Genomic DNA, 72,089 nt, shown 5'->3' on the forward strand with positions numbered 1-72,089 from the left:
TAGTTACATTGACCAAGACTCTGTTTATGCAATTGACTCTGACCAACCATTCATCAGTACCGTTACCACCGACAGTGAGAAGAGAGACAATGACACCAGGGATTATGTTAAAATTGCACAAGAATTAGGATTTGATTTGACCAATACACAACTGACTCCAGACCAACGACACAGACTACTTAGATTTTTGGGACAAAATAGAGACATGTTTTCAACGAGTCTTGCAGATTTAGGAAAGACTGACATGCACCAACATATCATTGACACTGGCGACCACCCACCTGTTAAGTGTAGACCATATCGCCAATCTCATCATCTCCAAAAAGTCACCGAAGAACTTATAGATGATTTTCTGAAGTATGATTTGATCGAGGAGTCTACTTCTATGTATTCAGCTCCCATTATCCTAGTCAAGAAACGCGATGGCTCATATAGATTTGTTTGTGACTACAGAAAGTTGAATTCTGTCACTTTACCAATGTCATGGCCTCTTCCTGTTTTTGATGATGTTGTTGATTACATCGCCAATGCACAAGCTAAGATCTTCTCTACTTTAGACCTTGCTAATGGCTTCTTCCAAGTGCCATTACATGAAGATTCAAAGCATAAAACTGCTTTCGTCACCCATCAAGGCTTTTATCAGTTCAAATTTTTACCCCAAGGTTTGACAAATTCTCCACTTTGTTTTCAACAGCTCATGAGCAAGGTGCTAAGAAAATTGCTTTTTAAGGTTGCGCTGATTTACATTGATGATTTGATAATTTAGAGCAAAAACTTTGAAGAGCATCTCCAACATTTGGAGCAAGTATTTTACTATCTCAAACAGGCAAAATTAACACTAAAGCCATCCAAATGCAATTATGCAACGGACAAAGTTTCTTTTCTGGGTAATGTTTTATCATGTGGAGGTGTTCAAGTTGATGACAAAAAGATTGAAGCAATTAGAACCTTTCCAGTGCCCAAATCACAAAAGCAGATCCGCTCCTTCTTAAGTCTCATGAACTTCTACAGGAAGTATGTGAAAAATTACGCTCACATAGCGCTTCCACTGAATGCCTTGCTAAAGAAGCATTCGGAGGCAGAAGTAGGAAAGAAACCAAAGTTCCAATGGTCACTTGAGTGTGATCAGGCATTCAACACACTCAAACATGCTATGAATAATACACCTGTTCTGGTGTATCCAAATTTTGACAAAGAATTTCTTCTTGCAACTGATGCCGGTGATATGAGCATAGGCTTTGTTTTGAGTCAAAAAGACGAGAAAAATAATGAACATCCAATAGCTTTTGGTGGTAGAGCTCTACATGGCAGCGAAAAGAACTGGAGCATTACAGAAAAGGAAGGCTTAGCTCTAGTTGAAGCCATTAGATCCTTTCGTCCATACCTTGCAAATTCCAAATTCACAGTCTACACTGATCATATAGCATTAAAATGGCTGAAATCTATCAAGGATGCCACAGGTAGGTTAGGGCGATGGTCTTTGGAACTTTCTACCTACACTTTTGACATTGTTCACCGCAGCGGCAAAGCCAATGGAAATGCCGATGCTCTCTCACGTAGGGAATATGAGGAAAATATTAACTGTAATGATCAGACAGAAGAAGATGCTGAGAAAACAGTCTTCTCAGTAACTTCAACTCAGCAAAGCAAATCAACTAGCAATACCACAATCTTGCCAAACACTCATTCATCCACACGGGTCACACAGACAACTCAGACTGAGGATACTTGCACACCTATTGTCAATCACTTAGAATCAGACACACAGACAACACATTGGTCAGTCACCTTTGAATATGAAGAGGATTATCAGTCAGTACCAGTTAATGTTGTCGCAGCATTACATGCTACAAATGCTGATGTTACCCAAGACACATTGGTTGAAGTAAGCATAAAAGAACATCCAAATTTACGTCACCTACAAAGGATTTGTCCAGATTTCATCCAAATCTTTGACTACAAAGAGGATGATGTCCTTCCACAAAATGAAAAGGATCGTCAAAAGATTCTTATCGAAGCCAATACTTTTGAAATTGATGAAGGCATCCTATACAGATTCGTTCCACAAAGACAGAAAGGCCATGCAGACAAGTTCATTAAACAGCTGGCAGTCCCAAGAACCCTCAGGAATCAAGTCCTGCAATCCTATCATGACTCAGAGTTTGGCGGTTGCCACCATGGGAAAGAAAGGATGCACAACACCATGAGACCTAAGTACTACTGGCCCAAAATGTACAGCGATATTGCTACTTATGTCCAGACATGTGAGGTATGTCAACAGACCAAGAGGCACTACCATGGCAAGAAGGCACCACTTCGTCCACTACCTGTAGAAGAGGTCTTCACCCGATGGCACGTTGACATTCTCGGTCCCCTGCCAACAACACCAGATAAGTACAAGTACATTTTGGTCATCACAGATGCATCATCTAGATGGTGTGAAGCCTTTCCACTTCGGACCCAAGAAGCCAAAGAAGTAGCAGATGTTCTCGTCAGAGAAATATTTTGTCGTTATGGCGCTCCAAGGACCTTAATTTCAGACAGAGGTCAGAACTTCATGTCCAAACTTATCAAAGCAATTTGTGAACTTTTGGCAATTAAATTTACAACAAATTTTGAGCATTGACCTGATCAACCAATCTCAAAAGCGAAGTGAAATGACACAAAGCAAACCATACTGCGAATCAACCCGAAACCGTACCCAAGCGAAGCAAACCATACTGCGAATCAAACCGAAACCGTACCGAAGCGAAGCAAACCATACTGCGAATCGAACCCAAACCGTACCCAAGCGAAGCAAACCATACTGCGAATCGAACCCAAACCGTACCCAAGCGAAGCAAACCATACTGCGAATCAAACCATAAACCGTACCGAAGCAAACCAAAACCGTACCATAGGAAGCAAACCATACTGCGAATTGCACAGAAACCGTACCGAAGCGAAGTAAACCATACTGTGAATCGAACCGAAACCGTACCGAAGCGAAGCAAACCGTACCGAAGCAAAATAACCCAAAGCCTATCGCATTGAACCGAAAAATCATAGAAAAGGCAAACCAAATAGTTACGAAAACTAACAAATAATTCTAAAAAGGATATACATAAGTTCCAACACCTTTTGTATACCTTATTAGTGCAATAAATCAATGCACTTGTTATATGCACATGCACATATACGTATATAAAATGCGTCTAATGATTGTATCCAAATATAGAAGGATATTTTATTAATATTTTTTTTTTCTCATGATATACTTTTGTAATTCGCCGCCAATACATTCTTCCTGGCCATGACACCATTTAGTAATAATTATGTACTGATCCTTTACATCGTAATTATCATATTTGTTTTATTTTCTAGTTATTACAGACAAACGGAGGAAGTATTTATATATGACATATTATTTGAACATGCTAACTCTCTTTTCTTTGTTTCCATGTAAAACCCCTAATGGACACAGCCAACTATCTTACAACCCCAATCCAGGATGTGGAACTCAAGGCCTCCTACATCACCCATAAAACCACCAGTACAGAGTGCCAAGACAAGCCAGCTCCACATCCAGATTCCCTGATGACAGCATTTTTATATTATGTTTCCTTATATCAAAGAGACTCTATAATAATTGTTATTTACTATACTACCAGTTTAACTTAATACATTGTCCATCTAAGCCATAATTATTTTAATTTTTACACGTTTGGGGTCCAAACTTTTTCAGACGGAGTTATCTTATAATAATTATATCTACATCAAGTGCTTTTATGAGTTATCATGGTGTAATATTTATACATCATTTCATATGATTATAGTTTAACAAGTAATAATTATTATCAGGTAAAATGCATATATAAAATATCAGTAGTTTCAGTTATAGCTTTTTAGATAGTTGCTATCCAAAGGTAATGGGAGCACATCTTCTAGACATACTATTCAATAAAACAGTGTTACGTGTACATAGTTAATTGATTTGAAGCTTTTAGATAAATGCTAGCCTAAGGTGTCAAGATCCCATCTCCCAGACAAAGGATATGTCTACATAGTCTTATAGATTACCTGGAACTATTTTATTTAAGTATATCTGTCATCACCTACCAGGGTATATTAGAATAACATTACTTCAATTAAGACTCATTAAGGATTAGCCCCCATACAAGCTCGTCTATAGTGCATTAAGGATTAACCCCCACACAAGCTCATCTATAGTGACGCCCTAATCTTTCAAAGCATCCAGTAAATATATCAACAAGATTAGTGCCAGTCCAACAGGATTAACAGGATTTAGTCTGTCTAGCCATCCATTTAGCATAGGGCACAACCAATCGTGTATCAACCAATCCTATATTTTTGTTAAATACATACTGTAGCCAGGTTGTAGGCAGAGAAGGGGTTTGACTCTCTTACCAAACAGACCTCTCTCCCACAGCTCAGAGTGTGTACCGACTCTCTGTGGCACCCTCAGTTATTTTCTAAGTATATTATAAATTGTTAATTGTTCTTGTAAATAAAATTGTGATTAGTCTCCTGTGACTCTGGCTCTTTGCTGACTAATTCCCCAAGAAAACCAGCACGTCATTTGGAAGGTATTGTTCACCCAGAACAGTTCCATGATAGTATCTCTCATCATGGCATTACAGGTTTGGTTGGGGTAGCTGGTATATCTCTCATCAGGACATCACAGGTTTGGTTGGGGTAGCGGGTATCTCTCATCATGGCATTACAGGTTTGGTTGGGGCAGCGGGTATATCTCTCATCAGGACATTACAGGTTTGGTTGGGGTAGCGGGTATCTCTCATCAGGGCATCACAGGTTTGGTTGGGGTAGCGGGTATATCTCTCATCAGGGCATTACAGGTTTGGTTGGGGTAGCGGGTATATCTCTCATCAGGGCATCACAGGTTTGGTTAGGGTAGCTGGTATCTCTCATCATGGCATTACAGGTTTGGTTGGGGTAGCTGATATCTCTCATCATGGCATTACAGGTTTGGTTGGGGTAGCGGGTATATCTCTCATCAGGGCATTACAGGTTTGGTTGGGGTAGCGGGTATCTCTCATCAGGGCATCACAGGTTTGGTTGGGGTAGCGGGTATATCTCTCATCAGGGCGTTACAGGTTTGGTTGGGGTAGCGGCTATCTCTCATCAGGGCATCACAGGTTTGGTTGGGGTAGCGGGTATCTCTCTCATCAGGGCATTACAGGTTTGTTTGGGGTAGCGGGTATCTCTCTCATCAGGGCATCACAGGTTTGGTCCATAGCCAGAGCAATCTCACCGCTCAACGATACATCAACGAAATTCTCCTACCAAAGATCCTCCCAACTGCAGCCAAAGGCAACCGTGTATTCCAACAGGACAAAGCACAGCCCCATACAGCATGGATCACAAGAGCCTGTCTACACAACAACAACAACAACAACAACAACAACAACAATGTTGATGTTCTCCCCTGGACCTCCAGATACCCAGATTTGAACCCGATAGAGCATTTGTGGGATGATTGGATAGACGGCTACGCAGCCGTCAACCACAACCCCAGGCGTTGCAGCAGTTGACTTTTGCGTTGCATGCTGAGTTGACTACCTTTCCCCAGCATTACCATTTGGATGATGCTAGTAACAGTACAAACTAGTGCACAGAGTTGCATTGTTGTGGGCCAAGATTTCAATTAATAAAAGAGAATATTCAAAAGAGAATATCCCTGTGAATATCACCCTGCTCAGAAGTGGCATAATGCCTTTAAAGCGAAAAAAAGGGGTGTGGATCTTTTTAAAGTTCCATCTGGCTCCTTATAGTGTAACATTTATGTTAACTTTATAGCCCCTGAACGGAGTTTGGGGGCAGTAGGTTTAAAATGTTATTTTTAAGGGAATATTGACTGTTTACTACACATATATTGCATAACACATTCAAAATCAATAAGACGTTGGGAGCTTATATCCGTCTAATTCCGCTTCCCTTTCCGACACTTTCCGTTCCCGAGCTTGTTACTAAGGGAGAGCACTCTGATCTCGCAATGGCACTCATGAAAACACTGTCAGTCTGCAGCCGGGTGGGGACGACATTACAACCGTGCAGGTGCGTCAACCATTCTGCCTCCGTACTCTCTGCATGGATAAACTACACGTGCTGAGTCGTAATCGTGGACGACCTCAGGGGGAGTGGTGCTCACGCTATTGCTGCAGATGTTCAAATGTTGATCAAGCCCTCAATTTTCGTGCACTGTAAACAGGGCCAGTTAAATCGTAACCAGTTTGTCTGTTGTCGCTTTACATTAAGTGTGTTTACTTTCCCCACCCCCTCCCAACCCCACCACCCCTCCCCGCCCTAAAAATGTATTTCATTAAAAGGAATGCATACACATGTATCTTTTGGATGGGAGACACGGGCGGAAGTCTACACCAGGTCGGTTCATATTGTAGGACTCTGGCGCTTTGTCATAAAAAATGTGCCAAAGATATTTTTCAATTTTTAAAATGTTCACAATTTGTTAATATCATGAAATTGTCTCCGGCAAATCTAATGACTTGGTTTTCAATATTTTAGTATGAGGCCTAGCCGCCTAATGTATGAACTTGCTCAGCTTGTTTTCGAGTCTCATCTCTTTTTGAGCCCCTGAACATTACATAACCATGAACATTACGTAACCATACTTATTGATGTAATCAAGGTAGACGCTTCAAATCCAACTGAAGACTGCTAAAGTTCTGATACGAATTAAGCTACACAAAGTAAAATATTCAATAAGTAATGGAAACCTACATCTAAACTGACTTTTTCACTAATGCACATTTTAATCAAACTTGATCTGATGATAATTTGCAGTAGATGTATTGGCTGCTGTTTGTAAATTTCCTGTCTGTAATGTCATGTGACTGATCATGATGTGCATCTTTTTAAACCTAACTGTCATGAAGGGGCTCTTAAGCAGGTAACACTAACAAGATGGCGTTGATTGACTTGTCTTGCTTGGTAAGGCATTATCACAATTAAACTGACAAGATGTGGTCATTTGACTAACAGGAGTATATGTTCTCAAAGGTTAGATTTATTGTATTTGTATTGGGAATGTTATTAGATATGTATTTAGTAATACTACTTAGGGGCTCGAAAACGCAGTGAGCGGGGATACTATCATAGTAAATTGTGATGATCTAGAGTATTTGTGTCCCCACTTGGGCAGCTTCCTATGTACAGGGCTGAAACAGACATCGGCTTGTCGCCTCACGGGCAACAGATTTATCCTCGGGCTGTTCACTTTAAAATTCAGCGGGCCCTTACCGCCTGCACTTTACTTTGAGCTGTAAACATATATGTCATAGAAGTGATTCATGTCATAGAAGTGATTCATGTCATAGAAGTGATTCATGTCATAGAAGTGATTACCGCCTGCACTTTATTTTGAGCTGTAAACATGGTTAATGAATCTCAACATTGCGATTGCTTGATGAAACGAAGATCCAGCTTGAAGGTACTCTGCTCGTTAACTCTTTCAAAACAATACTATATAGTTTCATGAACCTACCCTTCATATCATTCATTTATTTAATTTATCACTTTTCACATCATCAGAAAATAAGTATTTCATTTCCATTTATCACAGTTTATAATTAGATTGGAAGTTATTAACTACTTCCTGCAATGTTGTCAGAAAATAAAATCAACGGGCCCATACCGAACATGTCAAAGAGAAAAATGAACAAGTTATGAATAAACATGATAAGACTATTTTCATCTTTCATGTAATGTAAGTCAGATGACATCTCAGCCTTTGTCGTCTTGATTTATTAGTCCTCGGATATGATGTTTAGTGCCAAATCATAACTTTCGTCTAAATCTCAAATGTCATGTAAATCCTTCGGTCACGTGCTTGATCTTGACCAACCACGAGTCTTGTGGGATATATGGGATGATAGATTGCTACACCATCCAACGATGTAAGTGAGTAGTTATTTCGTCTGACCGTTTGCTAGCTCACAGCCGGTAGCTGATGAAGCGATTCATGTCATAGAAGCGATTCATGTCACAGAAGCAATTCATGTCATAGAAGTGATTCATATCATAGTAGTGATTCATGTCACAGAAGCGATTCATGTCATAGAAGCGATTCATGTCATAGAAGTGACTCGTCATAGAAGCGATTCATGTCATAGGAGTGATTCATGTCATAGAAGCGATTCATGTCATAGAAGCTATTCATGTCATAGAAGTGATTCATGTCATAGATGTGATTCATGTCATAGAAGCGATTCATGTCAAAGAAACGATTCATGTCATAGAAGCGATTCATGTCATAGCAGCAACCCATGTCATAGAAGCGATTCATGTCATAGACGCGATTCATGTCATAGAAGTGATTCATGTCATAGAAGCCACTTATGTCATAGAAGCGATTCATGTCATAGAAGTGATTCATGTTTTGAAGCGATTCATGTCATAGAAGCGATTCATGTCATAGAAGTGATTCATGTCATAGAAGCCACTCATGTCATAGAAGCGATTCATGTCATAGAAGTGATTCATGTTTTGAAGCGATTCATGTCATAGAAGTGGTTCATGTCATATAAGGAATTCATGTCATGTCATAGAAGTGATTCATGTCATAGAAGTGATTCATGTCACATAAGGAATTCATCTCATGTCATAGAATTGATTCATGTCATAGAAGCGACTCATGTCATAGAAGCGATTTGTGTCATAGAAGCAATTCATGTCATAGAAGCAATTCATGTCATGTCATAGAAGTGATTCATGTCATAGAAGTGATTCATGTCACAGAAGCTATTCATGTCACAGAAACGATTCATATCATAGAACAAATTCATGTCATAGAAGCGACTCATGTCATAGAAGCCATTCATGTCATATAAGCGATTCATGTCATAGAAGTGATTCATGTCATAGAAGCAATTCATGTCGTGGCATAGAAGTGTTTCATGTCATAGAAGCAATTCATGTCGTGTCATAGAAGTGATTCATGTCATATAAGCGTTTCATGTCATGTCATATAAGCGATTCATGTCAGAAGCGATTCATGTCATGGAAGTGATGCATGTCATAGAAGCGATTCATGTCATGTCATAGAAGCGATTCATGTCATATAAGCGATTCATGTCATAGAAGCGATTTGTGTCATAGAATTGATTCATGTCAGAGAAGCAATTCATGTCATGTCATAGAAGTGATTCATGTCAGAAGCGATTCATGTCATAGAAGTGATTCATGTCACAGAAGCGATTCATGTCACAGAAACGATTCATATCATAGAACAAATTCATGTCATAGAAGCGACTCATGTCATAGAAGCGATTCATGTCATATAAGCAATTAATGTCATAGAAGTGATTCATGTCATAGAAGCAATTCATGTCGTGGCATAGAAGTGTTTCATGTCATAGAAGCAATTCATGTCATGTCATATAAGCGATTCATGTCAGAAGCGATTCATGTCATAGAAGTGATGCATGTCATAAAAGCGATTCATGTCATGTCATAGAAGCGATTCATGTCAGAAGTATTTCATGTTATAGAAGTGATTCATGTCATAGAAAAGTGATTCATGTGATAGAAGCGATTCATGTCATGTGATAGAAGCAATTAATGTGATAGAAGTGATTCATATGATAGAAGCGATTCATGTCATATAAGCGATTCATGTCATAGAAGCGAAAGAGTGGGAACATGAACTGTAATCTTTTGTCGATCTGAAGCCATGAAGAGTTGAGCAATATAACTGTTTTCAGTTCATATAGAATGGCCATGTTAAAATACAATGTTGAGCAATATAACTGTTTTCAGTTCACACGGAATGGCCATGTTAAAATACAATGTTGAGCAATATAACTGTTTTCAGTTCACACGGAATGGCCATGTTAAAATACAATGTTGAGCAATATAACTGTTTTCAGTTCACACGGAATGGCCATGTTAAAATACAATGTTGAGCAATATAACTGTTTTCAGTTCACATAGAATGGCCATGTTAAAATACAATGTTGAGCAATATAACTGCTTTCAGTTCACATAGAATGGCCATGTTAAAATACAATGTTGAGGAATATAACTGTTTTCAGTTCACATAGAATGGCCATGTCAAAATACAATGTTGAGCAATATAACTGTTTTCAGTTCACATAGAATGGCCATGTTAAAATACAATGTTGAGCTATTTAACTGTTTTCATTTCACATAGAATGGCCATGTCAAAATACAATGTTGAGCAATATAACTGCTTTCAGTTCACATAGAATGGCCATGTCAAAATACAATGTTGAGCAATATAACTGTTTTCAGTTCACATAGAATGGCCATGTTAAAATACAATGTTGAGCAATATAACTGTTTTCAGTTCACATAGAATGGCCATGTTAAAATACAATGTTGAGCAATATAACTGCTTTCAGTTCACATAGAATGGCCATGTCAAAATACAATGTTGAGCAATATAACTGTTTTCAGTTCACATAGAATGGCCATGTTAAAATACAATGTTAAGCAATATAACTGTTTTCAGTTCACATAGAATGGCCATGTTAAAATACAATGTTGAGCAATATAACTGCTTTCAGTTCACATAGAATGGCCATGTTAAAATACAATGTTGAGCAATATAACTGCCTAACTTAATACTGCAGTCATACATAATGTCCGGGTCAGGGTTAGGGTTAGCCTAACCAAATACTGGAGTGACAGTCATACATAATGTCAGGGTCAGGGTTAGGGTTAGCCTAACTAAATACTGGAGTGACAGTCATACATAATGTCAGGGTCAGGGTTAGGGTTAGCCTAACTAAATACTGGAGTGACAGTCATACATAATGTCAGGGTCAGGGTTAGGGTTAGTCTAACTAAATACTGCAGTCATACATAATGTCAGGGTCAGGGTTAGGGTTAGCCTAACTAAATACTGCAGTCATACATAATGTCAGGGTCAGGGTTAGGGTTAGCCTAACCAAATACTGGAGTGACAGTCATACATAATGTCAGGGTCAGGGTTAGGGTTAGCCTAACTAAATACTGGAGTGACAGTCATACATAATGTCAGGGTCAGGGTTAGGGTTAGCCTAACTAAATACTGCAGTCATACATAATGTCAGGGTCAGGGTTAGGGTTAGCCTAACTAAACACTGGAGTGACAGTGATACATAATGTCAGGGTCAGGGTTAGGGTTAGTCTAACTAAATGCTGGAGTGACAGTCATACATAATGTCAGGGTCAGGGTTAGGGTTAGTCTAACTAAATGCTGGAGTGACAGTCATACATAATGTCAGGGTCAGGGTTAGCCTAACTAAATGCTGGAGTGACAGTCATACATAATGTCAGGGTCAGGGTTAGGGTTAGCCTAACTAAATACTGCAGTCATACATAATGTCAGGGTCAGGGTTAGGGTTAGCCTAACTAAACACTGGAGTGACAGTCATACATAATGTCAGGGTCAGGGTTAGGGTTAGCCTAACTAAATGCTGGAGTGACAGTCATACATAATGTCAGGGTCAGGGTTAGGGTTAGCCTAACTAAATGCTGGAGTGACAGTCATACATAATGTCAGGGTCAGGGTTAGGGTTAGCCTAACTAAATGCTGGAGTGACAGTCATACATAATGTCAGGGTCAGGGTTAGGGTTAGCCTAACTAAATGCTGGAGTGACAGTCATACATAATGTCAGGGTCAGGGTTAGGGTTAGCCTAACTAAATGCTGGAGTGACAGTCATACATAATGTCAGGGTCAGGGTTAGGGTTAGCCTAACTAAATACTGGAGTGACAGTCATACATAATGTCTGGGTCAGGGTTAGGGTTAGCCTAACTAAATACTGGAGTGACAGTCATACATAATGTCAGGGTCAGGGTTAGGGTTAGCCTAACTAAATACTGGAGTGACAGTCATACATAATGTCAGGGTCAGGGTTAGGGTTAGCCTAACTAAATACTGGAGTGACAGTCATACATAATGTCAGGGTCAGGGTTAGGGTTAGCCTAACTAAAAACTGGAGTGACAGTCATACATAATGTCAGGGTCAGGGTTAGGGTTAGCCTAACTAAATACTGGAGTGACAGTCATACATAATGTCAGGGTCAGGGTTAGGGTTAGCCTAACTAAATACTGGAGTGACAGTCATACATAATGTCAGGGTCAGTGTTAGGGTTAGCCTAACTAAATACTGGAGTGACAGTCATACATAATGTCAGGGTCAGGGTTAGGGTTAGCCTAACTAAATACTGGAGTGACAGTCATACATAATGTCAGGGTCAGGGTTAGGGTTAGCCTAACTAAATACTGGAGTGACAGTCATACATAATGTCAGGGTCAGGGTTAGGGTTAGTCTAACTAAATACTGGAGTGACAGTCATACATAATGTCAGGGTCAGGGTTAGGGTTAGTCTAACTAAATACTGGAGTGACAGTCATACATAATGTCAGGGTCAGGGTTAGGGTTAGTCTAACTAAATGCTGGAGTGACAGTCATACATAATGTCAGGGTCAGGGTTAGCCTAACTAAATACTGCAGTGATTAACAAAACAAATTAGGTTTGTTCAAAGTTGCAAGTTTGTCTTTATGCCTCAGACACATATTGATTTATTACCCATGTCACGATGTGTCAGGCAGTCAATCTTGCCGTTTCCCGCTCTCGCCTGTTTTGGTGACAGTACTCAATGACTGGCGCCAGATGACTTTGATATTCTGCTTCACTTGTGGTTTTAGGTAAGCCATGCAGGCATTTAATAAAAAACATTATACCTTAGAATAGATCAATAGATGTTTGATGACCTTTTATTCGCAAAAGCATTACAAACAAGTGGGACAACATTGAACTACGGGTACCAGAGTCCGGTTCGGGTATTGTCTGCTGGGTACTTGAGTTCAGTTTTCGTACCCGGTCGCAACCCTATTCTCAACATGATCCAAATTATCATGACCAAAGGCAGTATAAGGCTTCGGTAGAAAGTCTGGTTGAGTCCAAATGCTGGTTTGGTACTGTTGGAGAGCTCTTATCTGCTGTTCTTGTTCATGAATAACATTCAGTAATGCTGCATGCCTCAACCTTTCTTGTTCCATCTTCTCACTTGAAGCCTCATTATCATTTGGATTCAGTAGCTGATTACCATGTTCAACTGTCTGTTGAAAAGTATCAGTCTGTTCAGGTTTATGCTGAGATTCCCGCTTTAACTGACGAGATAACTCATTAAGTTTATCGGCTTATAAAGTACCTCCACCAAATGATTACACATATACAAGTTCTTCCGCTTCTACCAATGCTATATCTGTCTCTAGTTACAAGAAAGAGTGTTTCTTGTAATTCCTCAAGCTCCACCTGATGCCATTTAAGCTGTTGTGTCTTCTTCAATGCTTCAGCACGAACACACAGTGTGGCCTTCTTAGCAGCAACTTTAGTCATCAAAGTTTTTACAGATAGTTGACTTGCTGCAGAAATCTGACTAACAGAATCATCTGGATTCACTAATATATGTAAACTGCCTCCGTGGTCTAGTGGTAGAGCGTCCACCCGGAGAGCGGAAGGTCTGGGGTTCGATCTCCGGCCGCGTCATACCGAAAGACGTTAAAAGATGCTACTTGTTGTTACCCTGTCTCATGCTCAGCATTAAGGGGCTAAAACAAGGACTGGTCGGCTGGGAGTCAGTATACTGTCTGAGTGGGGTGTTCATTTTAAACTGCGGCATTGTATCTCAGTGAGCTAGCACTATAAATCGGCATCAGTCCGGAGTAGTACAAGCAGCCACACAAACACGCACACGTACATGCAAGTCACTATATAAGTGCAATAATCTTGGACGCGACGTCCACCTCACCTCACCACTGATATATGTGTTATTTCACCTCACCTCACCTCACCACTGATATATGTGTTATTTCACCTCACCTCACCACTGATATTTGTGTTATTTCACCACTGATATATGTGTTATTTCACCTCACCTCACCTCACCACTGATATATGTGTTATTTCACCTCACCTCACCACTGATATATGTGTTATTTCACCACTGATATATGTGTTATTTCACCTCACCTCACCACTGATATATGTGTTATTTCACCTCACCTCACCACTGATATATGTTATTTCACCTCACCTCACCACTGATATATGTTATTTCACCTCACCTCACCACTGATATATGTTATTTCACCTCACCTCACCACTGATATATGTGTTATTTCACCACTGATATATGTGTTATTTCACCTCACCTCACCACTGATATATGTGTTATTTCACCTCACCTCACCACTGAAATATGTTATTTCACCTCACCTCACCACTGATATATGTTATTTCACCTCACCTCACCACTGATATATGTGTTATTTCACCACTGATATATGTGTTATTTCACCTCACCTCACCACTGATATATGTGTTATTTCACCTCATCTCACCACTGATATATGTGTTATGTTCATGTCATACCAGCCTTCCACATCAACACATCTGAATGTAACAGATCAAACCTGTCTTTAATCTTCAAATAATAAGACTCCAACTCATTAAACTCAACTTGATTATCTGACAAGTTCCTGTCTCTCAATTGTTTTCTCATGAAATTTGTGTAGAATATCTTTCAAATAGTCCATTTCACTATCAACCACAGTGATATCTGTTTCACTTCTTAAAAGGTCTCTGATCTGATTTTCTTTTGTGGTATATGTAGCACAACAGAAGAGTCGTTCAGGGTTATAACGGTTTTCTTTTCTGGTATATACTGCCACTATACCACCACGCTGTCTGCCGAACTGTGGTTCTGACTCCTATTCACCAATGTTCAATTCACTTCCCTGCATACTTGGTTTATTGGAGTCAATCTCTGACATACTGACAAAATATTTGCTTATCTTGCTGAATTTTTTCTATCATTCATAACTTTTCTTGAACTTTTTGTAGGCACAACAAAAAGACCTTGTCTCTTGTACTTCATCTTCACATTTTTTTTACACCGCAGTGTTTTGTACATTGTATTCCATTATTAGTTGTCAGTTCAAGCTAAAACAAATAAAATGTTTCCACTCAGTCTAGATATTCAAATATCATTAATTATGCAAGATACTGAAAGCTTTACCTTCAATGTAATTACCTAATAATGATATAGAGGATTAACCACTGTGTTCACTGCACCATAAACAGGTAAAGCACAAGGTCAGACAACTAGACACCTGACCAAGATACAGAAAGCTTTACCTTGAATGTAATTACCTAAAAATGATATTGATATTACCCACAGTGAACTGAAGCTGCCCTTGTGCTGTCTCCTGTCAGGTGTCTGGTTGTCTGCCATTGTGTTGTCTACTGTCAGGTGTCTGGTTGTCTGCCCTTGTGCTGTCTCCTGTCTGGTGTCTGGTTGTCTGCCCTTGTGCTGTCTCCTGTCAGGTGTCTGGTTGTCTGCCCTTGTGCTGTCCACTGCCAGGTGTCTAGTTGTCTGCCCTTGTGCTGTCTACTGTCAGGTGTCTAGTCATCTGCCCTTGTGCTGTCTCCTGTCAGGTGTCTGGTTGTCTGCCATTGTGTTGTCTACTGTCAGGTGTCTGGTTGTCTGCCCTTGTGCTGTCTACTGTCAGGTGTCTGGTTGTCTACCCTTGTGTTGTCTACTGTCAGGTGTCTAGTTGTCTGCCCTTGTGCTGTCTGCTGTCAGGTGTCTGGTTGTCTGCCCTTGTGCTGTCTACTGTCAGGTGTCTGGTTGTCTACCCTTGTGCTGTCAGGTGCCTGCTTGTCTGCCCTTGTGCTGTCTACTGTCAGGTGTCTGGTTGTCTACCCTTGTGTTGTCTACTGTCAGGTGTCTGGTTGTCTGCCCTTGTGCTGTCAGGTGCCTGCTTGTCTGCCCTTGTGCTGTCAGGTGCCTGCTTGTCTGCCCTTGTGCTGTCAGGTGCCTGCTTGTCTGCCCTTGTGCTGTCTACTGTCAGGTGTCTGGTTGTCTACCCTTGTGTTGTCTACTGTCAGGTGTCTGGTTGTCTGCCCTTGTGCTGTCAGGTGTCTGGTTGTCTGCCCTTGTGCTGTCAGGTGCCTGCTTGTCTGCCCTTGTGCTGTCAGGTGTCTAGTTGTCTGCCCTTGTGCTGTCTACTGTCAGGTGTCTGGTTGTCTGCCCTTGTGTTGTCTGCTGTCAGGTGCCTGCTTGTCTGCCCTTGTGCTGTCCACTGCCAGGTGCCTGCTTGTCTACCCTTGTGTTGTCTACTGTCAGGTGCCTGCTTGTCTGCCCTTGTGTTGTCTACTGTCAGGTGTCTACTTGTCTGCCCTTGTGTTGTCTGCTGTCAGGTGCCTGCTTGTCTGCCCTTGTGTTGTCTACTGTCAGGTGTCTGGTTGTCTGCCCTTGTGCTGTCTCCTGTCAGGTGTCTGGTTGTCTGCCCTTGTGCTGTCTACTGTCAGGTGTCTGGTTGTCTGCCCTTGTGCTGTCTCCTGTCAGGTGTCTGGTTGTCTGCCCTTGTGCTGTCTACTGTCAGGTGTCTGGTTGTCTGCCCTTGTGCTGTCTACTGTCAGGTGTCTGGTTGTCTGCCCTTGTGTTGTCTCCTGTCAGGTGTCTGGTTGTCTGCCCTTGTGCTGTCTACTGTCAGGTGCCTGCTTGTCTGCCCTTGTGTTGTCTACTGTCAGGTGTCTGGTTGTCTGCCCTTGTGCTGTCTCCTGTCAGGTGTCTGGTTGTCTGCCCTTGTGCTGTCTACTGTCAGGTGTCTGGTTGTCTGCCCTTGTGCTGTCTCCTGTCAGGTGTCAGGTGTCTGCCCTTGTGCTGTCTACTGTCAGGTGTCTGGTTGTCTACCCTTGTGTTGTCTACTGTCAGGTGTCTGGTTGTCTGCCCTTGTGCTGTCAGGTGCCTGCTTGTCTGCCCTTGTGCTGTCAGGTGCCTGCTTGTCTGCCCTTGTGCTGTCAGGTGCCTGCTTGTCTGCCCTTGTGTTGTCTACTGTCAGGTGTCTGGTTGTCTGCCCTTGTGTTGTCTACTGTCAGGTGTCTAGTTGTCTGCCCTTGTGCTGTCTACTGTCAGGTGTCTGGTTGTCTGCCCTTGTGTTGTCTGCTGTCAGGTGCCTGCTTGTCTGCCCTTGTGCTGTCCACTGCCAGGTGCCTGCTTGTCTACCCTTGTGTTGTCTACTGTCAGGTGCCTGCTTGTCTGCCCTTGTGTTGTCTGCTGTCAGGTGTCTGGTTGTCTGCCCTTGTGCTGTCTATTGTCAGGTGTCTGGTTGTCTGCCCTTGTGTTGTCTACTGTCAGGTGTCTGGTTGTCTGCCCTTGTGTTGTCTACTGTCAGGTGTCTGGTTGTCTGCCCTTGTGTTGTCTGCTGTCAGGTGCCTGCTTGTCTGCCCTTGTGCTGTCCACTGCCAGGTGCCTGCTTGTCTACCCTTGTGTTGTCTACTGTCAGGTGCCTGCTTGTCTGCCCTTGTGTTGTCTGCTGTCAGGTGCCTGCTTGTCTGCCCTTGTGCTGTCTATTGTCAGGTGTCTGGTTGTCTGCCCTTGTGTTGTCTGCTGTCAGGTGCCTGCTTGTCTGCCCTTGTGTTGTCTACTGTCAGGTGTCTGGTTGTCTGCCCTTGTGCTGTCCACTGCCAGGTGCCTGCTTGTCTGCCCTTGTGTTGTCTACTGTCAGGTGCCTGCTTGTCTGCCCTTGTGCTGTCTACTGTCAGGTGTCTAGTTGTCTGCCCTTGTGCTGTCTCCTGTCAGGTGTCTAGTTGTCTACCCTTGTGTTGTCTACTGTCAGGGGTCTTGTTGTCTACCCTTGTGCTGTCTACTGTCAGGTGCCTGCTTGTCTGCCCTTGTGCTGTCCACTGCCAGGTGCCTGCTTGTCTGCCCTTGTGTTGTCTACTGTCAGGTGCCTGCTTGTCTGCCCTTGTGTTGTCTACTGTCAGGTGTCTGGTTGTCTGCCCTTGTGCGGTCTACTGTCAGGTGTCTGGTTGTCTGCCCTTGTGCTGTCTCCTGTCAGGTGTCTGGTTGTCTGCCATTGTGTTGTCTACTGTCAGGTGTCTGGTTGTCTGCCCTTGTGTTGTCTACTGTCAGGTGTCTGCTTGTCTACCCTTGTGTTGTCTACTGTCAGGTGCCTGCTTGTCTGCCCTTGTGTTGTCTACTGTCAGGTGTCTGGTTGTCTGCCCTTGTGTTGTCTACTGTCAGGTGTCTGGTTGTCTGCCCTTGTGTTGTCTACTGTCAGGTGTCTGGTTGTCTACCCTTGTGTTGTCTACTGTCAGGTGTCTGGTTGTCTGCCCTTGTGTTGTCTACTGTCAGGTGTCTAGTTGTCTACCCTTGTGTTGTCTACTGTCAGGTGTCTTGTTGTCTACCCTTGTGCTGTCTACTGTCAGGTGCCTGCTTGTCTGCCCTTGTGTTGTCTACTGTCAGGTGCCTGCTTGTCTACCCTTGTGTTGTCTACTGTCAGGTGCCTGCTTGTCTACCCTTGTGCTGTCTACTGTCAGGTGCCTGCTTGTCTGCCCTTGTGTTGTCTACTGTCAGGTGTCTGGTTGTCTGCCCTTGTGCTGTCTACTGTCAGGTGCCTGCTTGTCTGCCCTTGTGCTGTCCACTGCCAGGTGCCTGCTTGTCTACCCTTGTGTTGTCTACTGTCAGGTGCCTGCTTGTCTACCCTTGTGTTGTCTACTGTCAGGTGCCTGCTTGTCTGCCCTTGTGTTGTCTACTGTCAGGTGCCTGCTTGTCTGCCCTTGTGTTGTCTACTGTCAGGTGCCTGCTTGTCTGCCCTTGTGTTGTCTACTGTCAGGTGTCTGGTTGTCTGCCCTTGTGTTGTCTACTGTCAGGTGTCTGGTTGTCTGCCCTTGTGTTGTCTACTGTCAGGTGTCTGGTTGTCTACCCTTGTGTTGTCTACTGTCAGGTGTCTGGTTGTCTGCCCTTGTGTTGTCTACTGTCAGGTGTCTAGTTGTCTACCCTTGTGTTGTCTACTGTCAGGTGTCTTGTTGTCTACCCTTGTGCTGTCTACTGTCAGGTGCCTGCTTGTCTGCCCTTGTGTTGTCTACTGTCAGGTGCCTGCTTGTCTACCCTTGTGTTGTCTACTGTCAGGTGCCTGCTTGTCTACCCTTGTGCTGTCTACTGTCAGGTGCCTGCTTGTCTGCCCTTGTGTTGTCTACTGTCAGGTGTCTGGTTGTCTGCCCTTGTGCTGTCTACTGTCAGGTGCCTGCTTGTCTGCCCTTGTGCTGTCCACTGCCAGGTGCCTGCTTGTCTACCCTTGTGTTGTCTACTGTCAGGTGCCTGCTTGTCTACCCTTGTGTTGTCTACTGTCAGGTGCCTGCTTGTCTGCCCTTGTGTTGTCTACTGTCAGGTGCCTGCTTGTCTGCCCTTGTGCTGTCCACTGCCAGGTGCCTGCTTGTCTGCCCTTGTGCTGTCCACTGCCAGGTGCCTGCTTGTCTACCCTTGTGTTGTCTACTGTCAGGTGCCTGCTTGTCTGCCCTTGTGTTGTCTACTGTCAGGTGCCTGCTTGTCTGCCCTTGTGCTGTCTACTGTCAGGTGTCTGGTTGTCTGCCCTTGTGTTGTCTACTGTCAGGTGTCTGGTTGTCTGCCCTTGTGCTGTTAGGTGCCTGCTTGTCTGCCCTTGTGCTGTCCACTGCCAGGTGTCTAGTTGTCTGCCCTTGTGCTGTCTCCTGTCAGGTGTCTAGTTGTCTACCCTTGTGTTGTCTACTGTCAGGGGTCTTGTTGTCTACCCTTGTGCTGTCTACTGTCAGGTGCCTGCTTGTCTGCCCTTGTGCTGTCCACTGCCAGGTGCCTGCTTGTCTACCCTTGTGTTGTCTACTGTCAGGTGCCTGCTTGTCTGCCCTTGTGCTGTCCACTGCCAGGTGCCTGCTTGTCTACCCTTGTGTTGTCTACTGTCAGGTGCCTGCTTGTCTGCCCTTGTGCTGTCCACTGTCAGGTGTCTGCTTGTCTACCCTTGTGTTGTCTACTGTCAGGTGTCTAGTTGTCTGCCCTTGTGCTGTCCACTGTCAGGTGTCTGCTTGTCTACCCTTGTGTTGTCTACTGTCAGGTGTCTGGTTGTCTGCCCTTGTGTTGTCTCCTGTCAGGTGTCTAGTTGTCTACCCTTGTGTTGTCTACTGTCAGGTGTCTTGTTGTCTACCCTTGTGCTGTCTACTGTCAGGTGTCTGGTTGTCTGCCCTTGTGCTGTCAGGTGCCTGCTTGTCTGCCCTTGTGTTGTCTACTGTCAGGTGTCTTGTTGTCTGCCCTTGTGCTGTCAGGTGCCTGCTTGTCTGCCCTTGTGCTGTCTACTGTCAGGTGTCTTGTCATTGTCGTCACGTGTTTGGTTGTCTGCCCTTGTGCTGTGGGCGGTCGGATAGCCTAGTGGTTATAGCTTTCGCTTGTCACACAGAAGACCCAGGTTGGATTCCTGACATGGGTACAATGTGTGCAGCCCCTTTCTGGTGTGCCCTGCTGTGATATTGCTGGCATATTGCTGTTGTAAAACCATACTCACTCATTTACTTTGTGCTCTCTCCTGTCAGGTGTCTGGTTGTCTGACCTTGTGTTGTCTACTTTAGATGTCGGATCATCTCACCCCCTCTACACAGTCAGTCACATGTCCGGCTACATCACTTCCTGTGTGTCCGAAATGGAAGAGGAAGTCACCATCAGTTACCATGGTTACACAGATGTTTCAGAACAAAGAGGAAAGTGGATAGAGAAGTAGTTGCTGAGACCACATCAACGCTAGGAAGTCTGCTGAAGCCATTCTGCCTCTCAGTTGCTGTAAGTCAGTGTGTGTGTGTGTGTGTGTGTGTGTGTGCGTGTGCCTGTACCTGTGCCTGTCAGTGTGTCAGTATGCAGGCCACAAAGTTAAACAAATTTCAAAGGAGCCACTTGGCTCCTAAATCTTTTTTTCAAGGAGCCAAATAGAATTTCAAGGAGCCAAGGCAAAATGTAAGGAGCCAAAATTAATGACTTGTAATTTAACTGAGCTTCTGCAGAACAAAACACACAAAAAATCCATTAGCTTGAATAATCAGTTTTATATCGTACAACAAAGCTTTTGAGTTTTTTAGACAAACAAGCTTTAGAACATTGTGTCAGTAACATCATCAGACAAGCTTTAGGACATCGTGTCAGTAAATCCATCAGACAAGCTTAAGAACATTGTGTCAGTAACATCATCTGACAGGTACGATTTTTGCCGATCCTTGCATTAAAACCCTGTAAAGTTATATCATTGGGTGTGTCTTGACTGAATCACTGGTAAATTCCAAGAAAACGTGTGTACAGCTGCTTGCTGTGTCCGGCTTAGTTTACAAGAGATACACAAGGTAATCTTAATCCCTGGGTATAAAACAATGCCTAGAAGAACAAAAAAAAACAATTTAAACGATAAATCAACATGTCTGGTGATTTTTTATCTCAAATTTAGAATTTGTACTGACCAAGTTTCTCATCACCCGTTCGTTTGCTGGACTTCGCTGAAGGGGTAGATATATCTACGGTGTGATTTTTTTCTGTGCTTGGTAGATCTTTTCAAATTTTTTTTCCAAAAAAAATACTGAATCCGCTAGAGAGGGGTACGCACTATACTAAAGAAAACACGGTATTCATCATTTTTTAATATCTTATGACAGGGGGTTATTTAGTCGACAAACTTAATTAAAGACAAGGAGCCAGTTGGCGACTGACATGAAAATACCAGTCGCAAAATACAAAACTAGATCGCCATGGCGACCAATTTAGTCGCAACTTTGTGGCCTTGTATGTGTGTGTGTATGTGTGTGTGTGTGTGTCTCTGTGTGTGTGTGTGTGATTGTCTGTAGTACATCTTGTTGCAGGAGCGTGGTACTAGGACTTTATGTAGGACATCTTGTTGCAGGAGCGTGGGACTAGGACTATATGTAGGACATCTTGTTGCAGGTGTGTGGGACTAGGACTGTATGTAGGACATCTTGCTGTAGGTTTGTGGTACTAGGACTGTATGTAGGACATCTTGTTGCAGGTTTGTGGGACTAGGACTGTATATAGGACATCTTGTTGCATGTGTGTTGGACTAGGACTGTATGTAGGACATCTTGTTGCAGGTGTGTGGGACTAGGACTGTATGTAGGACATCTTGTTGCGGGTTTGTTGGACTAGGACTGAATGTAGGACGTCTTGTTGCAGGTGTGTGGGGCCAGCTTCACGGGGGCGATGGTGTGGCAGTATGAGACTCTCCGCTACTACGCCAGGCGCCATCAGAATGAGGGGAACACAAAGAACTTAGATGCAGCACTGGCAAAGAGTTTTGGATTTCGAGCGCATGTATGTACAACCTGGTTCACAAAATGTACCTTAATCCACCATCACCACACCCATCAATCTATGACTTGCCCTGTTTCAGCTGAACTCTGTGCCTTGTCCTGTTTCAGCTGAACTCTGTGCCTTGTCCTGTTTCAGCTGAACTCTGTGCCTTGTCCTGTTTCAGCTGAACTCTGTGCCTTGTCCTGTTTCAGCTGAACTCTGTGCCTTGTCCTGTTTCAGCTGAAGTCTGTGCCTTGCCCTGTTTCAGCTGAACTCTGTGCCTTGCCCTGTTTCAGCTGAACTCTGTGCCTTGTCCTGTTTCAGCTGAACTCTGTGCCTTGTCCTGTTTCAGCTGAATTCTGTGCCTTGTCCTGTTTCAGCTGAACTCTGTGCCTTGTCCTGTTTCAGCTGAACTCTGTGCCTTGTCCTGTTTCAGCTGAACTCTGTGCCTTGTCCTGTTTCAGCTGAACTCTGTGCCTTGTCCTGTTTCAGCTGAACTCTGTGCCTTGTCCTGTTTCAGCTGAATTCTGTGCCTTGTCCTGTTTCAGCTGAACTCTGTGCCTTGTCCTGTTTCATCTCAACTCTGTGCCTTGTCCTGTTTCAGCTGAACTCTGTGCCTTGTCCTGTTTCATCTGAACTCTGTGCCTTGTCCTGTTTCATCTCAACTCTGTGCCTTGTCCTGTTTCAGCTGAATTCTGTGCCTTGTCCTGTTTCAGCTGAACTCTGTGCCTTATCCTGTTTCAGCTGAACTCTGTGCCTTGTCCTGTTTCATCTCAACTCTGTGCCTTGTCCTGTTTCAGCTGAACTCTGTGCCTTGTCCTGTTTCATCTGAACTCTGTGCCTTGTCCTGTTTCATCTGAACTCTGTGCCTTGTCCTGTTTCAGCTGAATTCTGTGCCTTGTCCTGTTTCATCTGAACTCTGTGCCTTGTCCTGTTTCAGCTGAACTCTGTGCCTTGTCCTGTTTCAGCTGAACTCTGTGCCTTGTCCTGTTTCATCTCAACTCTGTGCCTTGTCCTCTTTCATCTGAACTATGTGCCTTGTCCTGTTTCAGCTGAACTCTGTGCCTTGTCCTGTTTCAGCTGAACTCTGTGCCTTGTCCTGTTTCATCTCAAGTCTGTGCCTTGTCCTGTTTCAGCTGAACTCTGTGCCTTGTCCTGTTTCAGCTGAAGTCTGTGCCTTGTCCTGTTTCATCTGAACTCTGTGCCTTGTCCTGTTTCAGCTGAACTCTGTGCCTTGTCCTGTTTCAGCTGAACTCTGTGCCTTGTCCTGTTTCAGCTGAACTCTGTGCCTTGTCCTGTTTCATCTGAACTCTGTGCCTTGTCCTGTTTCATCTCAAGTCTGTGCCTTGTCCTGTTTCGTCTCAACTCTGTGCCTTGTCCTGTTTCATCTCAACTCTGTGCCTTGTCCTGTTTCAGCTGAACTCTGTGCCTTGTCCTGTTTCATCTGAACTCTGTGCCTTGTCCTGTTTCATCTCAACTCTGTGCCTTGTCCTGTTTCAGCTGAACTCTGTGCCTTGTCCTGTTTCAGCTGAATTCTGTGCCTTGTCCTGTTTCAGCTGAACTCTCTCTGGAACAACTTCAGCCCGGGACAGAAGGTTGTGTCAGGTCTGGTTGCCTCCAACGTCTGTGTCTTCCTGCTGTGGAGGATCCCAGCGCTGGCTCCCTTCCTGATGAAATACTTCTCCTCCGCTCCAGGTTCGTCAGCCTTTAACGATAGTAACACACTACATCCTCTCCATTTCAGACAGATCTCTATCCTCCATGATACTGAATATATTGTTTCAGGCAGACCTCTACCCTCCATGATACGGAGTGTATTGTTTCAGGCAGACCTCTACCCACCATGATACTGAGTGTATTGTTTCAGGCAGACCTCTACCCTCCATGATACTGAGTGTATTGTTTCAGGCAGACCTCTACCCTCCATGATACTGAGTGTATTGTTTCAGGCAGACCTCTACCCTCTATGATACTGAGTGTATTGTTTCAGGCAGACCTCTACCCTCCATGATACTGAGTGTATTGTTTCAGGCAGACCTCTACCCTCCATGATACTGAGTGTATTGTTTCAGACTGACCTCTACCCTCCATGATATGGAGTGTATTGTTTCAGACTGACCTCTACCCTCCATGATACTGAGTGTATTGTTTCAGGCAGACCTCTACCCTCCATGATACTGAGTGTATTGTTTCAGGCAGACCTCTACCCTCCATGATACGGAGTGTATTGTTTCAGGCAGACCTCTACCCGCTATGATACTGAGTGTATTGTTTCAGGCAGACCTCTACCCTCCATGATACTGAGTGTATTGTTTCAGGCAGACCTCTACCCTCCATGATACTGAGTGTATTGTTTCAGGCAGACCTCTACCCTCCATGATATGGAGTGTATTCTTTCAGGCAGACCTCTACCCTCCATGATACGGAGTGTATTCTTTCAGGCAGACCTCTACCCTCGATGATACTGAGTGTATTGTTCAAGGCAGACCTCTACCCACCATGATATGGAGTGTATTGTTTCAGACTGACCTCTACCCACCATGATACGGAGTGTATTGTTTCAGGCAGACCTCTACCCTCCATGATACGGAGTGTATTGTTTCAGGCAGACCTCTACCCTCCATGATACTGAGTGTATTGTTCAAGGCAGACCTCTACCCACCATGATACTGAGTGTATTGTTACAGGCAGACCTCTACCCTCCATGATACTGAGTGTATTGTTCCAGGCAGACCTCTACCCACCATGATACTGAGTGTATTGTTACAGGCAGACCTCTACCCTCCATGATACTGAGTGTATTGTTTCAGGCAGACCTCTACCCTCCATGATACTGAGTGTATTGTTCCAGGCAGACCTCTACCCCCCATGATACTGAGTGTATTGTTCCAGGCAGACCTCTACCCCCCATGATATTGAGTGTATTGTTTCAGACTGACCTCTACCCCCCATGATACTGAGTGTATTGTTTCAGACTGACCTCTACCCTCCATGATACTGAGTGTATTCTTTCAGACTGACCTCTACCCTCCATGATACTGAGTGTATTGTTTCAGACTGACCTCTACCCTCCATGATACTGAGTGAATTGTTTCAGGCAGACCTCTACCCTCCATGATACTGAGTGTATTGTTCCAGGCAGACCTCTACCCACCATGATCCTGGGTGTATTGTTTCAGACAGACCTCTACCCTCCATGATACTGAGTGTATTGTTTCAGGCAGACCTCTACCCTCCATGATACTGAGTGTATTGTTACAGACTGACATCTACCCTCCATGATACTGAGTGTATTGTTTCAGACTGACCTCTACCCACCATGATACGGAGTGTATTGTTCCAGGCAGACCTCTACCCACCATGATCCTGGGTGTATTGTTTCAGACAGACCTCTACCCACCATGATACTGAGTGTATTGTTCCAGGCAGACCTCTACCCTCCATGATCCTGGGTGTATTGTTTCAGGCAGACCTCTACCCACCATGATACTGAGTGTATTGTTCCAGGCAGACCTCTACCCACCATGATACTGAGTGTATTGTTTCAGGCAGACCTCTACCCACCATGATACTGAGTGTATTGTTTCAGGCAGACCTCTACCCTCCATGATACTGAATGTATTGTTTCAGGCAGACATCTACCCTCCATGATACGGAGTGTATTGTTCCAGGCAGACCTCTACCCTCCATGATACTGAGTGTATTGTTCAAGGCAGACCTCTACCCACCATGATACTGAGTGTATTGTTACAGGCAGACCTCTACCCTCCATGATACTGAGTGTATTGTTCCAGGCAGACCTCTACCCACCATGATACTGAGTGTATTGTTACAGGCAGACCTCTACCCTCCATGATACTGAGTGTATTGTTTCAGGCAGACCTCTACCCTCCATGATACTGAGTGTATTGTTCCAGGCAGACCTCTACCCCCCATGATACTGAGTGTATTGTTCCAGGCAGACCTCTACCCCCCATGATATTGAGTGTATTGTTTCAGACTGACCTCTACCCCCCATGATACTGAGTGTATTGTTTCAGACTGACCTCTACCCTCCATGATACTGAGTGTATTCTTTCAGACTGACCTCTACCCTCCATGATACTGAGTGTATTGTTTCAGACTGACCTCTACCCTCCATGATACTGAGTGAATTGTTTCAGGCAGACCTCTACCCTCCATGATACTGAGTGTATTGTTCCAGGCAGACCTCTACCCACCATGATCCTGGGTGTATTGTTTCAGACAGACCTCTACCCTCCATGATACTGAGTGTATTGTTTCAGGCAGACCTCTACCCTCCATGATACTGAGTGTATTGTTACAGACTGACATCTACCCTCCATGATACTGAGTGTATTGTTTCAGACTGACCTCTACCCACCATGATACGGAGTGTTTTGTTCCAGGCAGACCTCTACCCACCATGATCCTGGGTGTATTGTTTCAGACAGACCTCTACCCACCATGATACTGAGTGTATTGTTCCAGGCAGACCTCTACCCTCCATGATCCTGGGTGTATTGTTTCAGGCAGACCTCTACCCACCATGATACTGAGTGTATTGTTCCAGGCAGACCTCTACCCACCATGATACTGAGTGTATTGTTTCAGGCAGACCTCTACCCACCATGATACTGAGTGTATTGTTTCAGGCAGACCTCTACCCTCCATGATACTGAATGTATTGTTTCAGGCAGACATCTACCCTCCATGATACGGAGTGTATTGTTCCAGGCAGACCTCTACCCACCATGATTCTGTGTGTATTGTTTAAGGCAGACCTCTACCCACCATGATACTGAGTGTATTGTTCCAGGCAGACCTCTACCCTCCATGATACTGAGTGTATTGTTTCAGACAGACCTCTACCCTCCATGATACGGAGTGTATTGTTTCAGACTGACCTCTACCCTCCATGATACTGAGTGTATTGTTTCAGGGAGACCTCTACCCTCCATGATACTGAGTGTATTGTTTCAGGCAGACCTCTACCCTCCATGATACTGAGTGTGTTGTTTCAGACAGATCTCTACCCACCATGATACTGAGTGTGTTGTTTCAGACAGACCTCTACCCACCATGATACTGAGTGTATTGTTTCAGACTGACCTCTACCCACCATGATCCTGGGTGTATTGTTTCAGACAGATCTCTACCCTCCATGATACTGAGTGTGTTGTTTCAGACAGACCTCTACCCACCATGATACTGAGTGTATTGTTTCAGACTGACCTCTACCCACCATGATCCTGGGTGTATTGTTTCAGACAGATCTCTACCCTCCATGATACTGAGTGTATTGTTTCAGGCAGACCTCTACCCTCCATGATACGGAGTGTATTGTTTCAGACTGACCTCTACCCTCCATGATACGGAGTGTATTGTTTCAGACTGACATCTACCCTCCATGATACAGAGTGTATTGTTTCAGACTGACCTCTACCCTCCATGATACTGAGTGTATTGTTTCAGGGAGACCTCTACCCACCATGATACTGAGTGTATTGTTTCAGGCAGACCTCTACCCTCCATGATACTGAGTGTATTGTTTCAGGCAGACCTCTACCCTCCATGATACTGAGTGTATTGTTCCAGGCAGACCTCTACCCTCGATGATACTGAGTGTATTGTTCCAGGCAGACCTCTACCCTCCATGATACTGAGTGTATTGTTTCAGGCAGACCTCTACCCTCCATGATACTGAGTGTATTGTTTCAGGCAGACCTCTACCCTCCATGATACTGAGTGTATTGTTTCAGGCAGACCTCTACCCTCCATGATACGGAGTGTATTGTTCCAGGCAGACCTCTACCCACCATGATACTGAGTGTATTGTTACAGGCAGACCTCTACCCTCCATGATACTGAGTGCATTGTTTAAGGCAGACCTCTACCCTCCATGATGCTGAGTGTATTGTTTAAAGCAGACCTCTACCCACCATGATACTGAGTGTATTGTTACAGGCAGACCTCTACCCTCCATGATACTGAGTGCATTGTTTAAGGCAGACCTCTACCCACCATGATACTGAGTGTATTGTTCAAGGCAGACCTCTACCCACCATGATACTGAGTGTATTGTTACAGGCAGACCTCTACCCTCCATGATACTGAGTGTATTGTTCCAGGCAGACCTCTACCCACCATGATACTGAGTGTATTGTTACAGGCAGACCTCTACCCTCCATGATACTGAGTGTATTGTTTCAGGCAGACCTCTACCCTCCATGATACTGAGTGTATTGTTCCAGGCAGACCTCTACCCCCCATGATACTGAGTGTATTGTTCCAGGCAGACCTCTACCCCCCATGATATTGAGTGTATTGTTTCAGACTGACCTCTACCCCCCATGATACTGAGTGTATTGTTTCAGACTGACCTCTACCCTCCATGATACTGAGTGTATTCTTTCAGACTGACCTCTACCCTCCATGATACTGAGTGTATTGTTTCAGACTGACCTCTACCCTCCATGATACTGAGTGAATTGTTTCAGGCAGACCTCTACCCTCCATGATACTGAGTGTATTGTTCCAGGCAGACCTCTACCCACCATGATCCTGGGTGTATTGTTTCAGACAGACCTCTACCCTCCATGATACTGAGTGTATTGTTTCAGGCAGACCTCTACCCTCCATGATACTGAGTGTATTGTTACAGACTGACATCTACCCTCCATGATACTGAGTGTATTGTTTCAGACTGACCTCTACCCACCATGATACGGAGTGTTTTGTTCCAGGCAGACCTCTACCCACCATGATCCTGGGTGTATTGTTTCAGACAGACCTCTACCCACCATGATACTGAGTGTATTGTTCCAGGCAGACCTCTACCCTCCATGATCCTGGGTGTATTGTTTCAGGCAGACCTCTACCCACCATGATACTGAGTGTATTGTTCCAGGCAGACCTCTACCCACCATGATACTGAGTGTATTGTTTCAGGCAGACCTCTACCCACCATGATACTGAGTGTATTGTTTCAGGCAGACCTCTACCCTCCATGATACTGAATGTATTGTTTCAGGCAGACATCTACCCTCCATGATACGGAGTGTATTGTTCCAGGCAGACCTCTACCCACCATGATTCTGTGTGTATTGTTTAAGGCAGACCTCTACCCACCATGATACTGAGTGTATTGTTCCAGGCAGACCTCTACCCTCCATGATACTGAGTGTATTGTTTCAGACAGACCTCTACCCTCCATGATACGGAGTGTATTGTTTCAGACTGACCTCTACCCTCCATGATACTGAGTGTATTGTTTCAGGGAGACCTCTACCCTCCATGATACTGAGTGTATTGTTTCAGGCAGACCTCTACCCTCCATGATACTGAGTGTGTTGTTTCAGACAGATCTCTACCCACCATGATACTGAGTGTGTTGTTTCAGACAGACCTCTACCCACCATGATACTGAGTGTATTGTTTCAGACTGACCTCTACCCACCATGATCCTGGGTGTATTGTTTCAGACAGATCTCTACCCTCCATGATACTGAGTGTGTTGTTTCAGACAGACCTCTACCCACCATGATACTGAGTGTATTGTTTCAGACTGACCTCTACCCACCATGATCCTGGGTGTATTGTTTCAGACAGATCTCTACCCTCCATGATACTGAGTGTATTGTTTCAGGCAGACCTCTACCCTCCATGATACGGAGTGTATTGTTTCAGACTGACCTCTACCCTCCATGATACGGAGTGTATTGTTTCAGACTGACATCTACCCTCCATGATACAGAGTGTATTGTTTCAGACTGACCTCTACCCTCCATGATACTGAGTGTATTGTTTCAGGGAGACCTCTACCCACCATGATACTGAGTGTATTGTTTCAGGCAGACCTCTACCCTCCATGATACTGAGTGTATTGTTTCAGGCAGACCTCTACCCTCCATGATACTGAGTGTATTGTTCCAGGCAGACCTCTACCCTCGATGATACTGAGTGTATTGTTCCAGGCAGACCTCTACCCTCCATGATACTGAGTGTATTGTTTCAGGCAGACCTCTACCCTCCATGATACTGAGTGTATTGTTTCAGGCAGACCTCTACCCTCCATGATACTGAGTGTATTGTTTCAGGCAGACCTCTACCCTCCATGATACGGAGTGTATTGTTCCAGGCAGACCTCTACCCACCATGATACTGAGTGTATTGTTACAGGCAGACCTCTACCCTCCATGATACTGAGTGCATTGTTTAAGGCAGACCTCTACCCTCCATGATGCTGAGTGTATTGTTTAAAGCAGACCTCTACCCACCATGATACTGAGTGTATTGTTACAGGCAGACCTCTACCCTCCATGATACTGAGTGCATTGTTTAAGGCAGACCTCTACCCTCCATGATGCTTAGTGTATTGTTTCAGGCAGCCCTCTACCCTCCATGATACGGAGTGTATTGTTTCAGGCAGACCTCTACCTTCTATGATACTGAGTGTATTGTTTAAGGCAGACCTCTACCCTCTATGATACTGAGTGTATTGTTTAAGGCAGACCTCTACCCTCCATGATGCTTAGTGTATTGTTTCAGGCAGACCTCTACCCTCCATGATCCTGAGTGCATTCAGTCATTACAGTTTCCTGCACCTTGCCGCCAACATGTACGTGCTGTGGTCCTTTTCCTCCATCTCACTCAACCTGTTTGGGAAGGAGCAGGTCTCAGCAGTCTACCTCAGTGCAGGTAAGCAGTTTGTATGGGCAGCTTCAGTCCAAGTTGTTGGGGAGTTTGTTTGTTAGGGACGGACCATCTGATATTCTGGTGGGGGCCAGGGATTAGCTAATTTTTCTGCAAAAACAGATATATCAGACTAAATATATTTTTACAAAAAACAGCTTGCAAACTATGTATTTTTGGTGGTTGACAAAAAAAAATCAGATTCAGAAGCACAATTATTTACTTCAAGAACTTTTTGGGACAATGTATTTTTTTCGATAAAATCCAAGGCCCAAACCACCCCTCCCACCTCCGAATATCAAATGTAGTGGTGGTATAGGTATATAAATCTTGCTCTAGTGGAGTTGTGGCAGAACCCCATTACCTATACTACTTTCGGTCCTTTAGTAAACAGTTATTATCTGACTTTCTTCACTTCTTATTTCAGCTGCAGTGTCTTCCTTTACCAGCATGGTTCACAAGGTCATCAGAGGTAGACCAGTTCCATCTCTAGGGGCGGTGAGTGTTGTCAGGGGAGACCAGTTCCATCTCTAGGGGCAGTGAGTGTTGTCAGGGGGAGACCAGTTCCATCTCTAGGGGCGGTGAGTGTTGACAGGGGGAGACCCGTTCCATCTCTAGGGGCGGTGAGTGTTGTCAAGGGGAGACCCGTTCCATCTCTAGGGGCAGTGAGTGTTGTCAGGGGGAGACCAGTTCCATCTCTAGGGGCGGTGAGTGTTGACAGAGGGAGACCCGTTCCATCTCTAGGGGCAGTGAGTGTTGTCAGGGGGAGACCAGTTCCATCTCTAGGGGCGGTGAGTGTTGATAGGGGAGACCAGTTCCATCTCTAGGGGCGGTGAGTGTTGTCAGGGGGAGACCTGTTCCATCTCTAGGGGCGGTGAGTGTTGTCGGGGGAGACCCTTTCCATCTCTAGGGGCGGTGAGTGTTGTCAAGGGGAGACCCATTCCATCTCTGGGGGTGGTGTGTGTTGTCAGGGGTCGACCAGTTCCATCTCTCGGGGTGGTGTGTGTTGTCAGGGGTCGACCAGTTCCATCTCTCGGGGTAGTGTGTGTTGTCAGGGATCGACCAGTTTCATCTCTCGGGGTAGTGTGTGTTGTCAGGGGTCGACCAGTTCCATCTCTCGGGGTAGTGTGTGTTGTCAGGGATCGACCAGTTCCATCTCTCGGGGTAGTGTGTGTTGTCAGGGGTCGACCAGTTCCATCTCTCGGGGCTGTGAGTGTTGTAAAAGGTTGTCACCATGATAAAATGGGATTTAACATCAGAATCAAGATAATTTCACTTATGTTGTGACGTGTCAATGTTTCAGTCTGGTGCGCTGATGGCCGTGCTGGGAGCCGTGTGTCTGTCCTACCCGGACGCCAGGCTCAGCATTGCCTTCCTCGGGGAGATTGTCCCGCACTCATTCTCGGCCAGTAATGTAAGTACATCACACAGCATCAACATCCCGCTGTCTGTAACAGATAAAAAAGGACCTACACAAAGGAGTATAATGCTGTTGATAACTGTTGTTTGTGTTGTTGCTTCAGGCCCTAACCGGGATCATCGTCCTGGATGTTGTTGGTCTTGTGTTGGGATGGCGGATGTTTGACCATGCTGCACATCTAGGAGGAATGTTGTTTGGATTGTAAGTTAATTAATGACTACTGGTAAACATGATTCAGCCTGTACGGGAGATGTTTGTTGTATTTAGTAGGGAGACATCTTCCTGAGCCAAGGGAGTTAACTGACTGAAAAAGTCCAGTTTCTACCAGTACCAAACTAGCCTGGAATTTCTGGGCTCAATCGGAGTGCCGCTGTGTGTAGCTATTACAAGTTATGTCCCTTCTATGTCCCTCCTATTGACCAATCAGATTTTACCTCTCATATCACTTGCATTTGCTTCAAACAAAATGGTTGCATCCAGTCAAGACGATCTTATCAATAATCAAAATCTATAATGTGCCTTGAAAAATCTGCAATCGATTGAAATCTGCATCGCAGTTTATGAACCAGACGTCTGTTCTTTCTGCGATATCGACTGGACTATGCATAGACTTGTTAGTCCAGCCAAAATATAGTCCAGCCTAGTTTGGCAAGGGTGGGAAGATGTAAGGAGATAAACAGTATACATGATATGCTGTGTGTGCCAGTATAGAGATGGTACACATTATATTCTCTATGGCGTAATATACTACTCAAAATTTGATAAGGATCACTAGGTGATATGTGTGTAAGTTACCACAAACATAACAAAAGACATGACTCTGACTCAGAAACGTGTTTAATCATGTTATAAATGAAAATTCATGAACGGCATGAACTTGTATCAATATGGAATGTTTGAAATCTGCAAACACCAAAAGGCATTTCATTAAAAAATGTTCACAGCAAACAAGAGAAAGAATTACACAGTTATGAGGGATAGTCCTTGATTACACTTAGTCGATGAAGTGTCAATATCGAGTATGACCTCCCCTTGCATCAATGACGGCCTGACAACGTCGAGATATGCTGTCAATAAGCACCCGGATGTTCCCAATGGGAAGGTTGTTCCACTCTTCCACGAGGGCATGTCCGAGCTCTGCCAAAGTCGTGGGTTGTGCTCTACGGCGTGAAAGGGCAACCTGCAGCATGTTCCAGACATGCTCGATCGGGTTCAAGTCCGGCGAGCGCGCTGGCCAATCCATGCGGACAATTGTTTCCTGCTCAAGGTACTGCTCAACCACCCTGGCGCGATGAGGACAGGCGTTATCATCCATCAGGATGAACTCAGGGCCAACAGCACCAGCGTAGGGTCTGACGTACACATCGAGGATCTCATCCCGGTACATCACCCCCGTCATTGTTCCTCTCTCCAGGACATGAAGATCTGTCCTTCCATCTCTGTTGATTCCACCCCAGACCATGATGGAACCACCACCATAACGGTCATGTTCACTGATGTTGGCATCATGGAAACGTTCACGTTGTCGTTGCCACACCCGCTGCCTCCTGTCTGTAAAGTCCAAACAATACCTGGACTCATCGGTGAACAGAACTGGAACTCAATCGTTCCGTGTCCAAGGGACATGATCTTCAGCCCATTCCAATCGCTCCCGCCGGTGTCGAACAGACAGGGGGATTCGGACACATGCCCTTCTCGAGTAGAGACCTGCATTGTGAAGACGATTCCGTATTGTCTGAGTGGACACATTCACCCCCGAGGCGTTCAGGAGGTCGTTACGTAGGCTGGTTGCTGTCCAGAAGGGATGACGTCGTGCCTGAAGAGCCACAAAATGATCTTGGCGTTGGGTTGTCGACCTCTGACGACCACCCCCATGTCGGTGTGCTGCTGTACCAAAATTTTGCTGTCAGGACCAGGCCCTGCTTACAACGCTCTGGCTGACGTTTAGTGCATTGGCAACGTCACGTTGTGAATAGCCAGCATCAAGCATTCCAATACATCTGCCCAGTTGTTCTGTCGTCAGGCGACGCCTTACACGTTGAGGGGGCATTGCGTAGATAAACGTAGTGTAAACACTCAATTGAGTTTACAGTTTCAGAATGAATCAGACACCGTTGCCTGATTGGAAATCGTGCAATGGTAGCAAAAGCATGAACTGTGATGTGAAACGCATTTCCCATGGCATGAAATGCATGTGCACGTGTGTTGGAGACGTTTTTGATTTCACTTGAACACAATATTGCCAGTTATGCAGTTATTTTGTTTTTTTATTCAGAAAAATATATACGATCCTTATCAAATTTTGAGTAGTATAGTACAGAGGTACATGATGTATATTCCAGGAGATACATGTGATATGTACGCTGTTACAGGTGGTATACACGCTACAGTACGGAGGTACATGATATATATATTCCAGGAGGTATATGTGCTATGTTCACTGTTACAGGTGGTACACACACTACGGTACGGAGGTACATGATGTATGTGCCATGTGGTATACATGATATATTGTATATTCCATGAGGTACATGTGATATGTACACTGTTACAGGTGGTACACACGCTACAGTACGGAGGTACATGATGTATGTGCCATGAGGTACATGATGTATATTCCAGGAGGTACATGTGATATGTTCACTGTTACAGGTGGTACACACACTACGGTACGGAGGTACATGATGTATGTGCCATGTGGTATACATGATATATTGTATATTCCATGAGGTACATGTGATATGTTCACTGTTACAGGTGGTACACACGCTACGGTAGGGAGGTGGTCTGGAGGAGACGTCAAGCTGTGATGAAATTCTGGCATGATGTGAGAGGGAAGCCTTGATGTCCACTTCACTCGGCTGCCCATTGTGTGATGAAAACTGTGTGATGTGTACTGTATAGGCTGGAAACAAGGAAAACTTATGTTGTACAATAAAGATGTCATTTCAAAGATGCCATTTTCCGTTTTCTCTTAAATGTACATAAATTATTGTTTGTTATAAAATCTTCAAGGACTTTGCCCTTAGCACTGGTGTCAACACTTCCCCACAGAGGGGTACCATTCAGGTAACCCATGATGACACAGGGTTGAGGGAGTTGGTCAAATAAAGACTGACTGACGTTCAGCCTGCAGAAGATCGAGGAGGAGAAGGTGGAATAAATCTGAAGAAGAGAAGTTCCTGGTTGTCTGTTTTCTATTTAGTTTTTTTCTTTTCTGGTCACATTGGCAATATTTCAGCCATATCGTGACTTGAACAAGTTATGCATTTATATTGTAGGTGATACGCTTTGGCCATTGACACATAATACAGTACACAGTCTTGAATGGTTTATTTTATAACTTCAGCATAGATTGATGAATACATTCTTGCTTCAGTTTTGAAATATTGACTGATATTTTGTATTATGTCTTTCCTTCAAATTCTTTTACTGGCCCTTTAATTGTAAGGCCTATTGTTGACAGGTACAAGCTATAATAAAAACAAATGGGAAATATTACAACTTGTAACTGAGGTAGTAAGTACATGTTATTACAACATTATTTTCCGGATTTTAAATTAAACATCTGTGATACACACTTCAACCTTTTCAACATGCAATTTACCCTTTTACACCATTTACATTGTTATAGCATAGCTAGTTATGATCTACATGTTGTTCCTTATATATTTTGTTAATACTTACAAATTTTATGGGCCCTTTACACCCTACACAAGTTCATGTCATTCTGCTTACATCCACGTGCTTGTCCATGCACTGACTAAAACCCGGATGATTAACCAGGACAAACCAAAGAAAGTAGAGTACTTAAATGAAGCTCTCATAAAAGAACTAAAGTGACTTATCCTCACAAGTGGTAGCCTACATTCCCGGCCCCTTAAATGTGAAACATTTAACATTATAACTCCATGTTAAGGTCATATCAGTCCTTCACATTCAATGTTCAACTGCTCAGGTTTTCATTTCCATCTCATATCGTGGTCTTTTGTTTCATCACTTTCATGCATCAGAAACTGATTCAAGTAGACACACTTTGCTTATTGGCCTTATTAACACAGAGTCTTTAGTTTTCACTTCAATCGATCGCACTAGACCATCGTTGCCCGGAAACACATTTGTGATTCTCGCGAGAGGCCACACACATCTTGGAGAATTTTCATTCACAAGTAGCACTATGTCTCCCACTTTGAGATTCACTGTAGATTGTAGCCACTTTTGACGGAGCTGTAAGCCTGGTAAGTATTCCTTGAGCCATCGTTTCCAGAACTGAACATGCCTCCAGCGCCTGCGGTAAGTGTCATGTACTGAAAACCTTCCTGGAGGTGAGGAATTTCCTGATCTCAGCAACAAGATATGATTTGGTGTAAGTGGCTCCATATCACTGGTACTGTTCAATACGATGGTTATTGGCCTAATGTTGACAATTGCCTCCACTTCACAGAACAATGTTGACAATCCTTCATCATGCAGGCCATACTGTTGATACAATAATGCATTCAGTACTTTCCTCACGGTCCTAATCTGTCTCTCCCAAACTCCTCCCATGTGAGGGATTAAACATCCACTGAATTTCTTTCTGTAGCATGTGTTCCTGGATTTCATGGTGATTCCATGCACGAATTGCTTCTCTTTATTCCTTCTGAGCTCCTCGAAAGTTGGTTCCATTATCAGAACGTACTATATCTGGGATGCCTCTTCATGCTTCAAACCGTCTCAAAGCAATTATGAAGGAATCTGTGTCCATGCTGTCTAGCTTCTCCAGGTGAATAGCTCTTGTTGTTAAACAGGTAAAGATACAACCATATCGCTTAACTTCGCTTCTCCCACGTTTGATCAGAAACGGTCCAAAACAATCCACACCTGTGTGAGCAAATGGTTGTTTTCCAGGTGTGACTCGGGCCTTCTGGTAGATTTGCCATTTTCGGATGGGAGCGTTTTCCTTGTAATCGTTTGCATTTGACACAGTTTTTCAGTACTTTTCTGATTGTTCTGCGAGCACTGATGACCCAGAACCTTTGTCTTACATGTGACAGAACATGCTCAGTCCCTGAATGACCTAATTGTTCATGATAACAACGAACAATCAATGTGACAATGTCATGTTCTTTTGGTAGGATCATCTGATGTTTAGATTCTTCAGATATTGGAGCATTATTCTAACGCCCTCCTACACATAGTATTCTATCTTGATTCAAGAATGGTTCAAGTCAGTAAATTGGGCTTGATTTTGTGATGGAGCGGTCATTTAGAAGACATACCACTTCAAGCCGAAATGCAAGATTCTGAGTGTACCTAACAATTTCAGTTTCAGCTTGTTTCATCTTGGAAACAACAAGAGGTTCCATGGAAATCCTTTCTTCAGAATTTCCCTCTCGGACACGTTTTAATAACCAGTGCTTTAGTCTCAGTATCCAAGCAACCATTTTCTTGAGGTGGTACCAAGAGGAATATCGGCTAAGGAGTCGATCTGTAGTGGATGGTTCAACCTTATCAGAACTTGCAAAGTTGACCTTCACTTTCTTAACTTCTAAATCCTCTCCTGACAAAGTAAGTACTGTTGGTGTTTTTTGCCAAGTATCTTTATTCTCCCAGAGGAAGCTCGGTCCCTGCAACCAGTTTTCCTTTGCAAGTAGTTCATCAGCATCAAGTCCACGAGATATGTCATCAGCACGATTGAATGATGATTGGACATATCTCCAACTTTGTGGTGAAGAACCTTCACGAATTTGTGTCACTCTGTTGGCGACAAACGTTTGGTATCTTTGAAAGTCATTTTTGATATAGTGTAGTACTATCATGCTGTCTGTCCAAAAGGTAGATTGTTCGGTTTCCATTCGCAGTTCTTTGCGTAATATTTCATCAAGTTTTACACTCAGCACAGCTGCACAGAGTTCAAGCCTTGGTATTGTGATACTTTTGATAGGCGCTAATCTCGACTTCCCCATCAGAAAGGGGCAATGGAATCTTCCACATGAATCAACGATCCTGACATACGATACAGCACCATATCCTGCTATTGAAGCATCCGCAAAATGGTGTAATTCAGCAGACATCATTTCACAAAAGTCATCTGGAATCACACATCTTGGGACAGTGAAGTCTTCAATATGACACAGCTTAGACAGGCAGTTTGACCACCTTTCATGACTGATTGATTCCAAAGCGGTGTCCCATCCTTTTCGGAGTCGACATTCATCCAGAAATATCATCTTTGCCTTTAAGATCAGTGGTGACAAGAATCCGATTGGATCATAGACAGAGGTAAGTATACTGAGGAGACCTCTCTTGGTTGCAGGCCTATTCTTTGGTTGGAATTTGAAACCAAGCTGATCAGTTTCAGTGTCTCATTTCACGCCAAGAGCCTTCTCTAGAGGGAGCTCATCATCGCACAGATTGATGTCTTTCAACTCTTTGACTCTTTCCTCAACTGGGATACTCTGGAGTACTGTTCTACTATTACTGGTCCATTTTGTGAGCCTAAAACCTCCTCTCTGTAGGAGATCACACACATTCTGAACCAACTTGATACCTTTCTCCTTGGAATCAACAGATTTCAGACAATCATCTACATAAAAATTGTCAGTAACAGTCTGAATTGTATCTTTATCAAAATCATCCGCATTGTCTGCTGCAGTTTTCCTCAGTGCATAATTGGCACAAATGGAGCTCCATATGCCACCAAATAGATGTGATGTCATCCTATAGACCTCTATATCTCCACCTAGTTCACCATTCTTCCACCAAAGGAACCTCAATGCATTGCATTGCGAAGTATTGGTTAAATCTGGACCTTGATGAACTGATTCATTTAAGCTGATTCCACCAAACTTGGCTGAACAGTCAAACACAATTCTGAATTTCCCTGGCTTCTTGTCACTGGTACCAGACTGATCCATCATCAATACATACTTCATCATCAGGAACCTTCTCTGCATAGCCTTTCTACACCATGTCATCAATACCTGCTTTGTAATGCTCATACATATCATCATTCCTAGACAGCTTCTTGGTTAATGATACTAGGCGGGTTTCAGCCATGCAGAAATTGTTAGGCAAATTAGGGGGATTTACTTTGAAAGGTATAGGTAACTTGTAATGCCTCTTCTCCCTCTCAACAGTATTGTCCCATAATCGAATGACCTGCTTGTCATGGAATGAAAGTTGTGATCTTCCATCACTCACATTGTCCAGATGCCAGAACTTCTCTACTTGTGATTCTAAGGTAGCTTCAACTTGCACAAAGTTGGACGTCATGCCTTGCTTAATGCCTGTGTGTAAAGGTCCATTGATGGCCCATCCGAATATTGTTTTTGTGGCATAGGGCTCATCAGCTTTCCCTGATCGCACCTCAATTGGGGTTAAAACTAACGGATTGTATTGACCTATCAGCACTGTCACTTTAGCAAATTTGCCTTCAACCATGGGTAGATCAATCCCTTGAAAGTGTTTCCATTTGTCAACATCAAACTGTGATACAGCGCTGCCTTCTAACACAGGCATCTGAGAGAGCACAAATACATTTGACATGTTTGTAACATGTCTTACATTGATGTCTGTTAAGCTAAGGGAGACAACCTTTGTCTGAGACTCATAGCTTTTGTCAGTAAGAGTATTTAAAGAAAGCATAGCACCACTGCCATCCAACTTCAAAGTATTTGCCTAGTCTTTGGAACAAAAGGTATTTGTGTTTCCTGGGTCTAACAAAGCATAAGTCTTAATTACTTCATGTTCACTACATCCTTTAAAAAAGACAGGAACTATGGGGAGAGATATTCTTGTTCCTCCGGCCCCATTGACTCCATACACTGAACTTGACTGAATCTTGTTCTCTGCATGCTCACTGCAACTTGAAGATTGTAACGTGGGTTTCATATCCTTGCTATCTGGAATCGGCTCATTAACAGATTTCAAAGATGTCCTTGAACTGTCATGGAGCAAACTGGAATGCTTCCGGTTATGTTGTTTACAACTGCTATTGTCACACATGCTGTCCTTCATACATCGAGAAATGCCTTGATGAGAAACAATTAAAGCACAACTTCTGTCTTATTGTAAACTCCAGTCTCTTATGTAAAGTCATCTTCTTGAAAGTAGGACACTGGTAAAGAGGATGACTGCCAGTACAACATTTACAAGCTCTCTGTGGCTGTTCATGAAGGCTTCTGTTTTCCTGAGTAATGTTCCCTTGTGCAATAAAATTGGAAGTTGACCTACACTTGAAGCTTGTCCTTTGTGGAGGTGGTTTCTCTGTAGAATCCTTTACATTGATTCCAAACACCGGGTCATCCAGTTCTTCAGCAGCAATTTCTATAAATTCAGCAAGATGCCCAATTCCTGGATACTGACCATTGCACTTTAAAACATTTACAGCTTCTTTTCTCCATTTACTTTGAATGAAGAAGGGAAGCTTCTCTACAATCTTTCTCATTCTCAATTGATTGTCGATTTTGCCCAGCCTGCTCATTGCTGTAAGTGAAACCACACAGCTTCTCACAGAATCCGCATATCTTCTCAGTCCAGCACTGTCATTAGGTTTCAAGTTGGGGACGTCTGTCACCTTATCCACCCATGCTTTAGCGATAACATATTGATTGCCGAATCTCTCCAACAATAACTTTCTGGCTTGAAAGTAACCAATCTCTGGATTTATGATTACACAGCACTCTATAACCTCTTGAACATGCCCAGTGCAGTACTGTAAAAGTCTATTCAGTTTAGCACTATTGCTGATTGATGTTTCCCCTATACTAATGTCAAAAGACCTGATGAATGCCCAGTATTGCAGAGGATTTCCATCAAATTTCATGATTTCAACTTTTGGCAACTGAAGCAAATGTAACATTTCATACTGCGCATTAGCGGCTGCAAGCTCAGTCTCCATTTGAAGAGTCTCTTCTTGTAATTCCAGTTCAAATTTCTTTAATTTCAGTTCCTGACTCTCCTTTAGAGCAGAATGTTTGACTTTCAGTGCAGCTCTCCTTGCTGCAATCTTCGATCTCGTGCTTCCACTACTTGCATGGCTTCCTACCTGACTCGCTGAATCACTTCGTTTTACTGTATCATGATGCCACATCTGTACACTAGACATCACTGTTTTCAGTCTATCTGACATCTTATTCATGTACATTTCCAGTTTACTAATCTCTTCTGCATCATCTTGCACTATCTCCTTCAGCTGATTTACTTTCTGTGTCAAACTGTCAAAGATTTTCTCAATTGATTTCACTGATCCTTCAACATGTTCAATGTCTGTAGGACTAGCATTCTTATTTACAATGAAACCATTTATCTGATTTTCAGTTCTGGTGAATGCAGATTGGATACTTGCTCTTTCTTTATTCAATTGAATGATCCTTTCACTCTGAACTTCATCTTTATTTATTGTTACATTAGACATTCTGTCTCTAACAATCCAGCTGTCTGTGTCACTTCTAATGTCTGATGATAACATTCTTTGTTATGTATAAAACATTCTTGTACTTTTATGTAGGTGATACGCTTTGGCCATTGACACATAATACAGTACACAGTCTTGAATGGTTTATTTTATAACTTCAGCATATATTGATGAATACATTCTTGGTTCAGTTTTGAAATATTGACTGATATTTTGTATTATGTCTTTCCTTCAAATTCTTTTACTGGCCCTTTAATTGTAAGGCCTATTGTTGACAGGTACAAGCTATAATAAAAACAAATGGGAAATATTACAACTTGTAACTGAGGTAGTAAGTACATGTTATTACAACATTATTTTCCGGATTTTAAATTAAACATCTGTGATACACACTTCAACCTTTTCAACATGCAATTTACCCTTTTACACCATTTACATTGTTATAGCATAGCTAGTTATGATCTACATGTTGTTCCTTATATATTTTGTTAATACTTACAAATTTTATGGGCCCTTTACACCCTACACAAGTTCATGTCATTCTGCTTACATCCACGTGCTTGTCCATGCACTGACTAAAACCCGGATGATTAACCAGGACAAACCAAAGAAAGTAGAGTACTTAAATGAAGCTCTCATAAAAGAACTAAAGTGACTTATCCTCACAAGTGGTAGCCTACATTCCCGGCCCCTTAAATGTGAAACATTTAACATTATAACTCCATGTTAAGGTCATATCAGTCCTTCACATTCAATGTTCAACTGCTCAGGTTTTCATTTCCATCTCATATCGTGGTCTTTTGTTTCATCACTTTCATGCATCAGAAACTGATTCAAGTAGACACACTTTGCTTATTGGCCTTATTAACACAGAGTCTTTAGTTTTCACTTCAATCGATCGCACTAGACCATCGTTGCCCGGAAACACATTTGTGATTCTCGCGAGAGGCCACACACATCTTGGAGAATTTTCATTCACAAGTAGCACTATGTCTCCCACTTTGAGATTCACTGTAGATTGTAGCCACTTTTGACGGAGCTGTAAGCCTGGTAAGTATTCCTTGAGCCATCGTTTCCAGAACTGAACATGCCTCCAGCGCCTGCGGTAAGTGTCATGTACTGAAAACCTTCCTGGAGGTGAGGAATTTCCTGATCTCAGCAACAAGATATGATTTGGTGTAAGTGGCTCCATATCACTGGTACTGTCAGATACGATGGTTATTGGCCTAATGTTGATAATTGCCTCCACTTCACAGAACAATGTTGACAATCCTTCATCATGCAGGCCATACTGTTGATACAATAATGCATTCAGTACTTTCCTCACGGTCCTAATCTGTCTCTCCCAAACTCCTCCCATGTGAGAGGCAGATGGGGGATTAAACATCCACTGAATTTCTTTCTGTAGCATGTGTTCCTGGATTTCATGGTGATTCCATGCACGAATTGCTTCTCTTAATTCCTTCTGAGCTCCTCGAAAGTTGGTTCCATTATCAGAACGTACTATATCTGGGATGCCTCTTCATGCTTCAAACCGTCTCAAAGCATTTATGAAGGAATCTGTGTCCATGCTGTCTAGCTTCTCCAGGTGAATAGCTCTTGTTGTTAAACAGGTAAAGATACAACCATATCGCTTAACTTCGCTTCTCCCACGTTTGATCAGAAACGGTCCAAAACAATCCACACCTGTGTGAGCAAATGATTGTTTTCCAGGTGTGACTCGGGCCTTCTGGTAGATTTGCCATTTTCGGATGGGAGCGTTTTCCTTTTAATCGTTTGCATTTGACACAGTTTTTCAGTACTTTTCTGATTGTTCTGCGAGCACTGATGACCCAGAACCTTACATGTGACAGAACATGCTCAGTCCCTGAATGACCTAATTGTTCATGATAACAACGAACAATCAACGTGACAATATCATGTTCTTTTGGTAGGATCATCTGATGTTTAGATTCTTCAGATATTGGAGCATTATTCTAACGCCCTCCTACACATAGTATTCCATCTTGATTCAAGAATGGTTCAAGTAAGTAAATTGGGCTTGATTTTGTGATGGAGCGGTCATTTAGAAGACATACCACTTCAAGCCGAAATGCAAGATTCTGAGTGTACCTAACAATTTCAGTTTCAGCTTGTTTCATCTCGGAAACAACAAGAGGTTCCATGGAAATCCTTTCTTCAGAATTTCCCTCTCGGACACGTTTTAATAAGCAGTGCTTTAGTCTCAGTATCCAAGCAACCATTTTCTTGAGGTGGTACCAAGAGGAATATCGGCTAAGGAGTCGATCTGTAGTGGATGGTTCAACCTTATCAGAACTTGCAAAGTTGACCTTCACTTTCTTAACTTCTAAATCCTCCCCTGACAAAGGAAGTACTGTTGGTGTTTTTTGCCAAGTATCTTTATTCTCCCAGAGGAAGCTCGGTTCCTGCAACCAGTTTTCCTTTGCAAGTAGTTCATCAGCATCAAGTCCACGAGATATGTCATCAGCACGATTGAATGATGATTGGACATATCTCCAACTCTCACGAATTTGTGTCACTCTGTTGGCGACAAACGTTTGGTATCTTTGAAAGTCATTTTTGATATAGTGTAGTACTATCATGCTGTCTGTCCAAAAGGTAGATTGTTCGGTTTCCATTCGCAGTTCTTTGCGTAACATTTCATCAAGTTTTACACTCAGCACAGCTGCACAGAGTTCAAGCCTTGGTATTGTGATACTTTTGATTGGCGCTAATCTCGACTTCCCCATCAGAAAGGGGCAATGGAATCTTCCACATGAATCAACGATCCTGACATACGATACAGCACCATATCCTGCTATTGAAGCATCCGCAAAATGGTGTAATTCAGCAGACATCATTTCACAAAAGTCATCCGGAATCACACATCTTGGGACAGTGAAGTCTTCAATATGACACAGCTTAGACAGGCAGTTTGACCACCTTTCATGACTGATTGATTCCAAAGCGGTGTCCCATCCTTTTCGGAGTCGACATTCATCCAGAAATATCATCTTTGCCTTTAAGATCAGTGGTGACAAGAATCCTATTGGATCATAGACAGAGGTAAGTATACTGAGGAGACCTCTCTTGGTTGCAGGCCTATTCTTTGGTTGGAATTTGAAACCAAACTGATCAGTTTCAGTGTCTCATTTCACGCCAAGAGCCTTCTCTTGAGGGAGCTCATCATCGCACAGATTGATGTCTTTCAACTCTTTGACTCTTTCCTCAACTGGGATACTCTGGAGTACTGTTCTACTATTACTGGTCCATTTTGTGAGCCTAAAACCTCCTCTCTGTAGGAGATCACACACATTCTGAACCAACTTGATACCTTTCTCCTTGGAATCAACAGATTTCAGACAATCATCTACATAAAAATTGTCAGTAACAGTCTGAATTGTATCTTTATCAAAATCATCCGCATTGTCTGCTGCAATTTTACTCAGTGCATAATTGGCACAAATGGAGCTCCATATGCCACCAAATAGATGTGATGTCATCCTATAGACCTCTATATCTCCACCTAGTTCACCATTCTTCCACCAAAGGAACCTCAATGCATTGCATTGCGAAGTATTGGTTAAATCTGGACCTTGATGAACTGATTCATTTAAGCTGATTCCACCAAACTTGGCTGAACAGTCAAACACAATTCTGAATTTCCCTGGCTTCTTGTCACTGGTACCAGACTGATCCATCATCAATACATACTTCATCATCAGGAACCTTCTCTGCATAGCCTTTCTACACCATGTCATCAATACCTGCTTTGTAATGCTCATACATATCATCATTCCTAGACAGCTTCTTGGTTAATGATACTAGGTGGGTTTCAGCCATGCAGAAATTAATTGTTAGGCAAATTAGGGGGATTTACTTTGAAAGGTATAGGTAACTTGTAATGCCTCTTCTCCCTCTCAACAGTATTGTCCCATAATCGAATGACCTGCTTGTCATGGAATGAAAGTTGTGATCTTCCATCACTCACATTGTCCAGATGCCAGAACTTCTCTACTTGTGATTCTAAGATAGCTTCAACTTGCACAAAGTTGGACGTCATGTCTTGCTTAATGCCTGTGTGTAAAGGTCCATTGATGGCCCATCCGAATATTGTTTTTGTGGCATGGGGCTCATCAGCTTTCCCTGATCGCACCTCAGTTGGGGTTAAAACTAACGGATTGTATTGACCTATCAGCACTGTCACTTTAGCAAATTTGCCTTCAACCATGGGTAGATCAATCCCTTGAAAGTGTTTCCATTTGTCAACATCAAACTGTGATACAGCGCTGCCTTCTAACACAGGCATCTGAGAGAGCACAAATACATTTGACATGTTTGTAACATGTCTTACATTGATGTCTGTTAAGCTAAGGGAGACAACCTTTGTCTGAGACTCATAGCTTTTGTCAGTAAGAGTATTTAAAGAAAGCATAGCACCACTGCCATCCAACTTCAAAGTATTTGCCAAGTCTTTGGAACAAGAGGTATTTGTGCTTCCTGGGTCTAACAAAGCATAAGTCTTAATTACTTCATGTTCACTACATCCTTTAAAAAAGACAGGAACTATGGGGAGAGATATTCTTGTTCCTCCGGCCCCATTGACTCCATACACTGAACTTGACTGAATCTTGTTCTCTGCATGCTCACTGCAACTTGAAGATTGTAACGTGGGTTTCATATCCTTGCTATCTGGAATCGGCTCATTAACAGATTTCAAAGATGTCCTTGAACTGTCATGGAGCAAACTGGAATGCTTCCGGTTATGTTGTTTACAACTGCTATTGTCACACATGCTGTCCTTCATACATCGAGAAATGCCTTGATGAGAAACAATTAAAGCACAACTTCTGTCTTATTGTAAACTCCAGTCTCTTCTGTAAAGTCATCTTCTTGAAAGTAGGACACTGGTAAAGAGGATGACTGCCAGTACAACATTTACAAGCTCTCTGTGGCTGTTCATGAAGGCTTCTGTTTTCCTGAGTAATGTTCCCTTGTGCAATAAAATTGGAAGTTGACCTACACTTGAAGCTTGTCCTTTGTGGAGGTGGTTTCTCTGTAGAATCCTTTACATTGATTCCAAACACCGGGTCATCCAGTTCTTCAGCAGCAATTTCTATAAATTCAGCAAGATGCCCAATTCCTGGATACTGACCATTGCGCTTTAAAACATTTACAGCTTCTTTTCTCCATTTACTTTGAATGAAGAAGGGAAGCTTCTCTACAATCTTTCTCATTCTCAATTGATTGTCGATTTTGCCCAGCCTGCTCATTGCTGTAAGTGAAACCACACAGCTTCTCACAGAATCCGCATATCTTCTCAGTCCAGCACTGTCATTAGGTTTCAAGTTGGGGACGTCTGTCACCTTATCCACCCATGCTTTAGCGATAACATATTGATTGCCGAATCTCTCCAACAATAACTTTCTGGCTTGAAAGTAACCAATCTCTGGATTTATGATTACACAGCACTCTATAACCTCTTGAACATGCCCAGTGCAGTACTGTAAAAGTCTATTCAGTTTAGCACTATTGCTGATTGATGTTTCCGCTATACTAATGTCAAAAGACCTGATGAATGCCCAGTATTGCAGAGGATTTCCATCAAATTTCATGATTTCAACTTTTGGCAACTGAAGCAAATGTAACATTTCATACTGCGCATTATCTGGCTGTGGTGGTTGAACAGTATCATTATGGCTTGTCCAAGACACTGCATTTGGATTGAAATGCTGATCACTCACTCTGTCTGTGGGTATCGGGTTACTTGACACTAAATGCACTGTTTTGGGATTTGTGCCCATTATACCATCATCTTTAACAGAAGGGTGTCCATCGATTTCATTGATTGCCTTTATTTCAGCTTCAGCGGCTGCAAGCTCAGTCTCCATTTGAAGAGTCTCTTCTTGTAATTCCAGTTCAAATTTCTTTAATTTCAGTTCCTGACTCTCCTTCAGAGCAGAATGTTTGACTTTCAGTGCAGCTCTCCTTGCTGCAATCTTCGATCTCGTGCTTCCACTACTTGCATGGCTTCCTACCTGACTCGCTGAATCACTTCGTTTTACTGTATCATGATGCCACATCTGTACACTAGACATCACTGTTTTCAGTCTATCTGACATCTTATTCATGTACATTTCCAGTTTACTAATCTCTTCTGCATTATCTTGCTTCAGCTGATTTACTTTCTGTGTCAAACTGTCAAAGATTTTCTCAATTGATTTCACTGATCCTTCAACATGTTCAATGTCTGTAGGACTAGCATTCTTTTTTACAATGAGACCATTTATCTGATTTTCAGTTCTGGTGAATGCAGATTGGATACTTGCTCTTTCTTTATTCAATTGAATGATCCTTTCACTCTGAACTTCATCTTTATTTATTGTTACATTAGACATTCTGTCTCTAACAATCCAGCTGTCTGTGTCACTTCTAATGTCTGATGATAACATTCTTTGTTATGTATAAAAAATTCTTGTACTTTTATGTAGGTGATACGCTTTGGCCATTGACACATAATACAGTACACTGTCTTGAATGGTTTATTTTATAACTTCAGCATAGATTGATGAATACATTCTTGGTTCAGTTTTGAAATATTGACTGATATTTTGTATTATGTCTTTCCTTCAAATTCTTTTACTGGCCCTTTAATTGTAAGGCCTATTGTTGACAGGTACAAGCTATAATAAACACAAATGGGAAATATTACAACTTGTAACTGAGGTAGTAAGTACATGTTATTACAACATTATTTTCCGGATTTTAAATTAAACATCTGTGATACACACTTCAACCTTTTCAACATGCAATTTACCCTTTTACACCATTTACATTTGTTATAGCATTGCTAGTTATGATCTACATGTTGTTCCTTATATATTTTGTTAATACTTACAAATTTTATGGGCCCTTTACACCCTACACAAGTTCATGTCATTCTGCTTACATCCACGTGCTTGTCCATGCACTGACTAAAACCCGGATGATTAACCAGGAAGAAAAAGAAAGTAGAGAAGTTAAATGAAGCTCTCATAAAAGAACTAAAGTGACTTATCCTCACAAGTGGTAGCCTACATATATTATATTTAAACAAACTGTCAACTGTACAACAACCAGCAATATATTACAGATTATAATTGTAAAACTTGTTTTAGAACAATAAAATGATCAGATTATAACAGATGACACATTATAAACACGGGCTGTAGATTGCCAGCAACCAAAGTTAGGCCACCATACTAGGGACCTTGCGGACTTACGGTACATCTGCTTCCTACATGGTACCCCAGCAGGATTTACACTGTCCCTCTGGCTACTGCCGATGGTCAGAAAGATTAACCAAACAGTTAAAATCAACAAAAATACTGCGATTAAAATCACAGTGAAATGAAAAAATACTTTGAATCATACCGGACTTACGTACCCTCTCATGTTGACGATTGTTTTACGATACTTCAACCCCCTGGGAAGAGAGCCACTAACAATCTCAGGTATGAATTCAAACTACCAAATAAACAAATCACCTACTTTATACTATGTATATTATAATCAAAATTATCTATGAATTCTATTTCTTTTAAAAAAAGACATGATTAAATGAGCACGTTTTTGGCTAAAAAGATCCTTGATTGATGTTATTTTGAAATACTTATCCCTTGTGATGGAAAAATCAATGCAGTCAAGCAGGACATGCTTGACTGTGACTCTTTCATCACAATGGATGCAGAATGGAGGATCCTTACCTTATAATAAATATTCGTGGGTATATCTGCTGTGGCCAATACGACATCGTCGCACAATGACCTCTTTAAATCTGGACTGACAGCCCAAGTAGGTGTAACCGATATTTGGTTTTATTTCATGTAATATATTGATATCTACTTGAGTGTCCCACTTCTTTTGCATCAGATCACGGATATAGGATCTGATCACTGGCTTGTAATCATAGTATTGGAGCTACAGTGGTGTCACAGATTTGCTGAGTGCTGCTTTAGCTGCAGCCTCAGCCATTGTGTTACCATAGATTTCAACATGGCTGGGTAACCAACAAAAGACGATGTCGTATTGGCCAGTAGCAAGTTCATTACATAATTCAATAATTTTGATGAACAGTGGATGTTGACATGATAAGTTATGAATGGCCTGTAGGCAAGAAAGAAAATCAGAAAACACGATATACTTCTTATATTTTGACTGTTTACTAATATATTGTAAGGCTGTTTAAATGGCATTGGCCTCTGCTGTGAAAATAGAACTATTATCGGGTAACCTGGAGGGGATAGTCCTGGATCCAGTGACAGTGGCCCTTGCAACAGCGTCACTATCCTTGGATCCATCTGTAAATATAGATTTGTAAGTATCATATGAGTTTCTGAATTCATTATATTGTTGTTGATAAATCAGTTGATTTGTTTCAGATTTCTTTAGTTTAATAAATGTTAGATCAACTTCTGGTTTTACTAACTGCCATGGTGGAGAGGACATAAGCTGAGTGGGGGCTTTATTTTCAAGATTTATTTCAGCAGCAGAAATATCAGATTGCACCATAGATGATGGAGCCATAATCAAGTTTAGAGCGAATAAGTGCTCTGTACAGTTGAAGGAGGGTTTTCTGATCCCCTGCCCACTTGGAATTTGAACAACTTTCAGTAGGTCAAGGGCCTTCAGGCATTTATTTTTCAAATATTGTATTTGTGGTAAAATGGTTAAATGGTGGTAAAAAATAACACCCAAGAACTCAGCCTCTTATATATCGGAGTGCTATGTAAAATTAAATCAGGGTCTTTATGGGGTTTGTATTTCCTACAAAAGTGTATACAATTTGTTTTGGTTTTCAAAAATTTAAGAACATTTTCTAACGACCATTTATTTATCTTATTTAGACATAGTTGTATTTGTCTTTCGATACTATGCATGTTTTTACAACATGATATGTGAAAATCATCCACAAAAAGTGATCCATCAAATGAATGATTTAAGACCTTTGAAAGACTATTCATTTTAATACTGAACAACATATCTGGGGCTAACAACCATTCACACCTGAGTGTAACAGTCATACACAACTACGCCTAACAGTTAATACACAACCGGGTCTAAGAATTATACATACCTGTCTATAACAGTCATAAACACCTGGCTCTAACAGTCATTTCAATCTTGGTCTTAGAGTCATACACACATGGGCATAACAGTCATACACACCTGGGTATAACAGTCATATACACTTGGTCCAAAAAGTCATTATACACCTGGGTATGACAGTCATATACACCTCGGTATAACAGTCATATACACCTGGGTCTAACAGTAATACACACCTGGGTCTAAGTATTATACACACCTGGGCCTAACAGTCCTACAAAAATGGGTCTAACAGTCATATACACCTGGGTCTAACAGTAATACACACCTGGGTCTAAGTATTATACACACCTGGGCCTAACAGTCCTACACAAATGGGTCTAACAGTCATACACAAATGGGTCTAAATAGTATACACACCAGGGTCTAACAGTCATACACAAATGGGTCTAACCGTCATTCACACCTGGGTCTAACAGTCATACACAAATGGGTCTAACAGTCATACACAAATGGGTCTAAATGGTATACACACCAGGGTCTAACAGTCATACACAAATGGGTCTAACCGTCATACACAAATGGGTCTAAATAGTATACACACCAGGGTCTAACAGTCATACACAAATGGGTCTAACCGTCATTCACACCTGGGTCTAACAGTCATACACAAATGCGTCTAACAGTAATACAAACCTGAGTGTAACATTCGTACACAACTTTGTCTAACAGTCATAAACAACTGGGTCTCAGAATTATACGCACCTGGGTCTAACAGTCATACACACCTGAATGTAACAGTCATAAACACCTGGATCTAACAGTCATACACAAATGGGTCTAACAGTAATACACACCTGGGTCTAAGTATTATACACACCTGGGTCTAACAGTCATACACAAATTGGTCTAACAGTCATACACAAATGGGTCTAACAGTAATACACACTTGAGTGTAACAGTCATACACAATTGGGTCTAACAGTAATACACACCTGGGTCTAAGAATTATACACTCCTCTGTATAACAGTCTTATACACCTGAGTGTAACAGTCATACACACCTGGTTCTAACAGTCATACACAAATGGGTCTAACAGTAATACACACCTGGGTCTAGCACTCATGCATACCTTGGCACAACAGTCATACACACTTGAGTGTAACAGTCATACACGAATGGGTCTAACAGTAATACACAACTGGGTCTAGCACTCATGCATACCTTGGCACAACAGTCATACACACCTGAGTGTAACAGTTATACACGAATGGGTCTAACAGTAATACACACCTGGGTCTAGCACTCATGCATACCTTGGCACAACAGTCATACACACCTGAGTGTAATAGTCATACACGAATGGGTCTAACAGTAATACACACCTGGGTCTAACAGTAGTACACACCTGGGTCTAAGCATTATACACACCTGTGTCAAACAGTCTTATACACCTGAGGGTAACTGTCATACCCACCTGGGTCTAACAGTCATACAGAAATGGGTCTAACAGTAACACACACCTGGGTCTAAGAAGTATACACAAATGGGTCTAACAGTAATACACCCGAGTGTAACAGTCGTACACAACTGGGTCTAACAGTATTATACACACCTGGATCTAACAGTCATACACTAATGAGTCTAATAGTCATACACACCGGGGTCTAACAGTCATACACAAATGGGTCTAACAGTAATACACACCTGGGTCTAGCAGTCATGCATATCTTGGCATAACAGTAATACACACCTGAGTCTAGCAGTCATACACACCTGAGTGTAACAGTCATACACACCAGAGCGTAACAGTCATACACGAATGGGTCTAACAATCATACACATTTGAGTGTAACAGTCATACGCGAATGGGTCTAACAGTCATACACACCTGGGTCTAACAGTAATACACACCTGGGTCTAACAGTAATACACACCTGGGTCTAGCACTCATGGATACCTTGGCATAACAGTAATACACACCTGAGTGTAACAGTCATACACACCTGGGTCTAACAGTAATACACACCTGGGTCTAGCACTCATGGATACCTTGGCACAACAGTCATACACACCTGAGTGTAACAGTCATACCCGAATGGGTCTAACAGTCATACACCCCTTGGTCAAACAGTCATACACACCTTGATCTAACAGACATACACACCTGGGTCTAAAAGTCATACACACTTAGGTCAAACAGTCATACACACTTGGGCCAAACATTCATACACACCTTGGTCTAACAGTCATACACACTGGGGCCAAACAGTCATACACACCTTGATCTAACAGTCATACACACCTGGTTCTAACTGTCATACACACGTGGGCCAAACAGCCATGCACACCTGGGCCAAATATTCATACACACCTTGGTCTAACAGTCATACACACCTGGGTCTAACAGTCATACACACCTGGGTCTAACAGTCATACACACTTGGGCCTAACAGTCATTCACAGCCTCCCTTGATCCGTAATATGTTCCTAACTCAGTGAACCTCCTTGGTCAATGATAGTCTTCAATGAAACGCCTTTTGCTTTAGTGATGCCTGCATCAACGCCTCGGAACAGATACCTGGCAACACTGACAGCAATGGTAGTTCAGTCACAGACAGCAATGGCAGTTCAGTGACAGACAACAATGGCAGTTCAGTGACAGACAACAATGGCAGTTCAGTGACAGACAACAATGGCAGTTCAGTGACAGACAGCAATGGCAGTTCAGTCACAGACAGCAATGACAGTTCAGTCACAGACAGCAATGGCGCTAGTGGTTACGTCACAGACAAGAATGGTGGATACGTCAGACAAAAATGGTGGGTACGTCACAGACAAGTCTAGTGGATACTTCACGGACAACAATGGCGTCACAGACCCTACATCGAGATCATCAACGGGACACTATTCTTCCTCTTCTGACAATTCAAAGTTCGGAAGTTCAGCTTCACCATCTCCTGTCAGTGTGACGTCATCGGGCAGCAGTAAACTGAACTCGTCCGTGGTGTTCAGCGGACGTGCGGACACCCCCTTCTGTTCGGGGGGACTAGCTAACTACGACATCGTGTCAAGCCTGGGCTCCCTGATGACTATCTCCCTCACCCAGATCATCACCACCACCCTCACAGTGCACTCCAGCCTTGGCCTCACGACGGACAACCCTCGTGTGCTGGCCTTCCGGGGCTTGAGCAACATGTGGGTGACCATGGGACGGAAGGACGCAGTCCCGTGTTCTGCTATCCAGCTGTCAGCGGCAGACGTCAACGGCAACATGACGTCCCGGATGTTGTTGAGGGACGACGGTGGCATCCTGCTGTTCCCTGAGGGCGACGCCTCTCACCAGGCCGTCTACCACCCGACACAGGCGCACGTGGCCAGTGGGAGCCCCGGACTAAAACTAGCTTCGGTAGGCATCAACGGAAACGGTAGTGACTTTGATATGGCCCTTAACACGGAGTTCGGGACCAGCAGACTCGCTGTTGCCATGGGTTCAATCTCCACCACAGGATAACCTTCTTTGGAACTCCTCTAGGGGGCATGACCCGCCTGAGTTCCCTGAGATCCCTGATCCTTCAGTGTCGGAACCAGGAGGAGCTCGCCAGTGCCTTCGTCTCGGCAGACAACACAGAGTATATGTCCATGTTTGATCCTTCACTGGCAAGAAAATCACGCTCGTCACCACACTGGATTAGTCACGGTAGACACTGGATTAGTCACGGTAGACACTGGATTAGTCACTGTAGACACAATTAGTCATGGTAGACACTGGATTAGTCACTGTAGACACTGGATTAGTCGCTAGTAGTTGGTGGCATGATTACAAGACCACTTTGGGTTCTGCGCTTGCGCGATGACGTCCTTTCCGGTTCCGTTGGTCGCATGTTCGTTTCCAGGAGGCGTGCGCACCTCCAAGAGGACGCCACATCTGTTTTCCGGGGAGGTGGAGGCGGTCGGATAGCCTGGTGGTAAAAGCGTTCGCTCGTCACGCCGAAGACCCGGGTTCGATTCCCGACATGGGTACAATGTGTGAAGCCCATTTCTGGTGTCCTCCGCCGTGATATTGCTGGCGTACAGCAATACTCACTCACTCACTCACTCCGGAGAGGTGGGGGACCATAAGAAGCGCTCGTACAATATGAAAATATCAAAATTGAAAGAAGCGCCTATAAAATCCTTTTTATACGCCAAAAGAAGGGGTGGTTGTGGTTTGGGTAAAGGTGTTTGTGTTGGTGGTGGTGGTGGGTTCTTTGTGTTGGTTTGAGGGTCTCCTGACAGGACACTTACTTGTGTGGCTTAAACGCCGCACGTAGGTGTCCTTCAGGACAGTGTGACGATACAGACACTGACGTGCCATCCCGTGCCTTTGTGCCAAGGGCGTATACTGGCAGGCACCCCTTGCACCTGTCGCATTGCCATGGAGGAGGCGATGGCAATGCTGGTGATGTTACTTTCTCCAAGTCCGACCGTGGCAAAGGGTGCACCAATGAAACGAGCTCCAGATCCAGAGTGAGTAAGTGAGTGAAAAGAAAAGAAAAGAAAAGATAAAAGAGAAAGGCCATGCTTGAAGGTTGAGTTGCCTTGCAAGACGTCATGGAGTCCACATCGTGTTCAGACTGTGGGAAGACATTTTCTAGAAGAGATGCCTTAATTCGTCATAAAAAACACGTCCATGGCTTATTACCAACACCATCAGCTATGAGACCACTCACATCACCGCTGCCGCCGCCACCACAGCTGCCATGTGTTACTCAGCCAGAACACAGGATAGTCACGGTAGACACTGGATTAGTCACGATAGATACTGGAATCAGTCACGGTAGACACTGGTTTAGTCACGGTAGACACTGGATTAGCCACTGCAGACTACCATCTGACCTTACGCTGTCGCCATCGCTGGCATCCTTCAAGAACAATCCGGGGCTTGGACAACTTGGTACCTGTGATGCAAGCGTGGCATTTCGAAAGCCAGGTCCGCATATTTGCCATGTTCCTCCTCAATCTTGTCATTCACATTAGTGCCAAAGAGGACAGAAAATTCAATGATATAAATGATTTCATTGGATTTATCAAGGACAAGATCAGGTTTGTTGGCCTGGATACGTCTGAGGCTGTAAATGGGCCTGTTCCCAAGAATTTTGTATTTATCATTTTCCATGGGGCCCTCAACATAGTCCGGGTCATACTATGGGTAGACCTTTGTGTCAAAACCACAAGCATGGCGAAGACGGTTATAAAATGATCGAGCTACACCATCATGTCGTTTAAGATACTGTATTATTATGTTCTCCATGTAAAGTAGTGGAACATGAAATATAAATGTGTGGATAGATTGTCAAAGGAATTATCAGCACTGAAAACTGACTAAGAGAGACAGAACGGTTTCAGAACCAAAACAAAACGCTAAAACACACCCGACACATTGCACGTGGACCATGCATTCCCTGCAGTAGGTGTTTTATGTGATTTTATGGAACAAAATATTTATGCTCAGACCATTTGAATGATCGGCACCGCACAGGGCGCCCTTATTCAACAACACTACAAGTCCAGGTCGATTAATCACGAGCCATGCTTTAAGAATCGAACCCAAACAGCCAATTAGATCGCTGTTGTCTTGCGTCAGACCAGTGGAGTTCATATTATTGACAAGGCAATTACATTCAAGGATAAGAAATCTTAAGTTTAATATAAGATACATTTTCGAAATGGCACTCATAAAGAGCAACCCCCTCGTGGTGAGTGCTGGGTAGCTCTAATAGCTCTTCCCCCGTGTGGAACCGGGGCAGAATATTTCCACAGCCTCACATTGCTGGTCGTTTGAGGCGACTAAAATGGGCAACCTGTTTGCCGTGGGTTGCGTCCCTGTGTCGGCGGAGGACGGGAGTCTGGTGGTTGAGGGCACTGGTTCAAGGAATAGCGTTCCATTGCCCAATACACCACTTCGACCCTTACTTCGCCTAGACGGGTGGTAGGATGGGCCCGGTCCTATCAATCGGCTGGTCATGCCGAGCTCTGTGCATTAATGATTGTATTTGCACACAATAATTTGAGAATTCTATTTTACTTGAGGTTTGGCCCTGCTTATTACTACTGATGACTCAATTCAATTTCACATGTTTGTATTTCAAATATCTGTATTTCAAGTATGAATTTTGCCTAGAGTCCTATGCCCAGAAGGCGGTGGTTCATGGGCCAATCTGGTGGATAAATTGATTTTTCGATTTTTCTGCTTGAGTATATCATCCGAGTATCCTTGGTGCTGCAAGTCGGAGGCCCGATTGTTCATAGCATTGTCTTTATGATACTCCATGGTGGGTGGGGAGCTCGGATGATGAAACTAAAAACACTAAACATGGATTACGAAGCCCCCCTAAAACGAAACAAGCGTCAACTTGAAAATGATGATGAACCACGACCATCCAAATCTATTGATTATTGGCCACGTTTTCTCGTTATCGAGACTCTTGACAAATCGCCACTTAAATTGAACCCTTTTGCCGTGTGAAAAGGTGTTCAAGGCATTGCAGGTGAGGTACGAAATATAAAACGATTGCGTTCAGGCTCTTTTCAATAGAATGGAGCAGAAACCAGCAATCTACCAACCTGTTGTCAACTGTTTTCGTCTCTCAACACAGAACATTAAATACCAGCAAAGGGATCGTGAGAGACAGAGATCGTTTGTTTGCTGACATGACGGAAGATGATATAGTGTCAGAAATGAAAGAACCGGGAGTTACTTTTGTAAAAAGATTTACCACCCGGAAAAACTCTGTAACTCAACCTACAAACACCTACCTCTTCCATTTTTCATCTCCTACTGTTCCTAAATCCGTCAAAGCAGGCTATTGCAATATCAATGTTGATGTTTACATTCCGAACCCTTTGAGATGCTTCAAATGCCAAAAATTCGGTCACGGTGTCAATACTTGCACATTGTCTGTTACGTGTGCTCATTGCAGTGAGAAAACACATGTAACAGAAGATTGTGACAGTACCAATAAAAAGTGCACCAACTGCTCAGGAAGCCTTTTCTAAAGAATGTCCATCCTGGAAACAGCAAATGTAGATCAATAAAATTAAATTCACAAGGAACATTAGTTTTGTAGATGCAAAAAGGCTTGTTGTCCCACCCCAAGAATCAAATGAATCTTATGCCTCCATTACTAGAGTACCCTCAGACACAACCCGTAAAGTAACCACATCGACTCAAACCACTTCAATCCAATGTCAAACAGACTTGACATGGATAAACACAGATGGTCCTGAAGTCTTTTCTCCTGACCAGTCCACTCAGACTACAGAATCACTTCCTGTAACACCTGTTAAATCACAATCATCGTCTCAGCAACAATCATTATGACAGTCCGCTTTGCAAGTGGAATCTCAAACAAAGCCAAAAACAGTGTTCAAAAACAAAATTAAAACTAGAGCTGACTCTTTAAATAAATATCAAAGTGGCAGGACCTCTAAAGGCGCAGATAATCAGATCCAAATTTTCAACAAATTTGGATCCCTTGAGGACATGGATGTGTCTGAACATGTCCATGATAGGGCACACATCTTGTCGCCCTCAAAAAAGGTGCGGGGTAGATCCCCTATCAATCCCCCGAAAAGATAGTTTATTCAAATAATTTTGTTCAGTGGAATTGTAGAGGATTAAGGACTAATTTTAATGAATTGCAGTTATTAGTCCAGGATTTGAAGCCATCGGCATTCTGCTTACAAAAGACATACATAAAGCAGACAGACAATTTCAACTTATGTCAGTTCAATGCTTATCATTATTTTTCTCCTCCAAGTGATAGTTCGACTTACTTTGAACGTTGCTTTTACTCTTTGCTCATTGTATATTCCACCTTCATCAGCTCTCCAGCAGTCTGATCTGCAAGCCCTCTATGATGAACTCCCTAAACCCTGTGTAATCATGGGCGATCTGAATGGACACAACCCACTCTGGGGTGGTTCACACACTAACAATAAAGGTAAAGTAATTGAGGATTTCCTCTCTAATAATGACCTGTGCATATTTAATGATGATTCAAACACTTACCTGCATCCTGCAACTGGCACCTACTCTTCTCTGGATTTGTCTATAACACACTCCAATCTACTCAATGAATTTGAATGGTCAGTCCACAATGACCTTTGTGGAAGTGACCACTTCCCAACTATCATTAAAGCAATTAATCCATCTGATAATCCACCTTCAACTAGATGTAATTTTACTAAGGCTAACTGGACTTTATTTACATCAATAGCCTCGAATAAGCTCATTCCTGAATTTTTCAGTGCTGCTGCTGATCCTATTCAGGTGTTTTCTGACGTTTTAAAAGACATTGCTGACGAATGTATCGCCAAATCCTCTACAATTCAACATATACGAAAACCATGGTTTAATACCGATTGTAAACAAGCTAGGAAAGCTAGAAAAAAGGCAGAGAAATATTTCCGCCATCACCCAACTGTCCACAATTTAAATAAATTTAGAATTTTAAATGCAAAAGCTTGCCGTACTTTCAAACAAAATAAACGCCAATCTTGGCGCAATTATGTATCTAAAATAAATTCCCGAACACCGATGTCGAAAGTTTGGAATATGGTACAAAGAATTAAAGGTAAAGGCTCTAAATCTAGTGTTCATCATCTTAAAGACGGTGACACATTAGTAACTGATACCTGTGATATAGCCAATAAATTAGGAGAAACCCTAGCTAAACATTCATCCTCATCAAATTATACACCAAAATTTCAGAAATTTAAAGATCAGCAAGAAAAAAAGGAAATTAATTTTAACAGTGATAATGGTGAGGATTATAATGAAATATTTTCTATTCATGAGCTGCATACCGCATTAGGACAAGCTCATGATACTGCTACTGGTGCAGATAATATCCATTATCAGTTACTAAAACATTTACCTGATTCATGTTTAGAGACATTGTTGACTATATTTGATCATATCTGGACAACGGTTGATTTCCCTTCATCGTGGCGAAATGCTGTCATAATTCCAATACCTAAACCTGGACCCGTTTTTATATTGTGTTGTTGAATTGTACCATTGTTCTTTTATATACCTCAAACTAGTTTTAGCTAAAATCTGTGATACTCTAGTTATTGTACTGTCCTTTGTCGACAGGTTTTATAGTTCAGTTTTGTGTTTCATGACTATATAACTTGATTTAGTCACGATATGGCTGAAATATTGCCGATGTGACTATAAACCATAACTCACTCACTCACTCACTCACTCACTCACTCACCTAAACCTGGCCGTGATCACACTGATCCAACAAATTATAGGCCAATATCACTTACTAGCTGTGTTTGCAAGACAATGGAACCTATGGTCAACAACAGACTTATATGGTACTTAGAAACAAATAATATTATAACAAATATTCAATGTGGTTTTAGGAAAAACAGAAGTACCATTGACAATTTGGTTAGATTAGAGACTTATGTGAAAAATTCTCTTATAAATAAACAACATGCTGTATCGATTTTTTGACTTACGATAAAACCTGGAAACATGGAATTTTAAAAGATCTTCATGAGATGGGGTTGAGAGGCCGTTTGCCTTCTTTTATATCTCAGTTTTTAACAGATAGAAATTTCCAGGTACGTGTGGGATCCACTTTGTCTGATTTTTACTATCAAGATCAAGGTGTCCCACAAGGTAGCATTTTATCAGTAATGTTGTTTAGTATAAAGATAAATAGTTTAGCTAAGGTTTTAAATGACTCTGTTGATGGGTCGTTATTTGTTGACGATTTTGATATATCATGTCGAGGTAAAAATATGCACACGATTGAAAGACAGTTGCAACTTTGTCTAAATAAAATCAATGTTTGGGCAGAGCAGAACGGATTCAAGTTTTCTAAATCTTAAACAAATTGTATCCATTTCTGTCGAAAATATAAACCACATAAGGACCCAGAATTACATCTAGCTGGAACTCCAATTAAAGTCGTAAAAGAAGCTACATTTTTAGGAATAATTTTTGATCATCACCTTACGTTTTTACCACATATTAAATATTTGAAAGCTAAATGTCTGAAGGCACTAGACTTATTAAAGGTTGTTTCTAACTCCAAGTGGGGAGGAGATCAAACGACCCTCCTTCACTTCACATATAGATCACTTGTCCGTTCTAAGCTCGATTATGGCTCCATCATCTATGGTGGAGCCTGTAAAAGCAATCTTAAACTTTTCGATACAATCCATCATCAAGGTCTAAGACTCTGTCTTGGATCTTTCCGAACCTCCCCTATTGACAGTTTGTACATTGAGGCCGACGAGCCATCTCTTAAACAGCGCCGTATTAACTTTCGTTACAGTATATCACAAAGTTATATTCTAATGAGTCAAACCCCACATACAGCTGTGTATTTAATTCCCTTTATGAGGAACTGTTTAGTAAAAAGTCATCTCTTATTCCGCCTCTCGGAATAAGAATTAAACCTTTTATTTCTGCTGCTGACATTAACCTTGAAAATATATCTCCTTTCCGTCTGCTTTCCTCTCCTCCTTGGCAATTGGTAAAGCCACAGGTGGATCTTACATTATCTAAACTAAAGAAATCTGACACGAACCAACTACAATATCAACAAGAATATAATCAGTTAAGAAGTGAATACAACAGTTACAGATCAATATTTACAGATGGGTCCAAGGATGGAGGTGCTGTTGCCAGCGCAACCATCATTGGATCAAGAACTATATCAAACAGATTACCAGATGACTCTTCAATTTTTACAGCAGAATCAAATGCCATATTAACTGCTCTAAACTATATAAATAACCAATCCAAACATAAGGAATTTATCATTTTTTCAGACTCATTGTCCTGTCTTCAAGCAATAAAAAATATGTCATGTCAGCATCCAATTTTACTTGAAATAATTGAATTACACAATAATCTTGCAACTGGCCAATACAACATCGTCTTTTGTTGGTTGCCCAGCCATGTTGGGATCGTTGGTAACACTTAGGCTGATGCTGCTCAAAAATGTGACACCACTTCTTCTACCTTACAGTGATTATAAACCTGTCATTAGATGTTACATCAGAGAACTAATGCAGAAGAAGTGGGACACCCAAGTGGGTACAAATACAGTGGGTTTATTACATGCAATAAAAGTAAATATCGGTTATACCTACCTGGGTTGTCAGTCCAGATTTGAAGAGGTCGTATTAAGACGATGTCGTATTGGCCATTCTCGATATACTCATGAACATTTACTTAAAGGTGAGGATCCTCCATTCTGTATCCCTTGTGATGAAAGAATCACGGTCAGGCATGTCCTGCTTGACTGCATTGATTTTTCCATCACAAGGGATCAATATTTCAAAGTTTCAGCTACGAAGGACCTTTTTTTCTCAGGTAAGTTCTCATTTTATTCTTGGTTTTTTAAAAGAAATCGAATTGTTTCATAAATTTTGATCATCATGTTATGTAAATAAATAAATAAACTTTTACAATTGGTAAAATAAATCAGTAACTGAGATTGATAGTGGCTATATCCTCGAAGGGGGTTGAAGTAGTGTAAAAATATTGTACCCCTGAGAGGGTATGTAAGACCACGTCTTTCAAAGTATATTTATTTATACCATGGTTTTAATCGTAGCATATGTGTTATTTTGATGTTTGCTAAATTTGTCAATAATCGCCAAAAGCTGAAGGGTTGATGTAAATCCGGCTGGGGTCCATGCAGGTAGCAAAAGTACTGTAAGTCCCCATGGTGGTCTCTCTTCAGTGGCTGGCGATCTATAGCTCATTTTTATCTTGTATTGTTTCGTATGATGTTATATTTTTATGGCTAACTACTAGTTTTAGATATAATCTGTGATAAATCTAGTTATTTTGCTGTCCTTCGTTGACAGGTTTTTATTTCGTATAAATATGTATATTATTAATGTACTTCTCGTCACGATATGGCTGAAATACTGCCAATGTGACGTTAAATCTTAACTCACTCACTCATTTTCGAAACCATCTTAAATAAGTCGGAGATGGCACAAAGTTACGACATCTATCGTAACTCTGACAGAGAACTCTCTGTGTTAGAAACTGAAATAGCGGGATGTTTCCCAAAGACGTCAAGGGGATTTCCTAGCCGCTGACAACACAATTTCAACATGGAGAAGTGACAAGGGGCTCCTGATCACAATGTCAGGGCACATTGTTTAACACGCATCTGTTTGAGTGATATTGCGCACAATCCTACACATGTCCTTAAAGTAGACGTTTTATTAAAATATGCCAAGACTACCTGAACACAAATGCCAGTCGTGTGCCATGCAAAGGCATTTTCAAACCCGAAAAATGTTATATAATCAATAAGTGTAGTGTTACCACACTAAAGCTATTCGAATTGAAATCATGTGCAAAAACATACTTCACTATTTTCTCTTCAAATGGTCCTCTCTCTCGAGCGCCCAGGACTTTGTGTAAACACAACGCGTTCACAGTCAAGGACGAAATTGAGGGACGTTATTCTAAATGACAACGACGAGGCCTTTGAACGACCAGCATATGCGTCTATTTTATATTCTCTTTGTATATATTTTTCAACAGTAATTGACATTCAATTAACATTTACGGTTGAAAAATATTGTGAAAAGAGAATTTTGGACAATGTGTAAGAATTATTGTTCAACAGAAAATATTTAATCACTTCTTATCAAATATTTGTCTTTCATTCAATTAAATAATCAAGGCATTGTTTGTAATGAAAACCCAAATCCAGTTACTTTTGCCAGAAAAATATTAAATATGCCCTTTGTTTAAATATAGTATACAAATGTTTTTTTCGGACACGTATATCGATATCGATCATGTGTATCAAACACGTATATCAGCCGTGTTTATCAAACACGTATATCGGCTATGTTTATCAAACCCCATTATGTTTTCTCTACCCCAGTATATCAATATCTACTCTACTGTATAAGCATTGCCTCCTACTTGTATACAAGTATATACTTGCCAACTACACTCTGTAAATCACTTGCTTGATAACGGTGTTAGAACCTACCCCGAAACGTCGCTCTTAATTGTAATAAAGAAGTTGTTCATCCATAAATTCTTATCTTATTACTCATCTCACTCAGTGGAGCCTGTAAGAGCAATTTACAAAAGTTAGCTTCTATTCACCATCAGGGCCTACGACTTTGTCTAGGCGCATTTCAAACATCTCCCGTGGAAAGCCTATATGTTGAAGCTGATGAACCATCTTTGAAGCAACGCCGTATCAAATTATCACTACAATACAATACTAAATTACATTCTAACCAATTAAACCCTCCATACACCTGTGATTTTCAACCACTTTACGAACAACTTTTTCACAGTAAGCCTCAGCTGGTCCAACCACTAGGCATTCGGATTAAACCACAAATTACAGCTGCCAATATTAATCTTGATAATATTTCTCCTTTCAGGCTTTTGTCTTCTCCTCCTTGGCAACTGATCAGACGTAGAAGTAGACTTTACCCTTTCTCAATTTAAAAAAAATCAGACACAAATCAGTTGATATGTCAACAAGAATATATTCAAGTTAGAAATTAATATGAATCCCATCTTTCCATTTTTACAGATGGATCCAAGGACGGCAGCACAGTCTCCAAAAGTCTTCCAAAAGAAATTGAACTGATTGATAAATTTTGATTTGTGTAAATAGCTATATTTTATGTTGGTAATATATGCTTTGTAACTTAGATTGCTAGTGGCTATATTCTCAAAGGGGGTTGAAGTAGCGTAAAATTATTGTTACCCTGAGAGGATATGTAAGACCACATCATTCAAAGTACATTTATTCTTACAACAGTTTAAAACGTAGTCTATTTGTTTATTTAAACTGTTGGCCAAATGTCATATCGTATTGTAAGTCCCAACGGTCCCCAGTAAGGTGGCCTATCTTTGGTTGCTGGTGATCTATAGCCCATTTGTACATACTGCCGATGTGACGTTAAATATTAAATCACGGCCATGTTTATCAGATACGTAAAACAGCCATGTACATCAGACACTTATATCGCCCATGTATATCAGACACGATTATTGGCAATGTATATCAGACACGTATAGCGGCCATGTATATCAGACATGTATAACGGCCATGTATATCAGACACGTATAACGGCCATGTATATCAGACACATAAAACAGCCATGTATATCAGACACGTATAATGGCCATGTATATCAGATACGTATAACGGCCATGTATATCAGACACGTATAATGGCCATGTATATCAGACACGTATATCGGCAATGTATATCAAACACGTAGAACAGCAATGTATATCAGACACGTATAACGGCCATGTATATCAGACACGTATATCAGCCATGTATATCAGCCATGTATATCGGCCATTTATATCAGACACGTAGAACAGCTATGTTTATCAGACACGTAGAACGGCCATGTATATCAGACACTTATAACGCCCATGTATATCAGACACGTATATCGGCCATGTATATCAGACAAGTAAAACAGCCATGTATATCTGACATGTATATCAGACATGTATATCGGCCATGTATATCAGACACTTATAACGACCATGTATATCAGACACGTATATTGGCCATGTATATCAGACACGTATATCGGCCTTGTATATCAGACACGTATATCGGCCATGTATATCAGACACGTATAGCGGCCATGTATATCAGACACGTATAACGGCCATGTATATCAAACATGTAGAACAGCCATGTATATCAGACACATATAACGGCCATGTATATCAGACACGTATATCGGCCATGTATATCAGACACGTATATCGGGGAACCCGTGAAGAGCAACCTCCTTGTGGTGAGTGATGGGTAACGCTAATAGCTCTTCCCCCTTGTGGAACCGGGGCTGAATATTTCCACAGGACCCCATTGCTGGTCGTAAAAGGCGACCTAAGTGGGCAACCTGTTTGCCGTGAGTTGCGCCCCTGTGTCGGCGGAGGACGGGATTCTGGTAGTTGAGGGCACTGGTTCGAGGAACAGTGTTCCATTGCCCAACACACTACTTTGACCCTTACTTCGCCTAGACGGGGGGTAGGATGGGCCCGGTCCTATCAATCGGCTGGTCATGCCAAGCCCTGAGCACTATACTTTCATTGCTCTATAAATATTTGGCTTGGCTTTTTGATATGTTATTGATTTATCTGATTATGAATGTATATATATATGCAAACTGTACAATGTTAAATATGGATTTTCAATTTTCAATGTTCAAAACATGTAAAAATTTGCCTAGATGCTGATGCCAGAAGGCGGTGGCTCATGAGCCAAACTGGTGGATCTTACTACTGGTGTATATCATCCTATATCTCTAGTATCTGTCTGTTGGATATCCGCAGCCATTATGATACTGCCCTGGTTGGCACTCGATGGCGGGTGGGGAGTAGGGATGCTGAACCTTTACTCTTATAAACATGGCTTTCCAAACCCCCCTTAAAAAATCCAAACGTACACTTGAAAATGATCTTGAGACTGATGATATGAATCACAGTTCAAAATCAGTAGAGTACTGGCCAAGATTCTTGGTAGTTGACACACCTGACAAGACTCCACTTAAATTGAACCCTTTTGCACTCGCTAAGGGCATCTATGGAATAGCGGGTGACGTTAAAAATATTAAAAGATTGAGAACAGGATCAATACTCATTGAACGTGCTAAAAGACAACAAGCAACAAACCTGATGTCAATCAATGAACTTGTTGGGGTCTCAGTAACTGTATCTCCCCACAGAACTCTCAACACTAGTAGAGGCATCATCAGAGATCGTGATCGACTCTTTGATGATATGTCAGAGATGGATATTGCTTATGAAATGAAAGAGCAAGGTGTTATATCAGTAAAAAGATTCACAAGACGTCAAAGTACCGAAATTATGCTGCTCTTTGTCAGCAGAATTTTAAACAGTTTAATATATATTGTTCATATCAAATTTTGTTTCGTCACGATATGGCTGAAATATTGCCGATGTGACGTTAAACTTTAACTCACTCACTCACTCACTCAAGGTACCGAAACAATCCCAACAAATACTTACCTGTTTTCTTTTTCTTCACCAACAGCACCCAAATCAGTAAAGGCAGGCTATTGTAAAATAGATGTAGATGTGTATATCCCAAACCCATTGAGATGCTTTAAATGTCAGCAGTTTGGCCATGGGATAAATTCCTGCAAAAACCAAATCACGTGTGCGCATTGTAGTGAAACAGCTCATGTCACTGAGGACTGTAACAGTGATTTCAAAAAGTGCAAAAACTGTTCGGGAGCTCACTCTTCATACAGTAAAAAATGTCCAGTTTGGAAAAAGGAATTTGAAATCAGCACAATAAAATGTACCAGAAACATCACTTACATTGAAGCAAAGAAACTCGTGCCAAATTCTGAACGGAATGAAACATATGCATCAATTACCAAAACTCCCACACTTTCGACAGTCAGAACAGTATCGATCCAATGCCAAACAGATTTGACATGGGTCAATTCTATTAATCCTCAGCCTATCCTGCCTTCTGATACTTCAACACAGACTGTAGACCCTATTCCAACTTCTCAGACTACTGGAACTTTCCCTTCTTCTTCTGTGACACCATCTACACAAACTTCAAAATCTAGATCACAACATGATTCGGTACCAGGAGCAGAATCTGAAAAAGAAAGAAGTGTCAAAAGCAACAACACAGACTCTACTTCAAGGCGAAAAAGCCACAATCGTAGACCACTGAAAGGATCAGATTATCCTATCAAAATATTTAATAAATTTGGATCACTGGAAGAGATGGATGTTTCAGAAAACATCCATCGAAGAACTACAAGTTTGTCGCCTACTAGAAATGGGCGAGGTAGGTCTCCAATCAATCCCCCCAAGAGATGAATAATTCCCAAACACTGATTCAGTGGAATTGTAGAGGATTTAAAACGGATTTTAATGAATTACAATTATTGGTCCAGGAATTCAAACCATCTGCATTCTGTCTGCAAGAAACATTTTTAAAGCAGGCCGATAAAATTAACTTACGTCAGTACAGCTCTTACCATTGTTTTTCTCCTCCAGGTGATAGGGCCACTGGAGACCCTTCTATCTTGGTGAGACGGGGAGTGATCCACAGCCCTGTCTCACTAAACGTCAACCTTCAAGCTGTTGCTGTACGGCTTACATTACATGTGGCTTTCACACTGTGCTCTTTGTATGTTCCCCCTTCTTTCAATCTGCAACAGGCACTCGTGTAGAGCAACCTCCTCGTGGTGAGTGGTGGGTAGCGCTAATAGCTCTTCCCCCGTGTGGAACCGGGGTAGAATATTTCCACAGCACCCCATTGCTGGTCGTAAGAGGCGACCAAAGTGGGCAGCCCGTTTGCCGTGGGTTGCGCCCCTGTGTCGGCGGAGGACGGGAGTCTGGTAGTTGAGGGCACTGGTTCCTGGAACTGTGTTCCATTGCCCAACACACTACTTCGCCCCTTACTTCGCCTAGACGGGTGGTAAGATGGGCCCGGTCTTATCAATCGGCTGGTCATGCCAGGCCCTGTGCGTAATATTGTATATGCACACCTGTGTTGTATAATAATGTATATATTGGTCTTGGCCGTGCATTACTTGTATGAATTCTCAATTTTGGATTGAATAAATTGCCTAGAGTCTTACGCCAGAAGGCGGTGGCTCATGGGCCAATCTGGTGATGTTGACCTCTGTATTCTGTATGTCTCCAGTTTCTTGTCATGGACTGAACCTGCCTGGCACTACATCTGGTAGATAAATATAGCTATTAGTCATATTTGCTGGAGTATAACATCCCTGTATCCCTGGTGTTTGCATACTGGATATCCGGTGCAATATAACACTGTCCTTGTTGACACTCGATGGTGGGTGGGGAGCAGGGATGCTGAAACTTATACTTACAACATGTCTCTAAATCTGCACTCTGGTTCTTCAAATACAAACAAGCGTAGGCCTACAGATTCTGTCTCGTCTGATGGCCGATTCTTGGCCTCGGTTCATCATCATTTCATCCGCTGATGGCTCTCCTTTAAAGCTCAATCCTTTTGTCATCTCCAAGGGAATCCAAAGCACCTGTGGGGATGTCAAGAATGTCACACGTCTTCGTTCTGGCTCAATCCTTGTTGAATGTACACGGAGACAACAATCCGTTAATCTGCTGGGTCTCCAGCAGTTTGTTATCACAAAGGTTGTTGTCTCAGTGCACAAGACACTGACTTCTTGCAGAGGTATTGCGAGAGATCGCGCTCGCTGTCTGTCAGACATGGCTGAAGAGGACATAGCAGATGAATTAAAAAATCAAGGCGTCATCGCAGTTAAGCGTTTTACCAGGAAAACACAGGAAGGAACTATTGTTAACACCCAGACTTATCTGTTCACTTTTTCAATGTCCACTATTCCAAAATCCATTAAAGCTGGCTACGTTAACATCGGAGTTGAGGTTTATATTCCAAATCCACTCCGGTGTTACAAGTGTCAAAAGTTCGGCGATGGAGCTAGGTTTTTGTACTGCTAAGGCAAGATGGTTCCGTTGCAGTGGAACTCATGTGAGTTCAGACTGCACAAATGAAATCAAATGTGCCAACTGCAACGGAAACTGAAATGTACAAACAACATTTCCTACACAGATGCCAAAAAATTACTCCTTCCATCGCAAACTTCTACCAGAACTTTTTCAGCTGCTGTGTCCTCTCCTACTCCAGCTGTCACATTTTCAACATCCTCCACACAAACTGATATCTCGTGGATACAGGATACACAAATTACTATTGAGGAGAGCAGTAAGACATCTCGAAATGACCCATCCAAAGCAACATCAGCTTCTCAAACAGAGACTCTCTCACCAGAACCTACTACAACTATTCTTTCAGAACCAGACACCGTAATTGAAACTGTTCAGGGCAAAGCCCAAATATCAAGGATGAACAAAAAACAATCGAAGAAGAAAGGCAAGCCAATCCAGCATTTGGAGCTGCCTTCTCCTACAACAACTATTGAGGTTCATAATCCTTTTGAACCTCTGGAGATGGAGGTTAGTCACTCAGTCCCAGCTCATGGGAATGGACCTCCCTCCCGCTCACTATCTCCAGTTGAGCTGCCGTGAGTAGCTTTTCTCACATTATCCAATGGAATTGCAGGGGACTAAGGAACAACTTAAATGATTTACAACTATTAATTCAGGATTATCAACCATCAGCACTGTGCTTACAAGAGACGTACTTAAAAAATAACTGATTTAATTGACATCAGACAGTATGATTCGTATCATTTCTATTCACCTCCAGCTGTTAAAGCCACTGGAGGCTCTTCTGTCGTGGTGAGGCAGGGTGTTATACACAGCCTTGTTCCTCTTAATACGCCACTTCAAACTTTGTTTTCACGTTATGTTCTCTTTATGTACCTCCATCTTCGACTCTTCACATAATTGATCTTCAAGCCCTATATGACCAGCTCCCCAAGCCCTGTATCATCATGGGAGATCTCAATGGGCATAATCCACTTTGGGGTGGTACTGCTACAAACCATAAAGGGAAAATATTAGAAGACTTTCTTTCGAACAATGACTTATGTATTTTTAATGATAACTCTAAAACTTATTTACATCCCGGTACATGCACATATTCATCTCTTGATTTATCACTCACAAACTCTGAACTATTAAATGAATTTGAATGGTCAGTCCACGACGACCTCTGTGGAAGTGACCATTTCCCGACTATTCTTCAAAACATAACTCCAACATCAAGTTGGAACTTCAGTAAAGCTGATTGGTCGTTGTTCAATTACTCTGTGAAAACAAGTTACATCCTGGTCGTTTTATTGATGTTCCTGATTCAATACAAATGTTTTCTGATGAACTAAATCACATAGCTGATGAATGTATTCCTAAGTCCTCTGCTAATCCACACATCCGTAAACCATGGTTTAATGATACTTGCAAACAAGCTAGGGAGGCACAGAAGAAAGCTGAAAAGTATTTCCGTCACCATCCTATGGTACATAATTTAAATAAATTCAAAATTGTAAATGCTAAAGCACGGCGTACGTTTAAGCAAAATAAACGCATGTCTTGACAAGCTTATGTTTCAAAAATAAATTCACGTACGCCAATGTCGAAGGTATGGAACATGATTAAAAAAATCAAAGGTAAGGGATCTAAATCTTCAAAATGGGAATGAATTATTAACTGATAAAACAGATATTGCTAATAAAATTGGTGAAACTTTGGCTAAACATTCTTCCTCATCAAATTATGTACCTCAGTTCCAAAAATACCAAAAACAGCAGGAAAAGAAACCTAATAATTTTAATTCAGATAATGGGGAAGATTACAATGAAATATTTTCTATTCATGAACTCCATACTGCCCTTGGACAAGCTCACGATACTGCTACTGGAGCTGAAAACATACATTATCAACTCCTGAAGCACTTACCAGAATCATGTTTACTATCTCTGTTAAATATTTTTGATAAAATCTGGAGGACAGGAAGTTTTCCACCTTCATGGCGTACAGCTATTGTTGTTCCAATACCTTAACCAGGACGTGATCACACCGATCCATCAAATTATCATCCAATTTCATTGACAACCTGCGTTTCCAAAACCATGGAACGCATGATAAACAATCGACTTGTTTGGTACTTAGAAACCAATAATCTCATTACCAATATACAATGTGGTTTCCGTAAAAACAGAAGTACTATCGAGGTCGTTTGCCTCAGTTTATATCCAACTTTTTAACAGACAGACAATTTCAGGTCCGCGTGGGTTCCACCCTGTCTGATCATTATAATCAGGATCAGGGTGTCCCTCAAGGCAGTATTTTGTCTGTCACATTATTCAGCATAAAGATAATTAGTTTATCAAAAGTTTTAACTGATTCGATCGACGGATCACTTTTTGTGGATGATTTTAACATTTCCTGTCGTGGTAAAAATATGCATACTATTGAAAGGCAACTTCAATTATGCTTAAATAAATTTCATAAATGGTCTCTTGAAAATGGTTTCAAGTTTTCAAAAGCTAAAACAAACTGCATTCATTTTTGTAGAAAGTATAAACCGCATAAGGACCCTGATATAGTTTTAGATGGTGTTCCTATCAAAGTTGTAAAAGAGGCCAAGTTTCTTGGTATTATTTTCGACCAGCACCTGACCTTTCTGCCACATATTAATTATTTAAAGACTAAATGCCTGAAAGCATTGGATTTATTAAAAGTAGTTTCAAATTCAAAATGGGGAGGGGATCAGAAAACCCTCCTCCAACTGTACAGAACGCTTATCCGCTCTAAACTTGATTACGGCTC

General features: G+C 42.2%; 2 protein-coding genes and 1 pseudogene across 2 annotated transcripts; 2 read left to right on the forward strand and 1 right to left on the reverse strand.

Annotated features, from left to right (window-relative positions):
* Positions 1–6,000: 6,000 nt before the first annotated feature.
* On the forward strand, positions 6,001–35,256 carry LOC139447960 (presenilin-associated rhomboid-like protein, mitochondrial). Its single transcript, XM_071229465.1, has 9 exons — positions 6,001–6,075; positions 20,437–20,644; positions 22,034–22,171; positions 23,707–23,845; positions 30,701–30,850; positions 31,272–31,342; positions 32,148–32,258; positions 32,368–32,465; positions 35,022–35,256. The coding sequence occupies exons 1-9, from the start codon at positions 6,014–6,016 to the stop codon at positions 35,107–35,109; spliced, it is 1,065 nt and encodes a 354-aa protein (XP_071085566.1). The 5' UTR covers positions 6,001–6,013; the 3' UTR covers positions 35,110–35,256.
* A 3,355-nt stretch (positions 35,257–38,611) lies between these two features.
* LOC139447855 (uncharacterized) lies at positions 38,612–41,664 on the reverse strand. Its single transcript, XM_071229334.1, has 3 exons — positions 40,531–41,664; positions 39,450–39,767; positions 38,612–39,154 (listed from the first exon to the last, which is right to left on the reverse strand). The coding sequence occupies exons 1-3, from the start codon at positions 41,662–41,664 to the stop codon at positions 38,612–38,614; spliced, it is 1,995 nt and encodes a 664-aa protein (XP_071085435.1).
* Positions 41,665–49,891: 8,227 nt separating this feature from the next.
* Positions 49,892–54,447, forward strand: LOC139447858 (mucin-21-like; annotated as a pseudogene).
* The last annotated feature ends 17,642 nt before the right edge of the window (positions 54,448–72,089 follow it).

This window comes from Haliotis cracherodii, unplaced genomic scaffold, assembly GCF_022045235.1.
Source record: "Haliotis cracherodii isolate W230 unplaced genomic scaffold, xgHalCrac1.p SCAF_7, whole genome shotgun sequence".
Lineage (NCBI taxonomy): Eukaryota > Metazoa > Mollusca > Gastropoda > Lepetellida > Haliotidae > Haliotis > Haliotis cracherodii.

What these genes read in the sequence shown, in the direction of transcription:
- LOC139447960 (XM_071229465.1), top strand. Translation starts at nt 6,014, where the DNA reads ATGGCACTCATGAAAACACTGTCAGTCTGCAGCCGGGTGGGGACGACA. An exon ending in ACTCATTCTCGGCCAGTAAT is followed by an intron (nt 32,259 to 32,367) that starts GTAAGTACATCA and finishes TTGTTGCTTCAG; the next exon opens with GCCCTAACCGGGATCATCGT. An exon ending in GGAGGAATGTTGTTTGGATT is followed by an intron (nt 32,466 to 35,021) that starts GTAAGTTAATTA and finishes TCACTGTTACAG; the next exon opens with GTGGTACACACGCTACGGTA.
- LOC139447855 (XM_071229334.1), bottom strand. Translation starts at nt 41,664, where the DNA reads ATGTCTAATGTAACAATAAATAAAGATGAAGTTCAGAGTGAAAGGATC. An exon ending in ACCCGGTGTTTGGAATCAAT is followed by an intron (nt 39,768 to 40,530) that starts GTAAAGGATTCT and finishes GTGCTCTCTCAG; the next exon opens with ATGCCTGTGTTAGAAGGCAG. An exon ending in AGTTCTGGCATCTGGACAAT is followed by an intron (nt 39,155 to 39,449) that starts GTGAGTGATGGA and finishes ATGATGGATCAG; the next exon opens with TCTGGTACCAGTGACAAGAA.